Source organism: Urtica dioica, chromosome 4 (assembly GCF_054948205.1).
Source record: "Urtica dioica subsp. dioica isolate 48M chromosome 4, U.dioica_male_clone48M_v1_H2, whole genome shotgun sequence".
Taxonomy (NCBI): Eukaryota; Viridiplantae; Streptophyta; class Magnoliopsida; order Rosales; family Urticaceae; genus Urtica; species Urtica dioica.
The window spans coordinates 32,366,128-32,438,216 of record NC_142759.1 but is presented as its reverse complement, the minus strand read 5'-3'; the positions used below and the strand labels follow the sequence as shown (position 1 = coordinate 32,438,216).

The 72,089-nt window shown below is 40.6% G+C and overlaps 4 protein-coding genes and 1 pseudogene across 4 annotated transcripts in view; 2 read left to right on the top strand and 3 right to left on the bottom strand.

Annotated features, from left to right (window-relative positions):
- The window catches only part of LOC149401495 (uncharacterized), a 21,135-nt gene extending 14,689 nt beyond the window's left edge, over positions 1-6,446 (bottom strand). Inside the window, exons 1-3 of the mRNA XM_089610750.1 lie at positions 6,066-6,446; positions 5,317-5,702; positions 1,695-2,651 (exon numbers count right to left, since the gene is read on the bottom strand). Of these exons, the coding sequence (XP_089466876.1) occupies positions 1,695-2,651; positions 5,317-5,702; positions 6,066-6,446 (1,724 nt within the window). The remainder of the gene's footprint in view (positions 1-1,694; positions 2,652-5,316; positions 5,703-6,065) is intronic.
- A 5,865-nt stretch (positions 6,447-12,311) lies between these two features.
- Positions 12,312-13,277, bottom strand: LOC149401494 (uncharacterized). The gene has a single exon (XM_089610749.1). It carries the CDS (start codon positions 13,275-13,277, stop codon positions 12,312-12,314), a length of 966 nt encoding a protein of 321 aa, XP_089466875.1.
- Positions 13,278-15,409: 2,132 nt separating this feature from the next.
- On the top strand, positions 15,410-18,324 carry LOC149401493 (uncharacterized; annotated as a pseudogene).
- Positions 18,325-19,711: 1,387 nt separating this feature from the next.
- Positions 19,712-20,401, top strand: LOC149401492 (uncharacterized). Its single transcript, XM_089610747.1, has one exon. It carries the CDS (start codon positions 19,712-19,714, stop codon positions 20,399-20,401), a length of 690 nt encoding a protein of 229 aa, XP_089466873.1.
- A 19,858-nt stretch (positions 20,402-40,259) lies between these two features.
- LOC149401491 (uncharacterized) lies at positions 40,260-66,502 on the bottom strand. Its single transcript, XM_089610746.1, has 9 exons — positions 66,164-66,502; positions 65,434-65,718; positions 65,267-65,331; positions 65,058-65,143; positions 64,820-64,891; positions 42,013-42,144; positions 41,853-41,949; positions 40,562-40,833; positions 40,260-40,504 (listed from the first exon to the last, which is right to left on the bottom strand). Exons 1-9 carry the CDS (start codon positions 66,500-66,502, stop codon positions 40,260-40,262), a joined length of 1,593 nt encoding a protein of 530 aa, XP_089466872.1.
- Positions 66,503-72,089: the final 5,587 nt, after the last annotated feature.

The window sequence follows — 72,089 nt, the reverse complement described above, 5'->3', positions numbered from 1 at the left end:
GTTGCTCGTCTTCTTGAGCAAGATTATTGTTTAAAGTTCATTAAGAATGGAATTCGTATTTCGTTTCCTGATAATTCTTTTGTCACTGATGCATCTATGAAGAATGCTCTTTTCTACATCTATCCCACTCAACCTTCCATTTTAGACAACGAAATAGATAAGGATCTAATTAGGGAGCCGAAGAGGATCAAACTTTCTGAATCCTCCGATCTAACAAAATCAACATACCTATGGCACTTAAGACTTGGTCATATCAGTGTAGATAGGATTAAGAGACTTGTGAGGGACGGTCCACTCCAAGCCTCTACAATAGGTTCACTACCTACTTGTGAATCCTGCATAGAAGGAAAAATGACTAAGCGACCTTTCTCCGATAAGGGTCGAAGAGCCACTGAGTTGCTGGAACTAGTACATTCTGATGTATGTGGTCCGCTCAACCAACAGGCACGTGGAGGATACGAATACTTCGTTACCTTCACCGATGATTACTCACGATATGGTTTTGTCTCTTTGCTCAAACACAAATCCGAGACCTTTAACGTATTTAAGGTCTTTAGGGCTTTAGTGGAAAAGCAAACTGGCAAAGTGATCAAAACACTTCGATCTGATCGAGGTGGTGAGTATATGTCTGGAGAGTTCGATGTCTTTCTTAAAGAAGAAGGTATCGCTTCTCAGCTTACCGCACCTGGCACACCTCAACAAAACGGAGTGTCAGAGAGAAGGAACCGAACTCTTATGGAAATGGTTAGATCAATGATGAGTTACTCATCACTCCCTCTTTCCTTTTGGGGATATGCCCTCGAAACTGCCGCTTATATTCTGAACCAAGTTCCGTCCAAAACGGTTCCTTGTACTCCTTATGAACGATGGACTGGCCGTAAAGTAAATCTGGGCCACATCCGAATTTGGGGTTGCCCTGCACACGTGCTAAGGCAAAAGACTAGCAAGTTGGCTAATAGGTCAGAATTGTGCCTGTTTGTGGGATATCCAAAGGAAACCAAAGGTTTCATCTTCTATAGTCCCGAGGACGATTGATACGAACCTCGGCCGACTAAGCTCCGAGACCCGATACCCCAATAGCACAGCGACGGATCGTCTACGTTTTAGGAACGAAGGTGGATCGAATGACGCCACGGACGGATGCGAATGGCCGTCTGATGAGTCGGGCTCGAACTCCTACACGCACCGCTTTGTAAGAGACTCGAATAGTTCTAAACGAACCAACGAGAGAATGAAAATCCTCACAGAAAAGTGTTTAACTCGAAATCAGAATTGTGTCTTCCATTCAGCCTAATGGCTTAATTTATAGAGTTTACAAAGGTCAAATTCGCAGCTCCATGGGCCCCATAACCTAATAAGCCCATTTAGCCTTATTTAAGTACTAATAAGCATAAAACAAAGGACCAGCCCAATACAAACCATTATGGGCGTTTTAAATAACATGTCTTGGCCCAAATAACATAAACTGAAAAATAGAAAGATAGGAATAGTCTGACTAATTCAATTCAGCCCAAATAACGTTCTTCATTGTTGTTTCTTGGCTTCCTTGAATCCTCTCCTTTGCGAGCTTGTCCCCTTCTTCATCTTGGAGCTTGATGATCAGATTGTTAAGCTCCTCCTTGAATCTCCTCGCTCGAGTTCTCGTCACGGGTCCTTCCGGCACTTGGTATTTTGCTTGCGGCTCCTTTTGGGGCATGTCCTCATCATTCCCCTCGTCTTGAAAAGGATTTTCCCTCAAATCATGATCTGCATCAAAAGGAGATAAGTCAGTCACATTGAATGTAGCACTAACATTATACTCACCTGGAAGATCCAATTTGTAAGCATTATCGTTGATCCAGCGAATAACTTGGAATGGTCCATCGCCGTGCGGCTGTAGTTTGGACTTGCGTTGCTCCGGAAAATGCTCCTTGCGTAGATGTAACCAGACCCAATCACCAGGTTCGAAAATCACTCTCTTGCGGCCCTTGTTGGCTTGCTGCGCATACTGCTCTGTTCTTCGCTCAATGTTGAGTCGTGCCCTCTCGTGAAGCTGCTTAACAAGCTTTGCTTTCTGTTCACCATCTAAATTCACATGCTCAGACATAGGAATAGGAGATAAATCCAACGGCATTAGTGGGTTAAAACCATAGACAATCTCAAAGGGTGAGAACTTAGTAGATGAATGAATAGCGCGGTTATAAGCAAACTCTACATGTGGTAAACAATCTTCCCAAGTTTTGATATTCTTCTTAATTATTGCCCTCAACAAAGTCGACAAGGTCCTATTAACTACTTCGGTCTGACCATCAGTTTGGGGGTGACAAGTAGTCGAAAACAACAACCTAGTACCCAACTTAGCCCATAAGGTCTTCCAAAAGTAACTTAAGAACTTGGTATCCCTATCCGAGACAATCGTCCTAGGCATGCCATGCAACCTAACAATCTCTCGAAAGAACAGATCAGCAACATTAGAAGCATCATCGGTTTTGTGACATGGGATAAAATGTGCCATCTTTGAAAACCTATCAACCACTACAAAAACAGAATCACGACCTCGCTTAGTCCTAGGCAAGCCTAACACAAAATCCATAGATATATCTACCCAAGGTGAGCTAGGAATAGGCAAAGGTGTATACATACCGTGTGATTGAACTTTCGACTTAGCTTTCCTACATGTGATACAATTACCACAGAACCTCTCAACATCACGCTTCATGCGAGGCCAATAAAAGTGCTCGTGGATCACTCCTAGAGTTTTTGCTATTCCAAAATGTCCCATAAGGCCCCCACCATGAGCTTCCCTGACTAACAACTCCCGTAGAGAACAACTAGGCACACAAAGTCTACCAAGCCTGAACAAAAATCCATCATGCCTAAAGTAATCTCCCGACGCCATCTTCTCACACTTCGTAAATATCTCACTAAACTCTCGGTCTTCTGGATACAACTCTTTGATATGTTCAAAACCAAGCAGTTTAGCATCTAAAGTGGAAAGTAAAACATACCTTCGAGAAAGGGCATCGGCTACCACATTCTCCTTACCTTGTTTGTACTTGATGACATATGGAAACGGCTCGATGAACTCCATCCATTGCGCATGCCGTTTGTTGAGCTTTTGTTGTCCCTTCAAGTACTTCAGTGACTCATGGTCGGTGTGGACCACGAACTCTCTTGGCAAAAGGTAGTGCTGCCAAGTCTCTAAAGCTCGAATCAATGCGTACATCTCCTTGTCGTAAGTGGGGTAATTAAGGGTGGCCCCACTCAATTTTTCGCTAAAATACGCAATCGGCCGTCGATCTTGCATGAGAACTGCTCCGATTCCCACGTCGGACGCATCACACTCAACCTCGAATGGTTTATCGAAGTTAGGTAATGCGAGACAAGGAGGGTTGACTAATTTTCCTTTGATTTCGGTGAATGCCTCCTCTTGTGCTTGTCCCCATGCGAACGCCACATTTTTCTTCATCACCTCCGTGAGCGGGGCAGCGATCGTGCTAAAATCTCTGACAAAGCGCCTATAAAAGCTCGCTAAGCCATGAAAACTTCGTACTTGTGCTGCATTTGTCAGTGTCGACCACTCCTGAATAGCTTTCACCTTTGTTACCGGTCCGTCTCGGCCCGGTAGACCGACGACGGCCACGTTGGCGGCCGTCCTGAGGCCGGCTCTCCAAGGCCGGCGCTCCAAGGCCGGCTCTCCAAGGCCGGCGCTCCAAGGCCGGCTCTCCAAGGCCGGCGCTCCAAGGCCGGCTCTCCAAGGCCGGCTCTCCAAGGCCGGCGCTCCAAGGCCGGCACTCCAAGGCCGGCGCTCCAAGGCCGGCTCTCCAAGGCCGGCGCTCCAAGGCCGGCCCTCCAAGGCCGGCGCTCGCCAAGGTCGGCTCTCCAAGGCCGGCGCTCGGCCGAGGGGTTCCCCAAACACCCCTTGGCCGCCTATAAATATGAGGGTCTCTCCCTTGACCCAGGTAATCAGAATTTGAGTACTGAAACGCTGTCGAACTCGTACCTCGCTCGTTTCCCTCAAGTCTCGACCCCTAAACACTAAACCCTCTACAAACCACCTCAATCCTACTAATGTTGAGCGTCGGAGAGGTAAACAGAGGCAACCCCTCTGTTTCCCCTTTGTAGTTCACACCTTTTCTGCTTGCTTTTCAGGTGCGTGGACGAGACAGATACCACAGACAGCTAAGGGACGACTTGGGATACCAAGTCCGACACGCTCGAGTCGAGACGAGACCACTTGGTCCGGCCTTGGGTCTGACCGTCTGCGACTCCTAAATCGTTGTCCAAAAAACTGCGACAACAACCTTTTCCTCATCTACCTGCACTCCTTTTGAACATACAACAAAACCCAAGAAAACAACGTGATCGGTGCAAAAGGTGCACTTGTCGAGGTTAGCAAATAACTGTTCACGTTTGAGTACAATAAAAACCTCACGCAAGTGTAAGACATGATCATCCAGGGTCTTGCTATAAATCAAAATATCATCAAAGTATACCACCACAAAGTTACCAATGAACGAACGCAAAACATGATTCATAAGTCGCATAAATGTGCTAGGTGCATTAGTCAAACCAAAAGGCATCACTAACCATTCATACAACCCAAGTTTAGTTTTAAAAGCGGTTTTCCATTCATCCCCCTCTTTCATTCTAATTTGGTGGTACCCACTCTTTAAATCAATTTTAGAGAAAACACACGCACCATGTAATTCGTCTAGCATATCATCCAATCTAGGAATGGGAAATCGATACCTGACCGTGATGTTGTTGATGGCTCGGCAATCCACGCACATCCTCTGGGACCCATCCTTCTTTGGAACCAATAGAACTGGTACGGCGCAAGGGCTCATGCTCTCTCTAATGTACCCCTTTGACAAAAGTTCCTCGACTTGCCGTTGCAACTCCTTCGTTTCCTCAGGGTTGGTTCGGTAGGCCGGTCTGTTTGGAAGCGAGGCTCCGGGTACAAGGTCAATCTGGTGCTCAATCCCCCGAATCGGTGGTAGTCCTGTTGGCATATCTCGAACAACAACGTCCTTGAACTTCTGCAAAAGAGAAACAATGGCAGTAGGTAGAACCTCGCCATGTTGGTTAGTGAATAAGGCAGCCTCCTTGTACACAAGTAAAATCATCGGCTGTTTGGCAAAGAAGGCTTTCCTCACATCACTCTTTCCCGCAAAGAAGTTGTTTTGTTTTCTCTCACCGATTTTGTTTTTCATGACCCCATCTTTTTTTTCACTCCCCACTTCCCTCTCGGGTTTTCTCTCTGGGACTCTCTCTTTTTTTCTCTCTGTTTTTACCTCATCCCTTGGTTCTTTTCCCTTCTCTAGGGTCCTAAACCTTTCCCTCTCTTGTTGCATCCTCAATTGATCTTCATGAACTTGCTTTGGAGTAAGGGGTGCGAGGGTGATGGTACGATTGTTGTGCCTGAGGGAGTACTTGTTGGTGTAGCCGTCATGAGTCACCCTCCGGTCGAATTGCCACGGCCGCCCCAAAAGTATATGCCCCGCGTCCATTGGTGCTACGTCACAGAGCACCGAGTCCTCATAGCTGCCAATCCGGAAGTTGATAAGGACTTGTTTGTAGACACGTACCTCTTCACCATCATTAAACCACTGAAGCTTGTAAGGACGAGGGTGGTTTGTCGTGGGAAGTCCAAGCTTCTTCACTACAGCAACGCTGGCTATGTTCGTACAACTCCCTCCATCGACGATAACATTGAACACCTTCTCACGAATATGACACCTGGTGTGAAAGATGTTTTCACGCTGCTCCTCATCATCTCGTACAACCTGCGCGTTCATAGTTCGTCGAGAGACCAACACGAGCTCTGCTGGTGCCTCAATTTCCTCGTCTGACTCTTCTCCGGTACACTCTTGGTCTTCCTCTTCATCGTCGGTAATCATCTCTCCGGTCGGAAGAATCGTCATGCTCCTCTTATTCGGGCATTGATTCGCGAAGTGACCTACTCCCTGGCACTTGAAGCACTTGATATCACGATTTCGCTGAAATGACGTCTCCGGTTTCTTTTAAGCACTGGGACCAGGATTAGATGTGGTTGGGGCCGTGGAAGTGCTTGGCTTGGCTACGTCCCCTCGTGGTTTGAAACTGCTCTTCTCGTCTCGGTTGAAGGTCTTCTTCCATGCAGGTTGTTCTGAGAATCGGTTTCCCCGCATGCTACCCCTCGTCTTGAGCTGCTTCTCAATCTTGACGGCCAAGTGAACCAAATCCTCCATCTCGACATAATGTTGCAACTCCACCTTGTCCGCTATGTCAGGGTTCAGCCCGTTGATAAATCTGGCCATTGTAGACTCGCGATCTTCCTCGATGTTTGCTCGGATCATGGCAACCTCCATTTCCCGGTAGTACTCCTCAACACTGCGAGTACCTTGCCGTAGGCGCTGAAGCTTCTGGTAGAGCTCTCGGTAATAGTGGCGAGGCACGAATCTCTTCCTCATGATGGCCTTCATCTCATCCTAAGTCTCTATGGGCTCCTCTCCATCCCGTTGCCTACTCGTCACCAGCTGATCCCACCAAACAATAGCATAATCAGTGAATTCAGCGGCAGCAAGTATTACCTTCTTGCGTTCGGTGTAGTTGTAGCAATTGAACACAAACTGGGCTTTGGTCTCCCATTCAAAGTAGGCGTCCGGGTCACTTTTCCCTTGGAATGTTGGAATCTTCTGCTTGATGCCACCAATTCCTCCGTCTTCTCTGTCCCTTCCTCCATGTCTTCTTTCGAACATTCTCTCGTTTCGTCCTCCTCTCCTATAATCCTCCTCTTCAAAATCATTCTCCATCTCATCTTCTGTCTCCTCCCTAGGCTGTCTTCGTCTTCCTCTGTTGGGAGCTTGTTGGCCTTCCTCCACTCTCTCAACACGTTCTCGTAGCGGCTCCAACTCTTCCCTCATCATCCTCCGCATTTCTCCTATCATGGCTTGCATCATCAGCCTCCGGTCTGGAATTCCCTCATCTGCGTCGCCGTTGTTAGACATGGTTGCTGCAAGAAATTGTTAGTAACAAAAGAAAACCTCACCAAACTCTCCCTCACGTGTTTACACTCAAATAATATCACTCAGCGCTCGTGTTTGATAATGGCGATAGTTATACTCTCTCTGCCTTTTACCACTCACTCAAACTCTCTATAGGCTCGTACCGAACTACTCAGAGACCAGGAAGGTGATGAAAGGAATTCGAAAACGATACACCAAAACGACACAAACGACACCCAAACGACACGAACAATAAAAACGACACCCCAAATGACACAAACAAGAAAGCTAACACCACGGAAAGTTATGATCAGGATCTTAAATAAGTCCCAAAAACAATTCTCCCAAGGTGCGACAATCAGCCCACAATTGACAAATGGCGACACAAAAAAAATATCGATAGGATGTAGGGTACCTGAAAACGCTCCAAAACATACAAGGAATCTATCAGGAAAATAAAATTTCTTGAGCTCAAAAATACTCTTTCCTATTTTTCTTTTTTCTTTTTTTTTTCGGATCCTCTTTCTTAATTTTTTTTTTTTTTTTATATCCGGGAGTTAAATGCTAATTCAGAATTAATGTGAAACGCTGAAATTGATTGTGATCACACGAAATCAGGAAACGAATGAAAGGGCAATTAAGTGGAAATTGATTCTGGAAATAAAAGGGATAAAAGCAAATCAGGGAAACTAAGATATAAAGATACTTCCGAAATTAGGTGCCAAAAATCGGGAAACTGAATAAAATTGACTTCCTAAAACAGACCCCGGTAATTAACAAGAAATATATGATCTCCACGGATTCCTTTTTTTTTGTTTTTTTTTTATGCTCAAGAACACAGACCTAGCACGAAAAGAACACAGACCTAATACGAAGATAACAAACACAGACTCAGCACAACAAATACGTACGTACGGAATGAACACAACACAAACGAAGAGACGAAAACAAAGAAAACGAAACAAAGGATAAGCAGACCTAAAAGTAGAGACTAGCTCTGATACCACTTGATACGAACCTCGGCCGACTAAGCTCCGAGACCCGATACCCCAATAGCACAGCGACGGATCGTCTACGTTTTAGGAACGAAGGTGGATCGAATGACGCCACGGACGGATGCGAATGGCCGTCTGATGAGTCGGGCTCAAACTCCTACACGCACCGCTTTGTAAGAGACTCGAATAGTTCTAAACGAACCAAAGAGAGAATGAAAATCCTCACAGAATAGTGTTTAACTCGAAATCAGAATTGTGTGTCTTCCATTCAGCCTAAAGGCTTAATTTATAGAGTTTACAAAGGTCAAATTCGCAGCTCCATGGGCCCCATAACCTAATAAGCCCATTTAGCCTTATTTAAGTACTAATAAGCATAAAACAAAGGACCAGCCCAATACAAACCATTATGGGCGTTTTAAATAACATGTCTTGGCCCAAATAACATAAACTGAAAAATAGAAAAATAGGAATAATCCGACTAATTCAATTCAGCCCAAATAACGTTCTTCATTGGTGTTTCTTGGCTTCCTTGAATCGTCTCCTTTGCGAGCTTGTCCCCTTCTTCATCTTGGAGCTTGATGATCAGATTGTTAAGCTCCTCCTTGAATCTCCTCGCTCGAGCTCTCGTCACGGGTCCTTCCGGCACTTGGTATTTTGCTTGCGGCTCCTTTTGGGGCATGTCCTCATCAATAAGTCGGGGATGAACGCCACAAGGAATACCTTGATAAGTTCAAAAGTTTCTTCAAGAAACAAAGAGAATTCTCTCACTTTTTAATCAAAAACATAGTCTGCCTTTCTCATTCATGAAACCTACTTAAATAAGGAAAATACAAAGCAAATTCGGAGCTCCTTGTTGCCCTAGGTTAAATGGGCCTAGAAGACATTATTTAGGCCTAATAACTAAAAGTAAAACAGAGATAAAGAGATGTGCGGAATTGATATTTTCTCATTAGCATCAGACGTGTATTTATACACATTACAAGGAAAGGGAAATAAACAAATAAGGAAACCTAATCCTACTATACAAGGAAACAAATAATCAGCTGTTGACAACTAAGGATAGCTAAGAAAAACGTGTACAGCTAAGGGAATTAATCCCACACACTAATCATCTCTAACTAACAAGGAGAAAAATAAAGCCCATCTAACAATCAACCTGATGGGCCTTTTAACAATGTTACACGTTAATTAGACTATTCTGGAGAGTATACACGGAATTAACATAATACTTTAACACTCCCCCTCATGTTGGTGCAAAGATATCTATCATGCCCAACTTGCTTAAAAAGTTCTTCAAACTTTGTCTTGTAAAGCCCTTTGGTGAGAACATCTGCTAGCTGCTCTGATGTTGGAACGAATAGCATGCAAATTTCCCCCCTTTCTAGCTTCTCTTTGATAAAGTGACGATCTATCTCCACGTGCTTTGTCCGGTCATGTTGAACCGGATTGTTGGCGATGCTGATGGCAGACTTGTTATCACAAAACAGCTTCATGGGAGCTGTGAACTTAACCCGGAGCTCATTTAAGATGCCTCGGATCCAAATGATCTCACAAATACCTTGCGCCATAGCTCGGAACTCTGCCTCTGCACTACTTCGAGACACAACAGCTTGCTTCTTACTTCTCCACGTCACAAGATTACCCTAAACAAAGGTACAATAGGCTGAGGTTGATCGCCGGTCATCTGAACACCCGGCATAGTCAGCATCTGTGAACACTTCAATCTGCCTCCCATCATCCTTCTTGAATAAAACTCCTTTTCCCGGACTTCCTTTGAGGTAGTGTAGAATGCGATACACAGCCTCTAAATGATTCTTGGATGGATTGTGCATGTGTTGACTTACAAGGCTCACTGCAAATGCAATGTCTGGCCGTGTGTGAGCCAAGTAAATCAATTTCCCAACCAGCCTTTGATACCTTTTCTTGTCTGCCGGATCCTCATCATCATTTGTCGTTGTGAGCTTATGATTTGGATCAATTGGAGTAGAGGTAGGTCTGCAGCCGAGTAGACCTGTTTCCTTGAGTAGATCGAGCACGTACTTTCGTTGTGAGATTGCAATCCCCTTTGAGGACCTGGCCACTTCCATACCTAGAAAGTATTTGAGACTTCCTAGGTCTTTCACTTCAAATTGCTGAGCTAGGAATCTTGTCAACTTGCTGAGTTCAGCCTCATCATCACCTGTCATCACAATGTCATCCACATAAACAATCAATATGGCGAGTTTACCATTTAGAGAATGTTTGTAGAACATGGTATGATCACTGTGGGCTTGCGTGTATGGCTGATCCTTCATCGCCTTAGTAAATCTGCCAAACCAAGCACGTGGAGATTGCTTGAGTCCATACAGTGCCTTCTTAAGAAAGCACACTTTCCCATTGGCCGTGTGATCAAATCCCGGAGGTGGCTGCATAAAGACTTCTTCCTCTAGTTCTCCGTTGAGGAAGGCATTCTTGACGTCAAATTGTCGTAGTGGCCAGTCAAGATTCACGGCAAGAGAGAGTAGGACTCTGACGGTGCTTAGCTTGGCAACCAGAGCAAAGGTCTCCTCGTAATCCAGCCCATAGGTTTGAGTGAACCCACGAGCAACCAGCCTTGCTTTGTACCTGTCAATTTCTCCCTCGGCATTATACTTGATAGTAAATATCCATTTGCAATCAACTGTTCTTTTACCTGCAGGCAACACAGTCAGTTCCCAAGTCTCATTCTTTTTTAAAGCTCTCATTTCCTCTAAAACAGCCTCTTTCCACTTAGGAATACTTAGAGCTTCATAAATAGAACTAGGTATCTCATCAATCAACAAATTTGTGGTAAAGGCTCTAAAGGTAGGAGACACATTTTTATATGAGACATAATTAGACAAGGAGTACATGGGAAACTTCTCGGCTTGTCTAGTGGTGCAATTTCTGGTTCCTTTTCTAAGGGCAATTGGCTCATCTAGAATTTCAAGTGTACCTATACTCTCAGCTGACTCATCAAGAGTGGGTGAATTTGAGATGAAAGGAGAAGAATTACCTTGATCCGTGTTTGGTTCTGATGATGACAGTGCTGGAGTTTCAACTTCACTTTCCGATTGCACTCTTGAGTTAACACGGAAATCAGATATTGGTTCCTCATTTGAATTAGTTCCATTTTCATTATATGATGACATTTCATTTTGATCATTTGGAGCATTTGGGACATTTTGTACACGGGTAGAAATATTAGGCAGATGCAAAATAGGCAGAGAATGATTTAAATCCCAAAAACACTCTTCAATATTATTCTCCCCCTGAAGAGGGATTTGGTAAAAAAAAGGTTGGTTTACAAAAAATGTGACATCCATACTTACAAAGAATTTACCCGAGCTAGGGTCATAACATTTAAAACCTTTTTGAGTTGGTGAAAAACCAAGAAAAATGCATTTAATTGCTCTAGGATCCAATTTTCCTATAGCATGATCATGAACGTGTACAAAGGCAGTACACCCAAAGATTTTAGGATTGTGTGAAACATTTGTTCTCCGGAAAAAAAAAATTTAAGTGTAGAAATGGGAGTTTTATAGCTAAGGATTTTGCTTGGCATTCTATTAATTAGATATGTAGCAGTTAACAAAGCTTCTCCCCAAAAACGTTTTGGAACATTCATAGAAAACATTATAGCTCGAGTAACTTCAAGTAGATGTCTATTTTTCCTTTCGGCAACTCCATTTTGTCGAGGTGTATAGACACAAGAACTCTGATGGATTATGCCTTTTTCATTTAAAAACTCACCAAGGATTTTGTTAAAATATTCTCTACCATTATCAGTTCTCAAAATCTGAATACGGCTATCAAATTGAGTTTCAACCATTTTGTAAAAAAATTTGAAAGTGTTTTCAGCCTCAGATTTATCCTTTAAAAGGTATATCCACGTGTTTCTAGTGTGATCATCAATAAAGGTAATGAACCAGCGAGTGTTGGTTAAAGATTTTACATGAGATGGCCCCTAAATATCACTATGAATTAAAGCAAAAGGTTTAGAAGGTGTATATTTCAAAGTAGGAAAATGAGACCTTTTATGTTTTGCCAATTGACAGATTTCACATTGCAAAAAATCAATATTCTTATTATGAAACATAGAGGGAAACAAATGCTTTAAATAACCAAAACTTGGATGTCCCAAACGAAAATGCCACAACATAATGTCATCAGATACGGAAAATAAACTAGAACAAAGAGGTTTCTGAATTTGTTTACTCAAGGTGGTCTCGGATGTGAAGTAGTAGAGCCCTCCATTTTCTTCAGCACTGCCAATCATCTTCCCCAAACTTAGATCTTGAGTTGATGAAGAGGCTCTAGGGCTGCTTGGCTGAGACTTGGGTGCCGTGGACTAAGAGGCTTGAAAGGCACCCTTGATGTTGTTGTTGAAGGGCTGTGGAAGATCATCAGGTTTGCTGTGAAGCTTCCAGCACTTTGCTTTGATGTGCACTATCTTTTTGCAGTACTCACAAGTTGGAGCATTGTTGTTGTAGCGGCCAGAGGAATTTCTTGGGTTCCGGTTGTTGTTGTTGTTATTATTGTTGTAGTAATTAGGCTTGGCAGACACCATTGCACTCGTTTCTGAATGTGTTGGTGCAGCCTCATTCTTTCCGGATCCCAGCATGACTTGGCGACGAGTTTCCTCTCTCCGGACTTCCGAAAAAACCTCCCGGGTGCTTGGGAGAGGGTCTCGGCCAAGAATCCTTCCTCTGACTTCATCAAGATCTGCATTCAAGCCAACCAAAAATTTAAAAACTCTTCCTTTCTCCACGAGCTTCTGGTACAAGGCGCTGTCCTTTGGGCAGCTCCACTCGTGGTTGCAATAAAGGTCTTCCTCTTGCCAAAGCATCTTAATGTCGGTGTAGTACTTTGTCACTGACTTCTCGCCTTGTCTAGCCTTGCTCAATTGAGTTTCTATCTCAAAGAGTGTGCCTGCGTTGCCAAGATCAGAGTACGTCTCTCTAACCGCCGTCCAGATGTCACTTGCTGTAGGAAGAAAAAGATACGTCCTCCCTAGACCTGCATCCATAGAATTAATGAGCCATGACATAATCATGGAATTTTCAGCCTCCCAAACGCCATATTTGGCTGCATCTTCCTTCACGTCTGGTTTGGTTGTGATTCCAGACAAATAGCCAAATTTGCCTCTTCCTTGAACGAAGAGTTTGACTGATTGAGACCACTCCATGAAATTACGCCCATTCAATTTATGGGAAGTGATGGAATGAGAAGAATTGTCAGCTGAGATAATAAGATTAATCCCAGGTTGAGAAGAAGAAGAATTTCCAGTAAAACTGGTATTATTGGACTCGGCCATGGTGTATGATCACGAGTACCTATATGTGTTTTAGGGTTTTGTGTAGCTCTGATACCATAAAAGTAAAACAGAGATAAAGAGATGTGCGGAATTGATATTTTCTCATTAGCATCAGACGTGTATTTATACACATTACAAGGAAAGGGAAATAAACTAATAAGGAAACCTAATCCTACTATACATGGAAACAAATAATCAGCTGTTGACAACTAAGGACAGCTAAGAAAAACGTGTACAGCTAAGGGAAATAATCCCACACACTAATCAGCTCTAACTAACAAGGAGAAAAATAAAGCCCATCTAACAATCAACCTAATGGGCCTTTTAACAATGTTACACGTTAATTAGACTATTCTGGAGAGTATACACGGAATTAACATAATACTTTAACAGATCAGAAACATTAAAGCTTGCACTAACACCATACTCACCAGGTAAATCAAGCTTGTAGGCATTGTCATTGATGCGCTCCAGAACCTGGAATGGTCCGTCACCCCTTGGAAGTAATTTGGAACGCCTTTGCTCCGGGAATCGCTCCTTTCTCATGTGCATAATAACTCGGAATTAACATAATACTTTAACAATAACATTAAAATTAAAAGGCTAACTTAATATCTAACACATATGGGCTTCATTTAACATAAATAAAGCCCAAAAACACTTTAAAAAAGACTCCAACTTAACCCATTGTTTTTTGGCTACGAAAATAACAAATAAATAACTCAAACAATAATAACTAAAATGAGTCTTCTTCAATAACGGCTTGAATGACGTGAATAAGCTCTCCTCTTCTTCGATTATCATTTTCCTTGCTCTCGTCTTTGTATTTCTTCCATTCATCTTTGCTTAAGCCATGAAACTCTTCTTTGAAGTATTCAACTCTTGAATTTGGAATTGGCTCCTTGAAACGTCTTTGTTTCTTTGCATGTGGGATCACATCAGGTCTTATCACATTTGTTGGTAAGGAACATATCATTTGGTATCAGAGCTTGGGGTTCTAAGGAAAAGTTTGTCTATCATTTATTTTAATTTCGTTTGTGTCATTTCTAAAAAAAAAAAATAATAATGTAGGTTTTCCCTATTTTTTTTAGCACAACTTTCAGTTTTCTTTGTTTTCTTATCATTATAATTTATAAAAAAAAAAGGCAAAAAAAAGGAAGAAAAAAAATAAAAAGCAAAAAAATAAAAAAAGCAAAATGAAGAAAGATCTATCTTTGTAGTACTTTTGTTTATGGTATGATTCAAGAATTGGTAATAGACCATTTTTAATATACTTAGTTTGGGTTGTTTATCTCATATTTTATCCTTCGCTTTTGAGTCTCGTGGTTTGTTGAGTTGTTTAACACATTGAATTGCTACTCGAAACACTTGTTGTTTACTTAGTGTGATTAAGAAGAAAAGAAAACACTAGAGTGGAAAAAGGCAAGAGTGTGAGATTATTTGAGGGTAAAAGCCATTTTATTCTAAACACGAGTGTTGAGCGGATACATTATTGAGAGAAACACGTGAGCGAGTGTTTGTGAGGTCCTCTAACAGATACGTTTTTTTAATAAAAAAATATATATTTTAAATGTCAGGAAACGAATCTGATCATGGGAGATACGTACAACCACCACTTAATCGAAATCTTCAAATGGAGGCATTCGTGGCGTTGATGACGGAGAAGTTTGAGCAACTAAATGCGAGGATTGATGGAATAGAAGGGATGGCAGCAAATCATGCACCAAATGTTCCCAATAGACGAGCACAAAGAGCTGAAGAAGAGGGTGATGTATCGGAAGGTGTTGAAGACGAGGCTGCTGAAGATGGTGTAGAAGAGCGTCAACACAACTGGGGCAGGTTTGGGCGTGGTAATGGGAATAGAGAAGCTACGAGGGGAAGGCCTGGAAGGGATGATGATTTTGGGGAGTGTAAAGGTGACCATACCATCTTTTCAGGGGAGAAATGAACCTGAAGTCTATTTGGAGTGGGAGCAAAAGATAGAGATGGTGTTCGAGTGTCATAACTACTCGGAGATGAAGAAGGTGAAGCTCGCAGCGACTGAGTTCACTGATTATGCCATAATATGGTGGGATCAGTTGTTGAAAGAAAGGAGGAGAAATGGAGAGCGCACGGTGGAGACATGGGAGGAGATGAAAGCCATCATGAGGAGGCGATTCATTCCAAGTTATTACCATCGGGAGTTGTACAATAAATTGCAGCGTCTAACTCAAGGAATAAAGAGTGTAGATGAGTATTTCAAGGAGATGGAGGTGGCAATGATAAGAGCAAACGTGGTGGAGGACAGAGAAGCAACGATGGCCAGATTCTTGCATGGACTAAATCGTGAGATAGCGGATGTCGTGGAGATGCAACATCACGTGGAGTTGACCAATATGGTGCACCAAGCCGTCAAAGCGGAGCAGCAACTAAAGCGGAGGAACATGGCTAGGAGAGGGACAAGTATGTCTTCAACAAATCCGTGGAGGGCAGCCTCTAGACGAGATGAATTTCAAGCAAACAATCCTAAATTTGATACTTCAAAAAATGTCAAACAACAACCAGGGGCTACACAAGGTAACAAAGAGGCTAATTCTACTAAAACACGTGATATAAAGTGTTTCAAATGTAGAGGGTCAGGACATATAGCAAGCACTCGCCCAAACAAGAGGGTTATGGTGATAAACGCACAACGTCAGCTTGAGTCGGAGGATGAGGAAGATGAAGTAGATGAGGACATGCCACCGCTTGAGGATTGCAACGATGGTGAATACCCAGTCGATGGAGAACTATTAGTCGCGAGGAGAGCTCTTAGTTCACAAGTGAAAAAAGAAGAAAATAATCAGCGCGAGAATTTGTTTCATACTCGATGCTTCGTGAACCAGAAGGTGTGTATTGTGATTATTGAGGGAGGAAGTTGCACGAATGTCGCGAGCATTGATCTTGTCGAGAAATTGGCGCTGCCTACCTTGAAGCATCCACGACCCTACCGTCTTCAATGGCTTAATGATAGTGTTTCCATCAAGGTGACAAAATAAGTTCTTGCGGCATTTTCGATTGGCAAGTATGAAGATCAGGTGCTTTTTGATGTGGTGCCGATGGAAGCTTGTCACATGCTTTTGGGGAGGCCATGGAAATTTGATAGGAGGGTCTCAAATGATGGTTTCACCAATCGGTACTCTTTTACTCTTAAAGAGCAACCTGTTACACTTGTACCATTATGTCCCAATCAAGTTCTTGCTGATCAATTGAAATTAAAAACAAAAAGAGAAAAAGAAAAAGAAAAAGAAAAAGAAAAAGAAAAAGAAAAAGAAAGAGAAAAAGATGAAAAAAAGGAATTTGAAAAGAAAGAGAGAGACATGAGTGAAAAAGTTAGTCTCATGGCAAAAAAAAAGTGAGATCAAGAGAGCATTATTCACCCATCAGCCCCTTATAGTACTCATGTACAAGGAGGCTTTTTTATGTACTGATGATCTTGCCGGATCTTTGCCGAGCAACGTTTTCTCTTTTGCAGGAATTTGTAGATGTGTTTCCGGAAGAGGTACCTCCTGGTTTACCTCCTATTCAAGGGATCGCACATCAAATCGACTTTGTTCCTGGCTCCACAATCCCAAATCGACCAGCCTATAGAAGTAATCCGGAGGAGACTAAGGAACTTGAGCGGCAAGTCAGCGAGCTAATGGAGAAGGGACATGTGAGAGAAAGCATGAGTCTGTGTGCTGTTCCGGTGATTCTAGTGCCGAAGAAGGATGGGACATGGAGAATGTGTGTTGATTGTCGAGCCATCAACAACATCACGGTAAAGTATCGACATCCTATTCCTCGTTTAGATGATACGCTAGATGAATTGCATGGATCGTTTGTGTTTTCTAAAGTTGATCTTAAGAGTGGATATCATCAGATTATAATGAAAGAAGGAGATGAGTGGAAAACTGCATTTAAGACAAAATATTGATTGTATGAATGGTTAGTTATGCCTTTTGGGTTAACCAATGCCCCGAGTACATTCATGAGACTTTTGAACCAAGTTTTACGTGCTTTCCTTGGACATTTTGTTGTTGTTTACTTTGATGATATTCTGATTTATAGCAAAAACCTTGAGGATCATGTTGCACATCTAAAATTGGTTTTAGAAGTTTTGAGGAAAGAAAGCTTATTTGGAAATCTTAAGAAATGTACATTTTGCACGGATAAGCTTGTGTTTCTTGGTTTTGTTGTAAGTGCTAAAGGGATTGAAGTTGATGAGGAAAAGGTGAAGGCAATTCACGATTGGCCAACGCCTACTTCGGTAAGTCAGGTAAGAAGTTTTCATGGTTTGGCTAGTTTTTATCGACGATTTGTTCGAGACTTTAGTAGCCTTGCAGCGCCGCTAACCGAAGTCATCAAGAAGAACATCCCATTTAAATGGGGAGCTGAGCAAGAAAAGGCATTCAGACTGATCAAGAAAAAACTAACTAATGCCCTTTGCTTATTTTGCCTAACTTCACTAAAACGTTTGAAATTGAGTGTGATGCTTCAGGTTTAGGAATTGGTGGAGTTTTGATGCAAGAAGGAAGACCAATTGCATATTTTAGTGAAAAGTTGAGTGGGGCAGCCCTAAACTATCCTACTTATGATAAGGAATTACATGCATTGGTGAGGACTTTGGAAAATTGGCAGCACTATCTTTGGCCTAAAGAATTTGTGATACATACGGATCATGAGTCGCTGAAGCATTTGAAGGGACAACACAAACTAAATAGACGACATGCGAAATGGGTGGACTTCATTGAAACATTTCCATATGTGATCAAATATAAGCAAGGTAAGGAGAATGTTGTGGCAGATGCATTATCTCGCATGTACGTTCTACTCTCTACTCTATATTCTAAGTTGCTTGGATTTGAGTACATTAAGGAATTGTATGCTTCTGATTCTGATTTTGGGGCAGCTTTTGAATGTTGTTCTAGTGAGGCGAATGGAAAAATTTTTATTCATGAAGGTTTTCTATTTCGTGAAAATAAATTATGCATTCCTCATTCTTCATTACGTGAACTACTTGTTAGAGAAGCATATTCTGGTGGTTTGATGGGTCATTCTGGGGTAGCTAAGACATTGGGTGTGTTGCATGAACATTTCTATTGGCCCCATATGAAACGAGATGTTGAAAAGATTTGTGAGCGATGCATAACTTGTAAACAAGCCAAGTCTAAACAACAACCACATGGTTTGTATACACCACTTCCGATTCCTAGTGCACCTTGGGTTGATATTTCAATGGACTTCGTTTTGGGATTACCAAGGACTAAGAGGGGGAGAGATTCTGTTTTTGTGGTCGTTGATCGATTTTCTAAATGGCACATTTTATTGCATGTCACAAAACTGATAACGCATCAAACATTGCTGACCTATTTTTCAAAGAGATTGTTAGGTTGCATGGCATGCCTCGCACAATTGTTTCAGATAGAGATGCGAAATTCTTGAGCTATTTTTGGAAAACGTTGTGGGGAAAGTTGGGAACAAAACTATTGTTTTCTACTACTTGTCATCCACAAACCGATGGGCAAACTGAAGTGGTAAATAGATCATTGTCCACTTTGTTGCGTGTTATTATTCAAAAGAACCTGAAAGCTTGGGAAGATTGTTTGCCACATGTTGAATTTGCATATAATCATAGTGTTCACTCTGCAACTAAGTTCTCTCCTTTTGAAATTGTTTATGGTTTTAATCCAATAACACCTTTGGATTTGATTCCTTTGCCTATTGGTGAGCAAGTTAACTTGGATGGGAAAAAGAAGGCAGATCTTGTGAAACAGATTCATGAGAAGACAAGGCAAAACATAGAGCGACGTACTGAGCAATACGCAAAGAATGCCAACAAGAGCCGCTAGAAAGTGATTTTTGAGCCAGGGGATTGGGTTTGGTTGCACATGAGAAAGGAGCGATTCCCGGAGCAAAGGCGTTCCAAATTACTTCCAAGGGGTGACGGACCATTCCAGGTTCTGGAGCGCATCAATGACAATGCCTACAAGCTTGACTTACCTGGTGAGTATGGTGTTAGTGCAAGCTTTAATGTTTCTGATTTGTTAAAGTATTATGTTAATTCCGTGTATACTCTCCAGAATAGTCTAATTAACGTGTAACATTGTTAAAAGGCCCATTAGGTTGATTGTTAGATGGGCTTTATTTTTCTCCTTGTTAGTTAGACCTGATTAGTGTGTGGGATTAATTCCCTTAGCTGTACACGTTTTTCTTAGCTGTCCTTAGTTGTCAACAGCTGATTATTTGTTTCCTTGTATAGTAGGATTAGGTTTCCTTATTAGTTTATTTCCCTTTCCTTGTAATGTGTATAAATACACGTCTGATGCTAATGAGAAAATATCAATTCCGCACATCTCTTTATCTCTGTTTTACTTTTATGGTATCAGAGCTACACAAAACCCTAAAACACATATAGGTACTCGTGATCATACACCATGGCCGAGTCCAATAATACCAGTTTTACTGGAAATTCTTCTTCTTCTCAACCTGGGATTAATCCTATTATCTCAGCTGACAATTCTTCTCATTCCATCACTTCCCATAAATTGAATGGGAGTAATTTCATGGAGTGGTCTCAATCAGTCAAACTCTTCGTTCAAGGGAGAGGCAAATTTGGCTATTTGTCTGGAATCACAACCAAACCAGACGTGAAGGAAGATGCAGCCAAATATGGCGTTTGGGAGGCTGAAAATTCCATGATTATGTCATGGCTCATTAATTCTAGGGATGCAGGTCTAGGGAGGACGTATCTTTTTCTTCCTACAGCAAGTGACATCTGGACGGCGGTTAGAGAGACGTACTCTGATCTTGGCAACGCTGGCACACTCTTTGAGATAGAAACTCAATTGAGCAAGGCTAGACAAGGCGAGAAGTCAGTGACAAAGTACTACACCGATCTGAAGATGCTTTGGCAAGAGGAAGACCTTTATTGCAACCACGAGTGGAGCTGCCCAAAGGACAGCGCCTTGTACCAGAAGCTCGTGGAGAAAGGAAGAGTTTTTAAATTTTTGGTTGGCTTGAATGCAGATCTTGATGAAGTCAGAGGAAGGATTCTTGGCCGAGACCCTCTCCCAAGCACCCGGGAGGTTTTTTCGGAAGTCCGGAGAGAGGAAACTCGTCGATAAGTCATGCTGGGATCCGGAAAGAATGAGGCTGCACCAACACATTCAGAAACGAGTGCAATGGTGTCTTCCAAGCCTAATTACAACAACAACAATAACAACAACAACAACCGGAACCCAAGAAATTCCTCTGGCCGCTACAACAACAATGCTCCAACTTGTGAGTACTGCAAAAAGATAGGGCACATCAAAGCAAAGTGCTGGAAGCTTCACAGCAAACCTGATGATCTTCCACAGCCCTTCAACAACAACAACAAGGGTGCCTTTCAAGCCTCTCAGTCCACGGCACCCAAGTCTCAGCCAAGCAGCCCTAGAGCCTCTTCATCAACTCAAGATCAGTCTTCTTTCACTAAAGGAGATTTAGAGCAAATGCTTAAGATGTGGTCCTCTCATCAATCAACATCAACCTTAGCTAAAAGAGGTATTCATGTAGCAGTCCTTAAAACAACCTTAGAAAACTCCAATCCTTGGATTTTAGATTATGGTGCTACAAACCACATGACTGACTCATCAAATCTTTTCCATACATATTATCCTTGTTCTGGTCATGAAAAAGTGAAAATTGCAGATGGATCTCTTTCAGCCATCGCTGGGAAAGGTTCAATTATTTTATCACCATCCATTACTCTTTCTAATGTTCTCCATATTCCTAAACTTGCCTATAAACTCTTATCCGTTCATAAATTGACAACTGATTCACAATGCAAACTCACTTTTATTCCTTCTGGTTGTGATTTTCAGGATCTAAGTTCGGGGAAGATGATTGGCAGTGCTGAAGAAAATGGAAGGCTCTACTACTTCACATCCGAGACCACCTTGAGTAAACAAATTCAGAAACCTCTTTGTTCTAGTTTATTTTCCGTATCTGATGACATTATGTTGTGGCATTTTCGTTTGGGACATCCAAGTTTTGGTTATTTAAAGCATTTGTTTCCCTCTATGTTTCATAATAAGAATATTGATTTTTTGCAATGTGAAATCTGTCAATTGGCAAAACATAAAAGGTCTCATTTTCCTACTTTGAAATATACACCTTCTAAACCTTTTGCTTTAATTCATAGTGATATTTAGGGGCCATCTCATGTAAAATCTTTAACCAACACTCGCTGGTTCATTACCTTTATTGATGATCACACTAGAAACACGTGGATATACCTTTTAAAGTATAAATCTGAGGCTGAAAACACTTTCCAAATTTTTTACAAAATGATTGAAACTCAATTTGATAGCCGTATTCAGATTTTGAGAACTGATAATGGTAGAGAATATTTTAACAAAATCCTTGGTGAGTTTTTAAATGAAAAAGGCATAATCCATCAGAGTTCTTGTGTTTATACACCTCAACAAAATGGAGTTGCCGAAAGGAAAAATAGACATCTACTTGAAGTTACTCGAGCTATAATGTTTTCTATGAATGTTCCAAAACGTTTTTGGGGAGAAGCTTTGTTAACTGCTACATATCTAATTAATAGAATGCCAAGCAAAATCCTTAGCTATAAAACTCCCATTTCTACACTTATATTTTTTTTTTCCGGAGAACAAATGTTTCACACATCTAAATCCTAAAATCTTTGGGTGTACTGCCTTTGTATAGTAGGATTAGGTTTCCTTATTAGTTTATTTCCCTTTCCTTGTAATGTGTATAAATACACGTCTGATGCTAATGAGAAAATATCAATTCCGCACATCTCTTTATCTCTGTTTTTCTTTTAGTCTCATTTCAGGATTGAGGTAAGCAGGATGCAATTCATACGTAATGACTCTGAGACATAAGAGGTTAAATGGTTTCTTCTTATCTTGTCGCTAGAAGTGCACTGGTCTATTCAGTACGTGTTGGTCTCGGTTGTCGCCTTTGGAGAGGTATCGCTCTGGTTCAGTCTTCTGGCTGTCTTTTCTGTCGACGTGGGGGCAGAGGCAGATAGTCTCGAGTTTGTGGAGGAAATAGGAGGCATGTCGGAGACTCGGAATGCTAGTGACTGGTTTCGTTCTTCTGAGTTGATGGCGTCGGCTAGGTGGTTACCGTCTTTCCCTCCCGATCCCGAGGACGTTCCAACGCCAATTGGACACCCGGACGGATGAGATGAACATTATACAGGGGCAACTTGCATCAAGCGAGGCTGCCTGTGTCCGGGCAGAGCACGAGCGTGACTCTTTGGACGTCGGGGTCGAGGAAGTTGGGCGTGTTGCAGCGGTGGAGTGTCGAGAACCTACCACGGCCGAGAATGTCTCTCGGGGTATCACTTTCGCCATTTTTGACTTTCTGTTCCCTCCGCTTGACGGGGTCAAGCCTCCTAGTGGTAGAGACGAACGTGTCGACTTCGAGTAGTCGATTATTTTCAGCGCAAGCGTTTAGCACATCGCATTTTCCTTAGGAATTTCCTTTTTCAACAGAATTGTCTTAGCGCTTGCTTTTTAGGATTTTTTCTCTTTTCGGCGCACTTGCATTAGCGCTTACTTTGTAGCAATTCCGGAGCAGTTGCTCACTTATATGAAATATATTTTTTGTCTTCGAGTTCGAATGCTTGCTTTTTATGATCTTTTGAACAAGTCTGCTCATTTTCATTGTTGGCGCGTGCTCTCATTCCGATTAGACATGATGTATTTTGGTAGGCACGCATCCTTGTCGACTGTTTTGACAAGTCTTCTGCCTTGGCAGGAATTGGCTCCTATTCCCTTAGCAATTGTGTTGGCATGTTTGCCTTTGCGGAGGTTAGGCCTGAGACATGCGAACCGTTATGTGATTCGCGTCCTTATGCCTTAGCGAGCGTGTCGCTTTTTTGGGTTAGGACGAGTCTGTCGCAATGTCGTGACGGCGTGGGTGCGCTGTGTTAGGCATCTTTGACCGTGTCGCGCTTGGCAACTTGGTGCATCGTGTGAGACGGCTTTAGGTTGCGCCTACTGTGGCGATTTAGAGTGCGTCGTGGAAGACGGCATAGGTGCCCTTGGCGGCTCTGAGTACGTCGTGGTAGACGGCTTATGTGCGCCTTATGGCGGCTTAGGGTGCGTTGTGGTTAGACGGCTTAGGTGCGCGTTATGGCAGCTTTGAGTGCGTCATGGTTAGACGGCTTTGGTGCGCCTTATGGCGGCTTTGATTGTGTCGTGGTTAGACGGCTTGAGTGTGCCTTATGGCGGCTTTGGGTGCGTTGTGGTTAGATGGCTTTGGGTGCGTCGTGGTAGACTGTTATGAATTCTTGCGCACGAGAGATACTAAATAAATTATTACTACATAGAATTATGGTTTACTTTATTAGCATCATATGATTAGTGGGTTGAGGTCTGATTCGCAGAATCAATAGCAACTATTATCCATAGCCTCTGTATTAAGCTAAGTCACGTGCTGGGCACCTGAGTTCGGGCGGTGTTGCTAAAACATGGTCGATGACTGATACATGCCTGGACAGCTGTATCTAAAGTCATATATACGGAACACTAGTGAAGGTTGATCACGACGTGCGAGCATTCTACACTTGTGGTAAGAGTATGACCCGGACAGATTTTGTTGTAGATGTGTCTTTTAAGTACCGTTACGACACACTAACCGGGTCGCTATGATGGTCATAGTGAGACTTGATCTAAATCATGTTACCGAACTCTTTGACTCATTCGCTAAAAGGCTACTATCATGCTAATCACAACTTATGTCTTGGAAGATTCGGAGCATGATTCGAGTGGGAAGTGGTTGATAGATACGGAATCCAGCCTTCTTGAAAGAAAGTCAATGTTGACTCACCTAAGGGTTGATTCCAGAACTGATAGATTACCGGCACTTCCGAATTTTGTATGTTCGGATGAATCTTTCGCTGGTGAAGCAATAGTGCTTAGGGTATATATGTATCAAGAAAGGTATAACAGATTAATTGACCTTTCTTGATACGGGATGAACCTGGAGGATCTTGATCACGTACTGATAAGATCGGTGGACACTCGTCACGATGAGTAAATATAATTCAAGTATAAAGGAGAGTTAAGTCTTTGCTTACCTAGGTGGAGTCTGACCAAGATTAGACGAATCAATGTGGAAAAGCGAAATGACTTTTTCGTCTTTTCATCGGATTTGTTAAGCTTCTATTCCGGGGTCCATAGTCCCCGATTCGTCTTCGATAAGACAAATAAAGAACCTCTAATAATAATGTGTTTCATTATTATAATCTCACAAGCTCTAATTGTGATTGACAGCATCAATTATGAAATATGGGTATTTGCGGAATTAAATCATTATTTATGGTAGTATTAATTATTTATTGTTTGATTAGGTAAATAATTAATTAATTACTTTTTTGTTTATTATTGGACTAAGTAAATAAATAATTAATTGGGTTTTAAGCAATTGGGCCTTGCACTAAATGAGGTGAACGAATTTTAGGGTTTCGGGCATTGGAATTTGCGCCAAAACCCATTGGCCGTGTGCCATAGAAATCATCCATGCCATATTGGTACTTACCAATATTTTCTCTTTAGTTTAAATAAAGGAGAGAGAAAAATATTTAAAAAGAAATAATGTATTGTCATTTATTCTCTTTCATGAATATAAGGAGAGAATAATATTTAAAATGAAATAAGATCTTGTCCTTTATTCTCCTTCATAAATATTATGAGAGAATAATATTTAAAAGAAAATAAGATATTGTCATTTATTCTCTCTCATGAATATTAATGAAAGAATAATGTTTAAAAGGAAATAAGATATTGTCTTTTATTCTCTCTCATGAATATTGATGAGAATAATATTTAAAAGGAAATAAGATATTTCCTTTATTTTCTCATTAATAAATTTTCTATATTTAAAGAGGAAATAAAATCTCAGATATATTGATTTGTTGGCTAAGAGAGAAAGTAGGATTCATGAGATAGGATCCAGTGGCCAAGTTTAGATTCACTACTTTGAACATAATAAAAGGAAACAATATATTTTGGAAACTACTAAGAATATATCATTTCCACTACTATAAATAAGGGGGTCATGAGAAGAGAAAAACAGACTTGTGCATTTCAGAAAATTCGACCAAGAGATTCTCCCTATCTCCCTTGGCCGATTCTCTCTCTCTCTCTACTCCTTGGAATTGCTCTTCTGTTCTTAGAAAATAAGAGTGAGATCTTGAAACAACATTTGTTTCTTGATCGTGTGAGATTAAAGAGTGTGGTAACACGCCATATTTCTTTATTCGTCCGAAGATTACGTTTCGGAAGACTATGGTGTCATCAAGAGGAGTACGAGTGATACGAACCTCGGCCGACTAAGCTCCGAGACCCGATACCCCAATAGCACAGCGACGGATCGTCTACAATTTAGGAACGAAGGTGGATCGAATGACGCCACGGACGGATGCGAATGGCCGTCTGATGAGTCGGGTTTGAACGCCACAAGACTAGTCTTGATAAGTTCGATAAAAGTTCATAAGAACTCAAGAGAACACTCTCATATTTTTTTTTATAAAAATCTGGATTCTTTCATTTAGCTTGAAACCTCCTTTAAATAGGAAAATACAAAGCAAATTCGGAGTACATTGTTGCCCTAGTTTAAATGGGCCTACAAAACATTATTTAGGCCTGATAACATTAAAATTAAAAGCCTAACTTAATACCTAACACACATGGGCTTCATTAAGCATAACTAAAGCCCAAAAACACTTTAAAAAGACTCCACCTTCATCTATTATTTTTAACTACGAAAATAACAAATAAATAACTCAAACTGCTTAAAATGACATGAATAAGCTTTCCTTTATTTGCGCCGCCCTTGGCCTCGTGGTTGGGTTTGCTTCTTGCGTTGCTTTTGGCTCTAGCTTTATATTTCTTCCATTCATCTTTGCTTAAGCCATGAAACTCTTCTTTGAAGTCTTCAACTCCTGAATTTGGAATTGGCTCCATGAAACGCCTTTGTTTCTTTGCATGTGGCATCACATCATTCTCTCTCTCTTGAAGAAGATTTGTCCTCAAATCGAGTAGGTTGTTGAATTCAGAGATGGGAGAGAAAATCTTGACCTTCTTCGTTTGAAACGAAATTACTTCGTCCTCCATATTCTTGTTATCCTCAAAATAAGGAACTGCAAAATTCGGGACTTCTAATTTTATGGGAATAGACTCCTCGATTAGCGTAGTCACTAACTCCTCTCCCACAAGAATTTCCTTTTCTTCAACAACTTCGAGATGTTGAGCATTTTTCTTCTTCTTTTGTTGGAAGGTCTGGTGTTCAAACCAGATACAAAATTTTTCTGTCAAAACATCCCATTTCTTGTCAAGGGCCTTTACCCTTTTCCTTTCAGCAACACTTTTGGAATTATATCCTTTGCCACACTCAAAAACTCATCAAAATCCATCTTCTTCTTTTTTTATTCTTTTTTTGTTCAGATCCCCCTTTTTTTTGGATCTATCTCTTTTTTTTTGATTTTTTTTTTCTGGAAAATGTACTTCAACAAAATAAAAGGAATACAAATAAAACGAAAAAAAAATTAGAAAATTGGATAAGCAAACCTAAACGTAGAGCACAGCTCTGATACCACATGATACGAACCTTGGCCGACTAAGCTCCGAGACTCGATACCCCAATAGCACAGCGACGGATCGTCTACAATTTAGGAACGAAGGTGGATCGAATGACGCCACAGACGGATGCGAATGGCCGTCTGATGAGTCGGGTTTGAACGCCACAAGACTAGTCTTGATAAGTTCGATAAAAGTTCATAAGAACCCAAGAGAACACTTGTTAGATAATTCTTCGAAATTGAAGACTTCGAGGCTTGAATCACGCATATGAACGCTTTCCTTATAGTATTTCGAGTACCCCAAAATGTCTTAAGGTTTCTGTACAAGAATACCGCAGGATACGACAAGCCTAGTTCGGACTGCACCAAGACAGAGTGAAAATCCGAAAATAAGCAAGAACTGTGTTTCTAGATAAGTGTTTCGGGAAGAGAGAAAGTTGGTTCGAAAACCTGTATTGATTACTGTATCCGAAGTTGGATTATATAAGCAATCGTACCTGTTCGCGAAGAGGTTCGACGAACAGACGCACTGTTTCGGTCGAACTACGGTTATAGTCGCAAACGACACGACCGTTGGCCAAACGATAGCTCGTTTCAAAGCGACGTGACCGTTAGTTCAAACGGTAACTAAAAATAACTACTAAATGAGGAGACGCGACCGTTGGCGTGAATCGCCGCGAGAAGCTCGCGGATCGTGACGTTTCGCCTGGAGGTCGATCTCGCCTGGAGGTCGAGCTCACCTGGAGTTCGACCTCGCCCAGTCGAGCAGAAATGACTTCGTCACTTCGTCCAGTCGACCTCGCCCAGTCGAGCTGAAATGACTTCGTCACTTCGTCAAGTCGACCTTTCTCATTCCACCTTAGTATTTTGTATGTGGGACTCTTTCCCACACACAAACTCACTTTCTCAATCAACAACACACTATTTTGTCTTTTAGTGAACAAATTAAATTGAGCTGATTAAAATATCTATTTAATTTTACTCAATTTCCAACAATCCCCCACTTGTTCAGAAAAGTCAAAATAGAATCCAGAAAAGAAACAAAGAGTGTTAGTACAGATAGGTATCTTTCGATTTGAACTTATCCTTAGTATAAGCAACACAAGACTTTATCGGAAATTAGGTAGCCAGACTTTGAACCCATTTTCCTTGTGATAAAATCGGTGTTACTCAACACACACCCTTTAGTGTTCTTCGCCTATATCACACGCTTAACACCGTTAATGGCCATGTGCTCATCCTGTCTCGTGAATTTTTCATGAGAGAAACTCCAGCTCTCACTTTGGGACGGCACCATCCCGAAATTCACATAGGTGAAGTTCTTAATGTATCTCTGTTACGTATAGATACTTGTCCTCAAGACTGAATTTCATTAAGAGTTAAGAAACCCAACCTCCCGATTGTAACAGTCAACATTATTATATAATGTTATGAATATCCAATTCAATGACTTGTTCGTACCCATTGAACCAATTGTTAGTCATTTCCTAACCTTAGGTTGGGTTGCCATCATTGTCAGATCGCTACTCAAAGAGTTTAAGACCCATACCTCTTGAGGTCGATCTCACCAAATCTCTTGCAAGAGGTTTAGTGAACGGATCAGCAATATTAAAGCTTGATCTAACATATGTAAGCGAAATGATTCCATCTTTGATCAATTTCCTCACATAGTCATGTCTCAGACTAATATGTCTAAACTTTCCATTATACACTTCACTGTATGCTCTCGCTAAAGTTGATTGACTATCACAATGTATCGACACGGTTGATATATTGTCTTTAGCCAATGGAACTTCTAAAAGAAGATCCCTCAACCATTCAGCCTCTTGACCTGCGGAAGCAAGAGCCACGAACTCTGATTCCATGGTCGAATGAGTGATACAAGTTTGTTTCTTTGATTTCCAAGAAACCGCCCCACCGGCAAGTGTAAACACCCATCCCGTCGTAGATTTGTTATCTCTGACACTCGATATCTAACTTGCGTCAGTATATCCTTCTAGTACGGCAGGAAACTGACCGTATTTAAGTCCAAGATTTTTGGTTTTCAAAAGAAATTCAAAAATTCTCCCAATGGCCTTCCAATGCTCGGCACTTGGATTGCTAGTAAATCTACTCATTTTACTAACGACGAATGCTATGTCTGGTCGAGTACATTGCATCAAGTACATAAGACAACCAACCGCACTAGCATATTCCAATTGAGCCACAGCCCTTCCATCATTCTTTTCAAGTTTTACACTTGGATCAAATGGGGTGTTCACTTCTTTGAAATTTAAATGTTTGAACTTTTATCAAGCACTTTTTCAACATAGTGTGATTGACTAAGTTCATAACCCCCACTGGTTCTACGAACCTTGATACCCAAAATAGTATCAACTTGTCCAAGATCTTTCATTTTGAAAGTGGAAGATAGAAACCTCTTCGTTTCTAATATTCCTTTCATCTCATTGCTAATGATCAACATATCATCAACATAGAGACATAGGAAGATCACAAGGTTACCACGCACCTTTGTGTACAAACATTTGTCACAAACGTTAGGAACAAATCCATTCGAAAGTATGACTGAGTCAAACTTTTGATGCCATTGTTTGGGTGTGCTTGTTTTAATCCATATAAGGATTTAACAAGTTTGCAAACCTTTTGTTCATTGCCCGGAAGCACCTTCCGGCTGCTCCATGTAAATCTCCTCATCGAGATCTCCATTTAAAAATGCCGTCTTGACATCCATTTGATGAACATTGAGGTTATACAAAGAAGCTAAGGCAAACAACACTCAAATTGTTGTTGTCCTTGCTACCGGTGCATATGTGTCAAAGTAATCAATTCCTTCTCGTTGTCGAAATCCTTTGGCTACTAATCTAGCCTTGTAAGTGTTAAGAGTGGTACTTCTTTCGGAACACCCACTTACACCCAATAGGTCTCGACCCTTTGGGTAGATCGACAATCTCCCAAGTGTGGTTTGACATAATAGAATCCATTTCATCTTGGATAGCATCCTTCCCAAAAGGCAGAGTCTCGAGAAGCCACAGCTTCATTATAAGTCTTAGGATCATCTTCAATAAGAAGAATAATAGGAATTTTCCGAGCAAAACTCTCTTTATTTCCTTCTACTAGGTAAAAAGAAATAGGACGAGAATCTATTTCCTTAGTCTTACGGACTCTTTTGCTTCTCCGAAGTTCGGGTTGTTCTACAACTACCCTAGAAGGACTTTCTTCTCGAGGCATCGAACCTGCCTGGAGGTCGAGCTCGCCAGGGGTCGAGCTCACCTAGGGTCGAGCTCGCTTGGAGGTCGAACCTGCATGGAGGTCGAGCTCGCCTGAGGTTTGAGCTCGCCTTGAGGTCGATCCTCCCTGGCGATCGAGCTCGCCTAGTGGAGGTTCTTCATTAGTGGAATTTTGAGATTCTTTTCCATTCGAGTTAAGATTCTCAAAGAATTCCACATCCCCGGATTCTACTATGACATTAGACTCTAAGTTTAGAAGTCTATATACCTTGCTATTCGTAGCATAGCCAATAAAAGCACTTCGTATCCCTCGAGGACCCAACTTGGTCCTTTTAGGATCCATGTTTTTGTAGTAGGCTAGACACCCCCACACTTTGAAATACCCAATATTCGGCTTTCTCCCTTTCCATACCTCGTACGGAGATATTTGGGTTTTCTTTAAAGGAATACGGTTTAAAATATGACATGCGGAAAGTAAAGCTTCACCCCACAAACTAAAATGTAATTCAGAATGCATTAACATGGCATTTATCATCTCTTGAAGTGTCCTATTTTTACGTTTGGCTAAACCGTTTTGTTGTGGTGTTCTAGGTGCGGAACATTCATGAACAATGCCATTTTCTTCACAAAAAACATTAAAATCACTAGAAAAATATTCACCGCCCCTATCACTTCTAAGGACTTTAATATTAACTCCTAATTGATTTTCTACTTCAGCCTTATACACCTTAAAAGCATTAAAAGCATCATCTTTATGTTTCAAAAGATACACATATGTAAATCTAGAGCAATCACCAATAAAGGTAATAAAATACCTATATGCCCAACGGGTTAACATGCCATTAAATTCACATATATCAGAGTGTATAAGATCTAACACCTTAGAATTTCTCTCTACACTATAAAACGGTTTCTTTATCATTTTAGATTTCACACATATTTCACATTTATCTAATTTATCAGATTTGCACGAAATTAATCCACATTTAATTAACCTTTTCATAGTGCTAAAACCAATATGTGCTAATCTACTATGCCATAAAGAAACAGAATCAAGCATATAAGCAGAAGGAGAAATTTCATTAATAACATTGTCAATAATACATAGTTTGACCATCCCTTCACTGGAATAGCCTTCGCCAACAAATACACCATTACAGGTCAAGATAAGCTTGCCACGACTCATACACAGATTTGATCGCCGGTTTTCCTAGGAGATCGCCACTAACTGATACGAACCTTGGCCGACTAAGCTCCGAGACCCGATACCCCAATAGCACAGCGACGGATCGTCTACGTTTTAGGAACGAAGGTGGATCGAATGACGCCACGGACGGATGCGAATGGCCGTCTGATGAGTCGGGCTCGAACTCCTACACGCACCGCTTTGTAAGAGACTCGAATAGTTCTAAACGAACCAAAGAGAGAATGAAAATCCTCAAAGAAAAGTGTTTAACTCGAAATCAGAATTGTGTCTTCCATTCAGCCTACAAGCTTAATTTATAGAGTTTACAAAGGTCAAATTCGCAGCTCCATGGGCCCCATAACCTAATAAGCCCATTTAGCCTTATTTAAGTACTAATAAGCATAAAACAAAGGACCAGCCCAATACAAACCATTATGGGCGTTTTAAATAACATGTCTTGGCCCAAATAACATAAACTGAAAAATAGAAAGATAGGAATAGTCTGACTAATTCAATTCAGCCCAAATAACGTTCTTCATTGTTGTTTCTTGGATTCCTTGAATCCTCTCCTTTGCGAGCTTGTCACCTTCTTCATCTTGGAGCTTGATGATCAGATTGTTAAGCTCCTCCTTGAATCTCCTCGCTCGAGCTCTCGTCACGGGTCCTTCCGGCACTTGGTATTTTGCTTGCGGCTCCTTTTGGGGCATGTCCTCATCAATAAGTCAGGGATGAACGCCACAAGGAATACCTTGATAAGTTCAAAAGTTTCTTCAAGAAACAAAGAGAATTCTCTCACTTTTTAATCAAAAACATAGTCTGCCTTTCTCATTCATGAAACCTACTTAAATAAGGAAAATACAAAGCAAATTCGGAGCTCCTTGTTGCCCTAGCTTAAATGGGCCTAGAAGACATTATTTAGGCCTAAAAACTAAAAGTAAAACAGAGATAAAGAGATGTGCGGAATTGATATTTTCTCATTAGCATCAGACGTGTATTTATACACATTCTAGGAAAGGGAAATAAACAAATAAGGAAACCTAATCCTACTATACAAGGAAACAAATAATCAGCTCTTGACAACTAAGGACAGCTAAGAAAAACGTGTACAGCTAAGGGAATTAATCCCACACACTAATCAGCTCTAACTAACAAGGAGAAAAATAAAGCCCATCTAACAATCAACCTAATGGGCCTTTTAACAATGTTTAGACTATTCTGGAGAGTATACACGAAATTAACATAATATTTTAACACTCCCCCTCAAGTTGGTGCAAAGATATCTATCATGCCCAACTTGCTTAAAAAATCTTCAAACTTTGTCTTGTAAAGCCCTTTGGTGAGAACATCTGCTAGCTGCTCTGATGTTGGAACGAATGGCGTGCAAATTTCCCCCCTTTCTAGCTTCTCTTTGATAAAGTGACGATCTATCTCCACGTGTTTTGTCCGGTCATGTTGAACCGGATTGTTGGCGATGCTGATGGCAGACTTGTTATCACAAAACAACTTCATGGGAGCTGTGAACTTAACCCGGAGCTCATTTAAGATGCCTCGGATCCAAATGATCTCACAAATACCTTGCGCCATAACTCGGAACTCTGCCTCTGCACTACTTCGAGACACAATAGCTTGCTTCTTACTTCTCTACGTCACAAGATTACCCCAAACAAAGGTACAATAGGATGAGGTTGATCGCCGGTCATCTGAACACCCGGCATAGTCAGCATCTGTGAACACTTCAATCTGCCTCCCATCATCCTTCTTGAATAAAACTCCTTTTCCCGGACTTCCTTTAAGGTAGTGTAGAATGCGATACACAGCCTCTAAATGATTCTTGGATGGATTGTGCATGTGTTGACTTACAAGGCTCACTGCAAATGCAATGTCTGGCCGTGTGTGAGCCAAGTAAATCAATTTCCCAACCAGCCTTTGATACCTTTTCTTGTCTGCCGGATCCTCATCATCATTTGTCATTGTGAGCTTATGATTTGGATCAATTGGAGTAGAGGTAGGTCTGCAGCCGAGTAGACCTGTTTCCTTGAGTAGATCGAGCACGTACTTTCGTTGTGAGATTGCAATCCCCTTTGAGGACCTGGCCACTTCCATACCTAGAAAGTATTTGAGACTTCCTAGGTCTTTCACTTCAAATTGCTGAGCTAGGAATCTTGTCAACTTGCTGAGTTCAGCCTAATCCTCACCTGTCATCACAATGTCATCCACATAAACAATCAATATGGCGAGTTTACCATTTAGAGAATGTTTGTAGAACATGGTATGATCACTGTGGGCTTGCGTGTATTGCTGATCCTTCATCGCCTTAGTAAATCTGCTAAACCACGCTCGTGGAGATTGCTTGAGTCCATACATTGCCTTCTTAAGAAAGCACACTTTCCCATTGGCCGTGTGATCAAATCCCGGAGGTGGCTGCATAAAGACTTCTTCCTCTAGTTCTCCGTTGAGGAAGGCATTCTTGACGTCAAATTGTCGTAGTGGCCAGTCAAGATTCACGGCAAGAGAGAGTAGGACTCTGACGGTGTTTAGTTTGGCAACCGGAGCAAAGGTCTCCTCGTAATCCAGCCCATAGGTTTGAGTGAACCCACGAGCAACCAGCCTTGCGTTGTACCTGTCAATTTCTCCCTCGGCATTATACTTGATAGTAAATATCCATTTGCAATCAACTGTTCTTTTTCCTGCAGGCAACACAGTCAGTTCCCAAGTCTCATTTTTTTTAAAGCTCTCATTTCCTCTAAAACAGCCTCTTTCCACTTAGGAATACTTAGAGCTTCATAAATAGATCTAGGTATCTCATCAATCAACAAATTTGTGGTAAAGGCTCTAAAGGCAGGACACACATTTTTATATGAGACATAATTAGACAAGGGGTACATGGGAAACTTCTCGGCTTGTCTAGTGGTGCAATTTCTGGTTCCTTTTCTAAGGGCAATTGGCTCATCTAGAATTTCAAGTGTACTTATACTCTCGGCTGACTCATCAAGAATGGGTGAATTTGAGATGAAAGGAGAAGAATTACCTTGATCCGTGTTTGGTTCTGATGATGACAGTGCTGGAGTCTCAACTTCACTTTCTGATTGCACTCTTGAGTTAACACGGAAATCAGATATTGGTTCCTCATTTGAATCAGTTCCATTTTCATTATATGATGACATTTCATTTTGATTATTTGGAGCATTTGGGACATTTTGTATACGGCTAGAAATATTAGGCAGATCCAAAATAGGCAGAGAATGATTTAAATCCCAAAAACACTCTTCAATATTATTCTCCCCCTGAAGAGGGATTTTGTAAAAAAAAAGGTTGGTTTTCAAAAAATGTGACATCCATACTTACAAAGAATTTACCCGAGCTAGGGTCATAACATTTAAAACCTTTTTGAGTTGGTGAAAAACCAAGAAAAATGCATTTAATTGCTCTAGGATCCAATTTTCCTATAGCATGATCATGAACGTGTACAAAGGCTATACACCCAAAGATTTTAGGATTTAGATGTGTGAAACATTTGTTCTCCGGAAAAAAAAAATTTAAGTGTAGAAATGGGAGTTTTATAGCTAAGGATTTTGCTTGGCATTCTATTAATTAGATATGTAGCAGTTAACAAAGCTTCTCCCCAAAAACGTTTTGGAACATTCATAGAAAACATTATAGCTCGAGTAACTTCAAGAAGATGTCTATTTTTCCTTTCGGCAACTCCATTTTGTTGAGGTGTATAGACACAAGAACTCTGATGGATTATGCCTTTTTCATTTAAAAACTCACCAAGGATTTTGTTAAAATATTCTCTACCATTATCAGTTCTCAAAATCTGAATACGGCTATCAAATTGAGTTTCAACCATGTTGTAAAAAATTTTGAAAGTGTTTTCAGCCTCAGATTTATCCTTTAAAAGGTATATCCATGTGGTTCTAGTGTGATCATCAATAAAGGTAATGAACCAGCGAGTGTCGGTTAAAGATTTTACACGAGGTGGCCCCCAAATATCACTATGAATTAAAGCAAAAGGTTTAGAAGGTGTATATTTCAAAGTAGGAAAATGAGACCTTTTATGTTTTGCCAATTGACAGATTTCACATTGCAAAAAATCAATATTCTTATTATGAAACATAGAGGGAAACAAATGCTTTAAATAACCAAAACTTGGATGTCCCAAACGAAAATGCCACAACATAATGTCATCAGATACGGAAAATAAACTAGAACAAAGAGGTTTCTGAATTTGTTTACTCAAGGTGGTCTCGGATGTGAAGTAGTAGAGCCCTCCATTTTCTTCAGCACTGCCAATCATCTTCCCCGAACTTAGATTCTGAAAATTACAACCAGAAGGAGTAAAAATGAGGTTGCATTGTGAATCCCTTGTCACTTTATGAACGGATAAGAGGTGATAGGCAAGTTTAGGAACATGGAGAACTTTAGAAAGAGTAATGGATGGTGATAAAATAATTGAACCTTTCCCAGCGATGGCTGAAAGAGATCCATCTGCAATTTTCACTTTTTCATGACCAGAACAAGGATAATATGTATGGAAAAGATTTGATGAGGTAGTCATGTGGTTTGTAGCACCAGAATCTAAAATCCAAGGATTGGAGTTTTCTAAGGTTGTTTTAAGGGCTGCTACATGAATACCTTTTTTAGCTAAGGTTGTTGTTGATTGATGAGATGACCACATCTTAAGTATTTGCTCTAAATCTCCTTTAGTGAAAGAAGACTGATCTTGAGTTGATGAAGAATTTCCAGTAAAACTGGTATTATTGGACTCGGCCATGGTGTATGATCACGAGTACCTATATGTGTTTTAGGGTTTTGTGTAGCTCTGATACCATATAAGCAAAACAGAAATAAAGAGATGTGCGGAATTGATATTTTCTCATTAGCAGCAGACGTGTATTTATACACATTACAAGGAAAGGGAAATAAACAAATAAGGAAACCTAATCCTACTATACAAGGAAACAAATAATCAGCTGTTGACAACTAAGAACAGCTAAGAAAAAACGTGTACAGCTAAGGGAATTAATCCCACACACTAATCAGCTCTAACTAAAAAAGGAGAAAAATAAAGCCCATCTAACAATCAACCTAATGGGCCTTTTAACAATGTTTAGACTATTCTGGAGAGTATACACGAAATTAACATAATATTTTAACAATTAGGTGTAGGCTCCAGGTATGACATGAACTGACTCAAATAATAGACTGCATGAGATAGACAATACAAATATGTTGTTGTGGCCATCGACTACTTCACCAAGTGGCTGGAACTACAGTTTGGCGAAGGGTCGTGGGACGATGATGCTGCTCAACGGAGTCGGTGAATGTCTTGGGATGTCAGAGAAGTGTTTGCGTTGTCTCAGCGATTTGCTTATTCGCAAGCATCTTTCTTCATCGTAGGCAAAACTAGCTTTGCTTGAGCGCTTTGAGCGCGTGTGAGATCCTAACAGAGTGGACGACTCGACGACCAACAGCGTGAGATCCCAGCTTTGAGATCTTTCGCGGAGAACCTTGGACGACTCGACGCTATCGAGGCATTGAAGCAACGGCGTCGAGTAACCGTGCTTGTAGGGTACGTCATCTCAAAGCGTATACTTGGATGCTAGGGATTTCAATTTTTCGGCTTACTTGCAGTTTTCGGGGAGTCCCCCTTTTTGCAGGAATTCGATAATTAGGCTTATCCATGTTGGCAGAGGCGTCCCCCTTTTCACCTAAGGATGGCTCTATGGTTCTTACCTCGTCTCAGGAGACGGATCGTCGTGGTAGGGATTCGATCAGGACAGTCCCCAATCCATCTTTGTCAATGCCATACACGAGGTGAGCAAGAGCGCCAGCCTCAGAGTTCTGTTCTCTCGAGATTTGGAGGATATCAAACCAAGAGAAGGCATCGAGTTTGGAGTTTGTCTTCCGCAGGTAGGCGACCATGTTGGGCTCCTTTGCGGTGTAATCGCCTTTAATTTTGTTTACGATCAACTACGAGTCGCATTGTATTCTCAGGTTTTCTGGCACCGAGCTTTTGTGCTAGCTCTACCTCTATGATAAGGGCTTTATATTTAGCCTCGTTGTTGGAGGCCTATATTCCGTAGTGGATGGCGTTCCGTAACTTTTCCCCATCGGGGTTCATTAGTATGATGGCGGCGCCAGCTCCCCAGGCATTAGATGCTCAACCTACGTGCAATTCCCATATGTGACCCATTGGGTCGACCTTTCTCTTTCATACCAAGAAGTCATTGGTCGAGTCATTTTCCACTCTTTCCATGTCGGGAGTGTAGGATAATTATGCCACAAGTCGGCTAAGGCCTGACCATTTATAGCCATCCTTAGGTGGAACTCAATCCCGTGCTCGCTCAATTCTTGGGACCAGATCGCCACGCGCAGTTTGGATTGCGATAGGGTGAGTTTGGAAATATGGGCGCATCGTTTTAGCTGCAATCACGAGAGCTAGAGAAAGTTTCTCGATCTCGGTGTAGCGCATTTTTGTATTGTATGGGTAGCCATCTTTATGTTGGGGGATTGTGTTAACTGTCTTTCTTGCAGATTTGCCGTCTACTCCTTGGACGTAGCATATCCTGGCATGCTATTGATCACCGTCCATGATGCCGATTCCCTCTTCGATCGGGGACATCACCAGTAGCTGGTATGTGGAAGTAATAGCCCTTAGTTTGTTCAGCGTGGGTCGACAAATGATGACATTGTAGGGAGACTAGTGATCAACCACTAGAAAAAGGACCATGACTCCCTCAAAAATACCCTTTTGACTATTTTCGTTCTTGTTTTGACTTAGCTTCCAGTTTAACTATTCCTACTCGATGCGATTCGTGACAGTGACCTCATGGATCCAAATGAACAAAGCTTCTGCTAAATACTTGGACTCAAAAGTTCACAAACCTTTTCCAAGTTTAGCTTAATGTCAACTGACTCCACTAAAGAGTTGACACTGAAAATCTCTCGGTTCAAATGAATTTATTTTCTACTCAAGAATTCAACCTAATTGTAATGAGTGGATCCACATAATATTATCAGTGTTTACCCTTCATGAATATCATCAGCTAGTCGGGATTTACAAAATTACCATTTTACCCTTCTAGCTGTTATTTCCTCAACTCCTTTGTCGCTTGTGAATAAGTTAGAAACAATGTATTGACGAGGAGCTAACAAGTCACATTGTTTCATCCAAAAGAGTCAAGACTCAATTTGGACATTGGCCAGTTCATTTATTCACACTCCAACGAACAAAGCATGAGGTGATATACATTGCATTTCAGCAATCTTGTACATGAATTTCATATCTATGAGAACTTCACAAAGTTACTCATGACATTCTCACAACTTAGTATTTCACCAATAGGCCTTGTTCGGAATCACATAGTGAGTCCGAACTCTGACGTTCGCAAATGAGAATACGTGAGGTGTGAAATGGCATGTCTCATTTCAGGATTAAGGTAAGCACGATGCAATTCATACGTAGTGACTTCGATGCCCATGTTAGTTCCGAAGGTGACCGGAAGATCGATCATGCTTTCAGTCATGACTCTCTCCCCAGTGAACACCAAATAAGGGTGTTTGGGCCGGAGTTGGGCACAGCCTGTCAAGCTTCATGCGCTCTAGGGTGGTTTTGAAGATAATGTTGGCAGTACTGCCATTGTCGATGAGAAACCTTTTCACCAGGTTATTTGCCAACTGGGATTTGAGAACTATCATGTCACTGTGCGGATACAGTGTTGTCAATGGTGCCCACAAGAAGAGTTGTAGTCTTTACTTTTGTACATTTGATGTAATAAAGTCTCACAAAGGCTCTTTCTTGTAATTGCTTATTTATTAATAAAAGTTGAAACGTTCATTCATTCTTCCTTGTCTGAAGCTTTATGATAAAACATTAGTCTTTAGTCCATAAACAGACCTAACAACATATGAACAGACAAATGTAGATTTGCATGAACAAACTCTTCATGGTTTGCTTTAAACAATATATTCGCAGTCTAAGGATCAAAGGACTATTGATCTCAGTACGATTGTTAGGAGAATCTATGATGTCTGGTTATGGGACATTGAGAGTTGGAGACTCTATAGTTCTTCTAGGTATCTTCTGAAGGTACTGAATTGACCAGTGCACTTCTAGAGACAAGATAAGAATAAACCATTTAACCTCTTATTTCTCGAGGTCACTACGTATGAATTGCATCATGTTTACCTCAATCCTGAAATGAGACATGCCATTTCATAGCTTACGTATTCTCATTTGAGAAAGTCAGAGTTCAGAGTCACTATGTGATTCTGAACAGGGCCTATTGGTGAAGTAGTAAGCTATGAAGATGATGAGAACCTCGCTGCCTTTGCGATGAACGAAGCTCAAATCGTTGCAGAATTACGTGGGTTGCCTCAATAAGTCTTTGCTTCAATATTGATTAAGGTTTGCTGTTTTGTTGTTGTAGGGAATTTTTGATGGTTTTTGGATAGGTTGAAAGGAAGGGTCGGTTTGGTGTTTTGGGTGGAGTGATAATCGCCACAGTAGTTTGTAATTTGAACTATTGATAAGATTGAGGGGGGAATGAAAGACGCCACAATAGTCTATGGAATGAAACTATTGATAAGTCTAGAACTCGAAGAACGCCACAAAGTTATTTGCCTTGATAAGTTCAACGATTTAGAACCTAAGAAATTAGAGAGTATTTTCTCACAAAAGTGTTTTCAGAAATGTTGATTGATTTTCATTCAGATTGAGTTGCCTATAAATATAACTTCAAATGATGGTTACAAGTATACCAAAAGACATAATTAAAACACTAACATAAATTCAAATGAAAACGAAAAGACTTAAGAAAAGAAAAGTCTTTTGGAAATGAAAAGTTTTGTAAATGAAAAGTCTTTGAAAATGAAAGGACTTGTGGAAAATGAAGAGTCTTCTATAGTGGACGTCCAAATGAAGAAGTGGGCTGATTGTGTTGATTTGTGGACCTGGATGAACTTCAAATTGGCCTGTCCAAGACTTCATTTTGGGCCGAAATGATGTTGAGTATTTTCGGCTCATCAAAGTCAATGTTTTGGGCTTGGAACTTGCTGAGTAGAATGGATACGTCCTCTTTGACTCTCTTTGCTCGGGCTCGCGTCAATGGGCCATCCGAAGTATCAATGTTTGTGCTAGGCTGATTGTTATTGGTGATGTCCTCATCATTGCCCCCGAGTTGGAAAGGATTTGCCCTCAAATCCAAATCTGCATAAAAAGGAGACAAATCAGTGACATTGAAAGTAGCACTAACATTGTACTTACCTTGTAGATCGAGTTTGTAAGCATTGTCATTGATTTTGGAGACCACTTGGAAAGGACCATCGCCATGTGGAAGTAATTTTGATTTGCGTTGTTGTGGAAAACGCCCCTTGCGCAAGTGAACCCGAACCCAATCGCCAGGCTGAAATATGACTTTGGTGCGCCCTTTGTTCGCATGTTTCACGTATTGGTCATTGCGGCGTTCAATGTTGAGCCGAACTTTCTCGTGGAGGGACTGTACAAATGCAGCCTTTTTGTTCGCCGTCAAGATTAACCTGTTCAGAACTAGGCAAAGGAAGTAAATCCAAAGGCGTAATAGGATTGAAACCATAAACAATTTCAAAAGGGGAAAATTGGGTTTATTGGGCCTTGAGGATTAATTTCATTTCATGGAATTTTACTTGAAAATTCTTAATGGGTTTTTCTTATGTTGTCATGAACAAATGAAGAACAATCTAGAAACCCATTCTAGAGGCCTTGCACGTCCAACCCTAGGAAAAGAAGGCTGAATTTCGTTCATGCCATAGTGTGAAAGAGAGTTTATTTTGTGTATTAATGTATGAAGATACTTGCCAAAAGAAAAAGATGAAACAAATTTCCTCTAGGAGGAATGTATGATGGGCGGCCAAGGCAGGCAAAAGAGGAAACAATTTTGCTTCTAGAAGCCTGAAGTCACACACCCAAATGAGAAAGAGAAAGAGGAAATATTTGCTCATGAATATGTGATATTCTATAAAAGAGGAAACTACCTTATTGAAGGTAAAACCTCTCCTATAAATAGATCCCGCATTCTTCTCATTTCATTCATTCCAAAGTTTTACGGATTGAGAGCTTCTCTCTCGAGCTTGGCCGCCCACTCCTCTCTCTCTCTCCCTCTACGTTCTTTTCGTTTTTGTTTTGGCACCTAGGTCCACATTTGACCTACTGTTTTAGCTCTTCGACTTTGAGACTTGTTCTCGAGTCGTCGTGTTTAAAAGTGCCCGCACACTAATTCCTTTCTTTCTCGAGTGATTATTGGTATAGAAACATTCGTGGTTGCTCGAGTTCCTGAGGAAAGAAGAGAGACGTGCTACGAAGGGAGACGAACGTTTCAACCATCCAACGGCTTCTCAACGTTCAAGCTTCTCAAAGGTTAGTAAACTTATAATTCTCATTTATAGTTTTAATTTATATGTACTTGCTCTTTGTCTAGGTTAGTAAAAACGTTTTACTTGTTCGAAGCGTTAAATCTTTTCTTAACCCTAGATCAATTCCAACATACACAACTCGCTTGGCCTCTTCATTGGTGAAATACATCGTCTCATTAGGCATGGACGAAGGTTCCTCGTAGGTGAGGTTGATGTGCCTAGCGTCGCCTTCTTGAGACGCGGCCCTTACGAATTTTATCCATTCTGATACGAACCACGCCAACAATGTGACAATGACCCGGAACCAATGTTGGTGCCTTCACAAACCAGGATCTTCCTTGTGGTGTTCATCCGTGAAATACATCGTCTCATTAGGCATGGACGAAGGTTCCTCGTAGGTGAGGTTGATGTGCCTAGCGTCGCCTTCTTGAGACGCGGCCCTTACGAATTTTATCCATTCTGATACGAACCACGCCAACAATGTGACAATGACCCGGAACCAATGTTGGTGCCTTCACAAACCAGGATCTTCCTTGTGGTGTTCATCCCTGACTTATCAAGCAAACTTACACATTCGTTTGTGGCGTCCTCATTATTCCATGGTTCGCGTCTTCTAGGCGTTGGGTCGCGGAGTAATCGAACTTGAGATCCTGGTTTGCGAAGGCACCAACATTGGTTTCGGGTCACCGTCACTTTGTTGGCGTGGTTCGTATCACATTGTTAGGCTAAATCTCCACCTTGCGGACCAACCGATATGGTGGTCACATTGTGGAGTTACGGATTGATGTTGGAATTGATCTAGGGTTAAGAAAAGATTTAACGCTTCTAGCAAGCGGCAGAAAACAAAAAAAAATTCAAACACGTAAAACGATTTTACAAACCTAGACAAAGAGTAAGCACATGTTATTATTAAAACTATCTAAAAGCGATTATACAATTACTAACCATTGTGAAGCATGACCGTTGAGAAGCCTTAGGAAGGTTGAAACGTTCATCTCCCAACGCAGCTCGTCTTTCTTCGTTCTTCGGGAACTCGAGTAACCACGAAAGATTCTATCACATAAATCACCCGCGATAAGAAGGAATTAGTGTATGGGCAGTTTTAAACACGACGACTCAAGAACAAGTTTAAGAGTCGAAGAGCTAAAACACTAGGTCAAATGTGGACCTAGGTGCCAAAACAAAAACGAAAGGAACTAGAGAGAGAGAGGGAGATGGGCGGCAAAGTCTAGAGAGAGAAATTCTCAATCTCTAAATTATGTGGCATGAGAAACAATGAGAATGAGGGCCCTATTTATAGGAGAGGAATTACCTTAAACAAGGTAGTTTCTTCTTCTATAGAAGATCACATATTCATGAGCAAATATTGCCTTTATTCTCTTTAAGTCACACGGACAACATGTCTTCTAGAAGACCATGGATTTGTTTCCTCTTTTGTTTTGCTTCTCTCTTGCCTTGTGTATGCCGCCCATATCCTATAATCATAGAGGAAATTTGTTTCCTCTTTTTCTTTTGGGAAGTATCTTCATACATTAATGCACAAAATTGGTCTCCCTTTTCTCCTTGGATTGGACGGCCAACACCTTCTAGAAGGTGCTTCTAGATTTTTCTTCATTTGTTCATGACAACATAAGGAGAGCCCATTAAGAATTTTCAAGTAAAATTCCATGAAATGAAATTAATCCTCAATGCCAAAATATATTGAAATGGCCGTTTGGAATCTATCATTTGTCATCATATCACAATGTCAAAAAAATTTATTGACATTCATTTCGTTCTATTTCCAAAAAGACAAAAATACCCTTTAGACAATTTTCGTAAAACTTGTCTCGTTCTTGTTTTGACTTAGCTTCTAGTTTAACTAATCCTACCTGATATGACTTGTGACAGTGACCTCATGGATCCAAATGAATAAAGCTTGAGCTAACACACTTGGACTCAAAAGTTCAAAAACCTTTTCCAAGGTTAGCTTAATGTCAACTGACTCCACTAAAGAGTTGATACTGAGAATCTCTCGGTTCAAATGAATTTATTTTCTACTCAAGAATTCAACTTAATTGTGATGAGTGGATCCACTGAATGTTATCTATGTCTCTTGTGAATATCATCAGCTAGTCGGGATTTACATAATTACCATTTTACCATTCTAGTTGTTATTTCCTCAACTACTTTGTCTCTTGTGAATAAGTTAGTTACAATGTATTGATGAGGAGCTAACAAGTCACATTGATTCATCCAAAAGAGTCATGCCTCAATTTGGACACTAGCCAGTTCATTTATTCACATTCCAAGGAACAAAGCATGAGGTGATATACATTGCATTTCAGCAATTTTATACATGAATTCCATATCTATGAGATCTTCACAAAGTTACTCATGACATCTTAATAACTTAGTATTTCACCAATAGGTCTTGTTCAGAATCACATAGTGACTCCGAACTCTGACTTTCTCAAATGAGAATACGTAAGTTATAAAATGACATGTCTCATTTCAGGATTGAGGTAAGCATGATGCAATTCATACGTAGTGACTCTAAGACATAAGCGGTTAAATGGTTTGTTCTTATCTTGTCTCTTGAAATGCACTGGTCAATTCAGTACCTTCAGAAGATACCTATAAGAACTATAGAGTCTCCAACTCTCAATGTCCCATAACCAGACATCATAGATTCTCCTAACAATCGTACTGAGATCAATAGTCCTTTGATCTTCATATGTTGTTAGGGACTAAAGATTATAGATTATCATAAAACTTCAAACACACAAGGAAGAATGAATGAACATCTCAACTTTTGTTAATTATTCAGCAGTTACAAGTACGCGTCTTGGTTCGAGTCATAACTCGGCCATGGTAGAAGGGACACAACCGACGACGGACTTAAGGAAGTCGCTCGTTCGCAAGCCTTCAATGATTGCGACGATTGCATCACTATCGTCAAAGCGATCCACCTTATTCGATTCTTAGGTTAATCAGCCAAGATATCATCTAAGAGATTCACCACTCTCTTGCTTGATTTACCACAAGTACATCTTGGTCTTCTTTTAGACCATAGATGTAGCGAAGCGTGGGTGGAACATGTCCTTCAGATCTTTGAACGATTGGATGCTTCCTGGCCTTAAGTTCTTGAACCACTCGAAGCCGGGTCCGACGAGGGTAAAACTAAAAGTTTGGCACATGGCACCGGGAACGAGACCCTGTATCGTCATCCAGGTTTCACAATGTTGGATATGGTAAGCGGGATCTGCTATACCATCATAAGGAGCGAGGCTCCGAAGTTTGAAATTTTTCGTGCGTACCTCGGCCAGCATTTGGGCCGTGAAACGAATGGAATTCCTCCTCGACGACATAATAGATGCTTTCTCCTACAAAGTATTCTCAGAGGTCTCGCACTTCATTTCGAAGACTGCATGGTGACCACTGTTGGAATTGATCTAGGGTCAAGAAAAGATTTAACGCTTCCAGCAAGCGGCGGAAAATAAAAATTTTCTTTTAAACAAGTAAAACGATTTTACTAACCTAGACAAAAAGCAAGCACATGTTATTATTAAAACTATCTAAAAGCGATTACACGGTTACTAACCTTTATGAATCTTAAACGTTGAGAAGCCTTAGGAAGGTTGAAACGTTTGTCTCCTTATGCAGCTCGTCTTTCTTCGTTCTTCGGGAACTCGAGTAACCATGAAAGTTTCTATCACATAAATCACTCGAGATAAGAAGGAATAAGTGTGTGGGCACTTAAAAACACGGCGACTCAAGAACAAGTCTAAGAGTCGAAGAGCTAGTATACTAGATCAAATGTGGACCTAGGTGCCAAAACAAAAACGAAAGGCACTAGAGAGAGAGAGAGGGAGATGGGAGGCCAAGTCTAGAGAGAGAAGCTCTCAATCTCTAAAACTTTTTGGATGAGAAACAATAAGAATGAAGGCCGTATTTATAGGAGAGGAATTACCTTCAACAAGGTAGTTTCCTCTTCTATAGAATATCACATATTCATGAGCAAATATTACCTTTATTCTCTTTAAGTTACATGGCCAACATGTCTTCTAGAAGACCATGGATTTGTTTCCTCTTTTGTTTTGCTTCTCTCTTGCCTTGTGAATGCCGGCCACCCTATTTTCTTATAGAGGAAATTTTTTACCTCTTCTTCTTTTGGCCAGTATCTTCATACATCAATCCACAAAATTGGTCTCTCTTTCTCTCTTGTTTGGACGGCCAAGGGGCTTCTTGAAGGACCTTCTAGATATTTCTTCATTTGTTCATGACAACAAAAGATAAGCCCATTAAGAATTTTCAAGTAAAATTCCATGAAATGAAATTAATCCTCAAGGCCCAAAAATCTTATTATGGCCAAGTGGAATTTGTCATCATATGACAACGTCAAAAAATTTATTGACATTCTTTTCGTCCTATGTTCAAAAAGACAAAAATACCCTTTAGACAATTTTCGTAAGACTTGTCTCGTTCGTTTTGACTTAGCTTCTATTTAACTATTCCTACTCGATATGACTTGTGACAGTGATCTCATGGATCCAAATGAACAAAGCTTGAGCTAACATACTTGGACTCAAAAGTTCACAAACCTTTTCCAAGTTTAGCTTAATGTCAACTTACTCCACTAAAGAGTTGACACAGCGAATCTCTCGGTTCAAATGAATTTATTTTCTACTAAAAAATTTAACTTAATTTGTGATTAGTGGATCCACTGAATATTATCTATGTTTACCCTTCATGAATATCGTCAGCTAGACGAGATTTACAAAAATACCATTTTACCCTTCTAGCTATAATTTCCTCAACTCTTTTGTCGCTCTTCAATAAGTTAGAAACAATGTATTGACGAGGAGCTAACAGGTCACATTGATTCATCAAAAGAGTCATGACTCAATTTGGACACTGGCCAATTCATTTATTCACATTCCAAGAAACAAAGCATGAGGTGATATACATTGAATTTCAGCAATCTTGTACATGAATTCCATATCTATGAGATCTTAACAAAGTTACTCATGACATCTTCATAACTTAGTATTTCACCAATAGGTCTTGTTCAGAATCACATAGTGAATCCGAATTCTGACTTTCTCAAATGAGAATACGTAAGTTATGAAATGGCATGTCTCATTTCAGGATTGTGGCAAACATGATGCAATTCATACGTAGTGACTTTGAGACATAAGAGGTTAAATGGTTTGTTATTATCTTGTCCCTAGAAGTGCACTGGTCAATTCATTACCTTCAGAAGATACGTAGAAGAACTATAGAGTCTCCAACTCTCAATGTCCCAGAACCAGACATCATAGATTCTCCTAACAATCGTACTGAGATTAATAGTCCTTTGATCCTTAGATTGTGAATTGATTATCTCTTCATATGTTGTTAAGCTTGTTTACAAACTAAAGACTATAGATTATCATAAAGCTTCAAACAGACAATTAAGAATAAATGAACGTTTCAACTTTTATTAATGATTTAGCATTTACAAGCAAGAGTCTTCGTGAAACTATATTACATCAAATGTACATAAATAGACACTACTACTCTTCTTGTGGGCACCGTTGACATCAAACCTCTACTTGACTCAAAGAAGATATATGTAGTCCTTCATGCCTAATCCCTCTCGATGCTGGACGAAGACCTTGTTCGCTAGGGCCTTGGTGAATGGATCTGCCAGGTTGTCCACCGTTGAGATCTTCTTCACCTCTACGTCTCCGCGCTGCACGATCTCTTGAATCAAGTTGTATTACCTCTCAATATGTTTAGAACACTTATGGCTTCGAGGTTCCTTTGAGTTAGCGACACCCCCACCGTTATCACAATATAGGGTCATGGGCTCGTCGACGTTTGGTACGACTTCCAAATAGTTAAGGAATTTTCTAAGCCATACAGCCTCCTTGGATGCTTCACAAGCAGCCACATATTCTGCTTCCATAATGGAGTCAGCAATGCAAAATTGCTTAACACTGCTCCACACAACAGCTCCACCATTAAGGATGAACACAGATCCCGAAGTGGATTTCCTGGAATCCTTATCCGCTTGAAAATCGGATTCAGTATGTCCCATCATAGTCAGGTCAGTACCTGAATATGTAAGCATCAAGTTCCTAGTTCTTCGAAGATACTTATGAACATGCTTAACAACAATTCAATGCTCGGGTCCAGGTTTGGATTGAAAACGGCTAACTACGTGAGACTTCATGCGGCTGAGGCGTAAGTAATTTTTCTCATGTCCTTAATCTCTTGTGCAGTCTTGGGAGACTGGTCCTTAGAGAGTGAGACTCCATGCCTAATGGGTGTTTGGCCCTTCTTGGAGTCTTGCATCGAGAAATGATCCATCACCTTATCTGTTGGAATTGATCTAGGGTTTAAGAAAAAGTTTAACGCTTCGGTAAGCAGTGGAATTTTAAAAATTTTCTTTTAACTAGTAAAACGTTTTTACTAACCTAGACAAAGAGCAAGTACACGTAAATAAAAACTATTATGTGCATTAAAGATTACTAACCTTTTTAGAAGCTTGAACATTGAGAAGCTTTGAGAGTTGCAACGTTCGTCTCCCTCGCAGCACACCTCTCTTCTTTCCTCGCCAACTCGAGCAACCACGAAAGTTTCTATCACTATAATCACTCGAGAAAATTAGGAATTAGTGTGTGGGCACTTTTAAACATGACGACTCAAGAACAAGTCTTAGAGTCGAAGAGCTAAAACACTAGGTCAAATGTGGACCTAGGTGCAAAAAAAAACAAAAAATAACTAGAGAGAGAGAGAGAGGATCGGCCAACAATGTCTAGAGAGAGAGTTTCTCAATCTCTAACTTATGTTGGATGAATGCAGTGAGAGAAATGAGGTGGGGTATTAATAGGAGGAGAATTACCTTCAAAAGGTAGTTTCCTCGTTTCTATAGAATATCAAATATTCATGAGAAAATCTTATTTCCTCTTTTTTCCCTTGCTTTGCACGTCCAAGCTTGTCCAACAAAGCCTTGGATTTGTTTCCTCATTTACTCTCCCTTAGTTGGCCAAAATTCCCTTGCTTCTAGAAGCAAATTTGTTTCCTCTTTTTCTTTTGGCAAGTATCTTCATACATTAATGCACAAAATAATCTCTCTTTTTCTCTAAGGGCTGCACGAATTTTATCTCCCATTTCATTGGGTTGGACAGCCAAAAGGCTTCTAGAATGCCTTTCTAGATTTTTCTTTACTTGTTCATGACAACATACGAAAAGCCCATTAAGAATTTTATACTAAAATTCTATGAAATGAAATTAATTCACAAGGCCCAATGATCATATCATGGCTGAATGTTATTAGTCATCATATGACCATGTCAAAAAATTTATTGACATTCATTTCATGCCATGTCCAAAAAGACAAAATTACCCTTTTGACAATTTTCGTAAAACTTGTCTCGTTCTTGTTTTGACTTACTTCTAGTTTAACTATTCCTACTCGATGTGATTTGTGAAAGTGACCTCATGGATCCAAATGAACAAAGATTGAGCTAAACAATTGGACTCAAAAGTTCACAAACCTTTTCCAAGTTTAGCTTAATGTCAACTGACTCCACTAAAGACTTGACACTGAAAATCTCTTGGTTCAAATGAATTTATTTTCTACTCAAGCATTCAACCAAATTATGATGAGCGGATCCACTGAATATTATATATGTTTACCCTTCATGAATATCATCAGCTAGTCGGAATTTACAAAATTACCATTTTACCCTTCTAGCTGTTATTTCCTCAACTCCTTTGTCGCTTGTGAATAAGTTAGAAACAATGTATTGACGAGGGGCTAACAAGTCACATTGTTTCATCCAAAAGAGTCAAGACTCAATTTGGACACTGGCCAGTTCATTTATTCACACTCCAAGGAACAAAGCAAATTGGTGATATACATTGAATTTCAGCAATCTTGTACATAAATTTCATATCTATGAGAACTTCACAAAGTGACTCATGACATTCTCATAACTTAGTACTTCACCAATATGCCATGTTCGGAATCACATAGTGAGTTCAAAATCTGACTTTCTCAAATGAGAATACGTAAGCTGTGAAATGGTATGTCTCATTTCAGGATTACGGTAAGCATGATGCAATTCATAGATAGTGACTTCGAGACATAACAGGTTAAATGGTTTGTTCTTATTTTGTCTCTAGAAGTGCACTGGTCAATTCAGTACCTTCGTAAGATACCTAGAAGAACTATAGAGTCTCCAACTCTCAATGCCCCATAACCAGACATCATAGATTCTCCTAACAATCGTACTAAGGTCAATAGTCCTTTGACCCTTAGATTGCGAATATATCGTTTTAAGCAAACTACGAAGAGTTTGTTCATGCAAATCTACATTTGTCTCTTCGTAAGTTGTTAAGTCTGTTTATCATAAAGCTTCAGACAAGGAAGATTGAATGAAAGTTTCATCTTTTATTAATAAATAAGCAGTTACAAGCAAGAGTCTTCGTAAGACTATATGACATAAAATGTACATAAATACACACTACAACTCTTCTTGTGGGCACCATTGACAACAAACTCCCACTTGACTCAAAGAAAATGTGTGTAGTCGTTCGTGCCTAATCCCTCTCGATGTTGGTCGAAGACCTTGTTCGCTAGGGCCTTGGTGAATGGATTTGCTAGAGATATACTTCACCTCCACGTCTCCGCGTTGCGCGATCTCTTGAATCAAATGGTATTTCCTCTCAATATGTTCAGAGCGCTTATGGCTTAGATCTTCCTTTGAGTTAGCGACAGCCCCAATATTATCACAATAAAGGGTCATGGGCTCGTCGACGTTTGGAACAACTTCCAAATACTTAAGGAATTTTCTAAGCCATACAGCCTCTTTGGATGCTTCACAAGACGCCACATATTCTGCTTCCATTGTGGAGTCAGCAATGCAAGATTGCTTAGTACTTCTCCACACAACAGCTCCACCATTAAGGATGAACACAGATCCCGAAGTGGATTTCATGGAATCCTTATTCGCTTGAAAATCGGATACGGTGTATCCCGTCATAGTCAGGTAAGTACCTGAATATGTAAGCACCAAGTTCATAGTTCTTCGAAGATACTTGAGAACATCCTTAACAGCAATCCAGTGCTCGGGTCGAGGGTTGGATTGGAAACGGCTAACTACGCCAACAGCGAAACATATGTTAGGTCTAGTGCAAAGCATAGCATACATGAGGCTTCAATCTCTTGTGCATTCATGGGAAACTGGTCCTTAGAGAGTGAAACTCCATGCCTAAAGGGTGTTTGGCCCTTCTTGGAGTCTTGCATCGAGAAGCGATCCATCACCTTATCAATATAAGATGCTTGAGAGAGCGACAGGGTCCGGTTATTCCGATCTCGAAAGATTTGGATCCCCAAAATGTACGCGGCTTCTCCTAGATCCTTCATGTCGAATTGCTTTGCTAGCCAAACCTTAACCTCAGATAATTTACCCACATCGTTACCTATGAGTAATATATCATCGACATACAGTACCAGAAACACAACTTTGCCTTCGTGTATTAACTTGTAAACACAAAGCTCATCTATTGACTGTTCAAAGCCGAAGCTTTTCACAATTTCATCGAATCTAATATTCCATGACCTAGATGTTTGCTTAAGTCCATAAATGGACTTACTTATGTCCATAAATGGACTTAAGTAACTCACAAACCTTGGTCTCTTGACATTTTTTTACGAAACAGTCTGGTCGAGCCATATAAATGCGCTCGTCAAGATTACCATCCAGGAAGGCTGTCTTGACATCCTTTTGCCAGATCTCATAGTCGAGAGCTGCAGCTACGGATAGGAGTATGTGGATGGATTTAAGCATCGCGACTGGCGAGAAGGTTTCTTCATAGTCAATCCCTTCTTGTTGGGTATAACCCTTAGCCACAAGTCGTGTTTTGAACGTCTCGACGTTCCCATCCGGACCCATTTTCTTCTTGTATATCCACTTACACCCTACGAGTTTAAATCCCTTAAGGAAGGTCTACAACTTTCCAGACTTTGTTGACATACATCGAGTGCATTTCAACTTTCATGGCGTCAAGCCAAAGGTTTGATTCAGAACAAGCCATCGCTTGGCTATAGGAAACAGGGTCATCCATGTCGGAGACGGCTACGAGAGAGTCTCCAAAAGACATGTACCTATCAGGCTTTTGAGTAGCCCTCCCACTACGTCGAAGTACTACTCGACGAGATTCTGAAGAGTTAGGTTGTGTTTCAGTTGGGGTAAGAACAGTTCTTACAAATGAGGTAGAAGCTTGCTCACCCAACTTTTCTTCAAGCACAATTTTGCTTCTAGGTTTCAAATCCTTCATAAAGTCCTCCTCGAGGAAACGAGCATTCGTGCTAACGAAAGTCTTATCTTCCTCGGGACTATAGAAAATGAAACCTTTGGTTTCCTTTGGATATCCCACAAACAGGCACAATTCTGACCTACTAGCCAACTCGCTAGTCTTTTGCCTTAGCACATGTGCAGGGCAACCCCAAATTCGGATGTGGCCCAGATTTACTTTACGGCCAGTCCATCTTTCATAAGGAGTACCAGGAACCGTTTTAGACGGAACTTGGTTCAGAATGTAAGCGACTTTTTCGAGGGCATACCCCAAAAAGGAAAGAGGGAGCGATGAGTAACTCATCATTGATCTAACCATCTCCATTAGAGTTCGGTTCCTTCTCTCTGACACTCCGTTTTGTTGAGGTGTGCCAGGTGCTGTAAGCTGAGAACGGATACCTTATTCTTTAAGAAAGTCATCGAACCCTATAGACATATACTCACCACCTCGATCGGATCGAAGTGTTTTGATCTGTTTGCCAGTTTGCTTTACCACTAAAGCCTTAAAGACCTTAAATACGTTAAAGGTCTCGGATTTGTGTTTGAGCAAATAGACAAAATCGTATCTTGAGTAATCATCAGTGAAGGTAACGAAGTATTCATATCCTCCACGGGCCTGTTGACTGAGCGGACCACATACATCAGAATGTACTAGTTCCAGCAACTCAGTGGCTCTTCGACCCTTGGCTGAGAAAGGTCGCTTAGTCATTTTTCCTTCAATAAAAGATACACAAATAAGGAGTCAACCTATTGCAGAGGCTTGGAGTGGACCGTCCCTCACAAGTCTCTTAATCCTGTCTAGACGGATATAACCAAGTCGTAAGTGCTAGAGATATGTTGATTTTATTAGATCGGAGGATTCAGAAAGTTTGATCCTCTTTGGCTCCCTAACTAGATAATTATCTATTTCGGTGTCTAACAGAGAAGGTTGAGTGGGATAGATGTAGAAAATAGCATTCTTCATACATGCATCAGTGACAAAAGAATTATCAGTAAACGAAATACGAATTCCATTCTTAATGAACTTTAAACAATAATCTTGCTCACGAAGACGAGCAACAGATATTAAGTTCTTCCCAAAGGAAGGAACAAAATAAACATTATTCAAGTTTAAAGTGCGGTCTTCAAAAGACAGCGTCACGGATCCCACAGCCTTCGCAGACACCAGGCTCCCATCACCCCATTTGAAACAGAACTCGCCTTCCTCTAAGCTTTTGGTTTTCTTGAAACCAGTCAAGGAACAACAAATATGGTTAGTAGCAGCGGAGTCAAGAATCCACGTTGATACATTATCAGTTACTAAGCATGCTTCGGTAACTAGTACAATACTAAGTTCCTTTGCTTTGAGAGAGGCATTACAGTTTTTCTTTTCGGCCTTGTGAGGTCTCTTCTCAGTTCCAGAGGCGGAGGCCTTTTGCTCAGTAGCATGTGCCTCTCCTTGATTTCTCTTTCTCTTAGTGAGACCTACAGCAGTGTGAAATTCCTTCATAATCTTGGTGACAATGTACTCTAGCTTGTTTATGGAGTAGTTCATCTTGGAGGTATCAAGAGATGCGGGGAGAGTTTCTAAGATTATATCTATGACATTCTTCCCATCAATCTCAGATCCTAGGATTTCCATTTTATTCAGATAACTAATGATCAGTATCATAAAGTCTCCAACAGGAGTCCTAGCCTTCATGTGACAGTTCATAAACTATCGGACTGCTTGTTGCCTTGCTTGACGCCTTTGCTCTCCAAACATCTCATGGAGATTGTTGAGCACGTCGGCGGCAGTCTCGATGTCACGATATTGTTGTTGCAACACATTGTTCATTGATGCTAAGATATAGCACCTCACAATCTCATCGAATCGGAGCCAGGCCGCCAAGACGTCTTTTTCCTCTTGTGTCGAATCATCATTCGTTTGAGGACAGGGGGTAGTTAGTACCCATTTGTGCTTGTGATGCAGGGCAAACTGGGCTACAGTTTCAAGAATGTTGAGATCACCGAAACGGACAAAACAGTAGTGTTTTCTGAGTGGAATCGACCTAGTAAACAAGACCCACAAAGTGGGGTCTCGGGATTTAAGCCTAATTCTGACGTTGAGGCTTTCAAAATGGACGGTTTAGTTTCTGCCCGATTATGTAACTCTTCAGTTTTTATTTTTAATTTTCGAGGTATTAATGTGTGTTGAATTGTATTTATTCCTAATTACATTCATCGGTTTTTTGGTATGTAAAAGGTCTCAAGATGCACTATAAATCTTGGTGACTTGTTTTGTAAAAGATAGATTTTTGATGAAATGAAAGCTTGAAATATATATGAAAAAAAGTGTGTTTGTGTGTTTAGAGAGGATTCTCTTAGTCTAGAACTTATCAAGAATTTGTGCTCGAAATTCTTGTGGCGTTCGTCCGATTTATCGACGGGAATTCCGCAACCCATCGTGGCATCATTCTATCCATCCTAATTCGAAGGTTTCGAGCACGAAAGCTTCGTCTATATCCAAACCTTCCGATAGACGGTCCGCTCAAATTGAATTCCGACGAATCACTCCGACGAATTCACATCAAGTGGTATCAGAGCCAATTTCTATCAAAGGTTATATCCTAGAATACCTCTTCTCCACAAAAAAAAAAAAAAAAAAAAAAAAATCTCCAGAATACTTTCCTCCAGAAAGTTTTCCTCCAGAAAGTTATTCTCTCCAGAAAGTTTTTGTCCCTCCAGAAAACTTTATTTCTCCAGGAAACTTTTTATATTTTTTTTGTGTGTTTTAATTTATCTCTTTTCCTTTCCTCCAAAATACCTTCTTCCAGATTATATATCCTAGAATACTTCTTCTCCACAATCTTTTGGGCTATACCATTCCAGTTTGTCAAAAAAAAAAAAAAAGAACAAAAAAAAAAGAAGAAAAAAAGAAAAAAAGAAAAAAAGAAAAACAAAAAACAAAAAAGGTTTATCAGAGCCGAAGACGGTCGTGAATCATGCAACTTTTTGCTGGATTCATTGACGACGACTCACACGTGTTCAAGATTAATGTCGAAGAAAAAGAATATTTCTTTGATCCAATCGGTGATCCTATCTACGATGAAAGCGACGATGAAGAAGAAATAATTGGTGAGCAATTGAGCAGTCCAAATTTTTATGAAGAACAAGAAGATGACGAAGAAAAACAAGAAGTCGTGAAGATAGCTATCGCTCCAACGATTAATAGTCAAGCCGATCGAGCCCATGATGACTTCGTTGATGTGCCTTTTTTGTTTGAAGTGGTGTTTCGATCATCAGAATTCAAGAATACCATCATCCTCCTTCCACACCACCTAAAGATGCATCGAATTCGAGGACGAATTCTGTCAAACACGGGGAGAATGATGCAGGGCAAACTGGGCTACAGTTTCAAGAATGTTGAGATCACCGAAACGGACAAAACAGTAGTGTTTTCTGAGTGGAATCGACCTAGTAAACAAGACTCACAAAGTGGGGTCTCGGGATTTAAGCCTAATTATGACGTTGAGGCTTTCAAAATGGACGGTTTAGTTTCTGCCCGATTTTGTAACTCTTCAGTTTTTATTTTTAATTTTCGAGGTATTAATGTGTGTTGAATTGTATTTATTCCTAATTACATTCATCGGTTTTTGGTATGTAAAAGGTCTCAAGATGCACTATAAATCTTGGTGACTTGTTTTGTAAAAGATAGATTTTTGATGAAATGAAAGCTTGAAATATATATGAAAAAAGTGTGTTTGTGTGTTTAGAGAGGATTCTCTTAGTCTAGAACTTATCAAGAATTTGTGCTCGAAATTCTTGTGGCGTTCGTCCGATTTATCGACGGGAATTCCGCAACCCATCGTGGCATCATTCTATCCATCCTAATTCGAAGGTTTCGAGCACGAAAGCTTCGTCTATATCCAAACCTTCCGATAGACGGTCCGCTCAAATTGAATTCCGACGAATCTCTCCGACGAATTCACATCAGCTTGTTAATGGTAAGGTCGATGTCGAGGTTACGTATCCAATTAACGTAGATTTTGGTTTCGAGTTTGTTCGAGGAAAGGATGACTGAGAGATGGTTGAGAGATATGTTGCTTAATTAAGTTGAAACAAGTTTATGATTAGTATTTTGGTTTAGGATTTAAGTTTGTTTAAGACTTGATAAAATCCAAAGGTGTTATAAACCAAACGATAATTTACTCCCTCAAGAGAAAGCCGCAAAAAATCTCCATTTATAAGTAAATGACACATCATTAATGCTTAACCAAGATGTCAATACACCAATTTTGACTAGCCACCTTGTAAATTGGTTTGATCACTCACATTCTTTCGCAGAGCCTCGAGGGAGGATTACTAGGGATTGAGTCTAAGTGTGTAACCAACCACTTAGTCCAAGAGATCGACTTTGAAAAAACAATCCATCGAGGGGAGGCCTTGTCTCATTGTCTAACTCTCGGATGTAGTTCATTGAGCAATGATCAGAGCAAAGCGCCGTTGAGTACTCTCACTTAAGAGAGGGCCACGAGGGTAACTCTTAGTCTATCGACAATTACTCCTTTCATTAGTCTTGGGGATTGTGGGTTATAAACAACGAGTATAACCCTCCCACTTAGTTTTTGGAGTTGGTACATCGACTCTTATAATTTCATAAACGGATTTCCTAGTTACAGAGCGACAGAGCGGATAACTAGAAAAGAATCCTAGATCTTAATGTTCAGAGCAGTGTTAGTGCATAAAAGAACAGGGTACATACACGGATCTTTTCCTATTTTCTATTCGGGAAAGTGCATGAGGGAAGTGTGAACTTCAACTCACTCGAACACTTGAAAGTTTGAGATTACACATCTTTTTATTATTTCGGCTTGTTTACCAAGAGACCACCCACTTAAATTTTCAAGAGCATATAGATTTTGAACATATGTGATATAGATATAGTTTTGAAAACATTTTGAAAACTCATTTGATTTGGATGACAAAATATTTTCAAGTTTGAAAATGAAAACAGTTTTTCAAAAATCAAACTAGTTTTGTAAAAATTCAATTTCAATTAAACTTTCAAAAATCAAAACATCTTACACATCATGTTTATAATCTTATGAAAAACATTTTTGCTCAAGAAAAATTTCTCATTAGAGTTATATAACTCATGGTAGTGGGGCTGAAAATCCGGATTTCTAAAAAACTGGACTTTCGTAACAGCCGCGCACCTCGGAGTAAAATCGCCATAACTGGATCCGCTCATCATAATTTTATTGAATTCTTGAGTAGAAAATAAATTCATTTGAACCGAGAGATTTTCAGTCTCAACTCTTTAGTGGAGTCAGTTGACATTAAGCTAAACTTGGAAAATGTTTGTGAACTTTTGAGTCCAAGTGTTTAGCTCAAGCTTTGTTCATTTGGGTCCATGAGGTCACTGTCACGAATCACATTGAGTAGGAATAGTTAAACTAGAAGCTAAGTCAAAACAAAAACGAGACAAGTTTTACGAAAATTGTCAAAAGGGTAATTTTGTCTTTTGAGACATAGGATGAAATGAATGTCAATAAATTTTTTGACATGGTCATTTGATGACATATATCACTCGGCCAAAATTGGATTTATTGGGTCTTGTGGATTAATTTCATTTCATAAGAATTTTATTGAAAATTCTTAATGGGCCTTTTTCATGTTGTCATGAATAAATGGAAAAGCTCTAAAAGGCCTTTCTAGAACATGTTGGGCGCCTACTACCCAAGAGAAAGAGATAATATTTTGTGCATGAATGTATCAAGATACTTGGCAAAAGAAAAAGAGGAAACAAATTTCCTATGCATGGCAATAGGAATTTCGGCCAAGAGGAGTCGAGGGAGAAGCAAATAAAAGAGGAAACAAATCCAAGGACTTGCTTGGCAAGTCTTGGCCGTGTGACTCTATGAAGGAAAAGGGAAATTGGCTCATGAATATGTGATATTCTATAGACGAGGAAACTACCTTATTGAAGGTGAGACCTCTCCTATAAATAGGAGCCTCCTTCCACACATTTCATTCATCCCAAGTTTTAGAGATTGAGAGCTTCTCTCTCTAGCCTGGCCGCCCCTCTCCTCTCTCTCTCTATTCAATTTTGTTTTTTTGTTTTGGCACCTAGGTCCTCATTTGACCTAGTGTTTAGCTCTTCGACTTCAAGACTAGTTCTTAAGTCGTAGTGTTTAAAATTGCCCACACACTAATTCCTTTTTCTCTCGAGTGATTTAGTGATCGAAACTTTCGTGGTTGCTTGAGTTGGCGAGGACAGAAAGAGAGACGTGCTGCGAGGGAGACGAACGTTGCAACTTTCCAAAAGCTTCTCAACGTTCAAGCTTCAAGAAAGGTTAGTAATCTTTAATGCTCATATTAGTTTTTATTTACATGTGCTTGCTCTTTGTCTAGGTTTGTAAAAACGTTTTACTTGAAAAAGAAAATTTTTAAAGTTCCGCCGCTTACCGAAGCGTTAAACTCTTTCTTCTTCCCTAGATCGATTCCAACAAATGGTATCAGAGCTATGGTAAAAGATATGCATGTACATGTATTTAAAATTATGAGCTTGAAAATCGTTTTCGAAAGTTTAGTGATGAGGACATGCCCCAAAAGGAGCCGCAAGCAAAATACCAAGTTCCGGAAGGACCCGTGACGAGAGCTCGAGCGAGGAGATTCAAGGAGGAGCTTAACAATCTGATCATCAAGCTCCAAGATGAAGAAGGGGACAAGCTCGCAAAGGAGAGGATTCAAGGAAGCCAAGAAACAACAATGAAGAACGTTATTTGGGCTGAATTGAATTAGTCAGACTATTCCTATTTTTCTATTTTCAGTTTATGTTATTTGGGCCAAGACATGTTATTTAAAACGCCCATAATGGTTTGTATTGGGCTGGTCCTTTGTTTTATGCTTATTAGTACTTAAATAAGGCTAAATGGGCTTATTAGGTTATGGGGCCCATGGAGCTGCGAATTTGACCTTTGTAAACTCTATAAATTAAGCCTTTAGGCTGAATGGAAGACACACAATTCTGATTTCGAGTTAAACACTATTCTGTGAGGAGTTTCATTCTCTCTTTGGTTCGTTTAGAACTATTCGAGTCTCTTACAAAGCGGTGCGTATAGGAGTTCGAGCCCGACTCATCAGACGGCCATTCGCATCCGTCCGTGGCGTCATTCGATCCACCTTCGTTCCTAAAACGTAGACGATCCGTCGCTGTGCTATTGGGGTATCGGGTCTCGGAGCTTAGTCGGCCGAGGTTCGTATCATTTAGTAATTTTGTGACAAGTTAGAATTGTTTTCTTAGATTTTTTTTTAATTTATTGCTCTTGCCTTTAAATTAAAAATCATGCTGATTTTCTATGATTTTGGGATGTTATTAAAACACATTAGAATCAGTTCTAAAAGTTTTTAATTTTTTATATTGAAAAACGTGTTTTAAAAGTTTGAGAAAATTTCGAGTAATTTTTGTGACTAGTTTTCGTGTCTTACTAGTTTCTTTTATTTACTTGAATCGTTTTATGCATGTTGTTATTTCTTCTATACCATGTTATTACCTTGCTAATAAAACACAAATAACAGCTTTAACAACCTCCTAAAACGTTCCGTTACACTCGATTTTTTTCGCACCTAAAAAGACCGAACTTTAATTATTTCTTTTTCTTCGAGCAAGAGTAAACCCGCAGTAAACATTGTATAACTCTCTGCTCATAAATCGAAATTTAATTATCCTTGAATCAAATTAAAGCTCTGTCTGTCCTCTTTCCAATGCCACTGGTTTTGGGTCAATAGGACATCGGAGCCGCCAGTTATGGCGATTTTACTCCGAGGTGCGCGGCTGTTCCGAAAGTCCAGTTTTTTAGAATTCCGGATTTTCTGCCCCACTACCATGAGTTATAGAACTCTAATGAGAAAATTTTCTTGAGCAAAAATGTTTTTCATAAGATTATAAACATGATGTGTAAGATTAAAATGTTTTGAATTTTGAAAATTTAACTTGAAATTGTGATTTTACAAAACTAGTTTGAATTTTGAAAAACCGTTTTCATTTTCAAACTTGAAAATATTTTGTCATCCAAATCAAATAAGTTTTCAAAATGTTTTCAAAACTATATCTATATCACATATGTTTAAAATCTATATGCTCTTTTAAATTTGAGTGGGAGGTCTCTTCGTAGACAAGCCGAGAATAAAAAGATGTGTAATCTCAAACTTTCAAGTGTTCGAGTGAGTTGAAGTTCACACTTCCCTCATGCACTTTCCCGAATAGAAAATAGGAAAATATCCGAGTATGTACCTTGTGCCTTTATGCACTAACACTACTCTGAACATGAAAATCTAGGATTCTTTTCTAGTTGTACGCTCTATCGCTCTATAACTAAGAAAACCGTTTCCGAACTTATAAGAGTCGATGTACCAACTCCAAAAACTAAGTGGGAGGGTTATACTTGATGTTTGTAACCCACGATCCCTAACACTAATGAAAAGTGCAATTGTCGCCAGACTAAGAGTCACCCTTGTGGCCCTCTCTTAAATGAGAGTACTCAAGGGCGCTTTGCACTGATCATTGCTCAATGAGCTAAGTCCAAGAGTGAGACAATGAGACAAGACCTCCCCTCGGCGGATTGTTTTTCAAAGTCAATCTTTTGGACTAAGTGGTTGGTTACACACTTAGACTCAATCCCTAGTAATCCTTCCTTGAGGCCCTGCGAAAGGATGTGAGTGATCAAACCAATTTAAAAGGTGGCTGGTCAAAATTGGTGTATTGACATCTTGGCTAAGCATTAATGATGTGTCATTTACTTATAAATGGAGATTTTTTGCGGCCTTCCCTCTAAGGAGTAAATTATCGTTTGGTTTATAACACCTTTGGATTTTATCAAAAGTCTTAAACAAACTTAAATCCTAAACCAAAAGACTAATCATAAACTTGTTTCAACTTTTATAGGCAAAATGTCTCCCAACTCTCTCTCTTTCATTCTGTCCTCGAACAAACTCGAAACCAAAAACTACGTTAATTGGAAACATAACCTCGACATAATACCTACCTTTAACAAGCACAAATGGGTACTCACCATCCCGTGTCCTCCTCTGATGAATGATGATTCAACACAAGAGGACAAAGACGCCTTGGCGGCCTGGCTCTGCTCCGATGAGGTTGTGAGGTGCTATATCTTAGCATCAATGAACAATGTGTTGCAACAACAACATCGTGACATCGAGACTGCCGCCGACATGCTCAACAATCTCCTTGAGATGTTTGGAGGGCAAAGGCTTCAAGCAAGGCAACAAGCAGTCCGACAGTTTATGAACTGTCATATGCAGGCTAGGACTCCTATTGGAGACTTTATGATATGGATCATTAGTTTTCTGAATAAAATGGAAATCCTAGGATCTGAGATTGATGGGAAGAATGTCATAGATATGATCTTAGAAACTCTCCCCGCATCTCTTAATACCTCCAAGATGAACTACTCCATAAACAAGCTAGATTACACTGTTAAAAGCTTATGAAGGAACTTCACACTACTGTAGGTCTCACTAAGAGAAAGAGGAATCAAGGAGAGGCACATGCTACTGAGCAAAAAGCCTCCGCCTCTGGAACTAAGAAGAGACCTCACAAGGCCGATTAAAAGAACTGTTATACCTGTCTCAAAGCAAAGGAACATAGTATTGTACTAGTTACCGAAGCATGCTTAGTAGCTGATTATGTATCAACGTGGATTCTCGACTCCGCTGCTACTAACCATATTTGTTGTTCCTTGAATGGTTTCAAGAAAACCAAAAGCTTAGAGGAAGGCGAGTTCTGTTTCAAATGGGGTGATGGGAGCCTGGTGTCTGCAAAGGCTGTGGGATTCGTGACGCTATATTTTGAAGACCGCACTTTAAACTTGAATAATGTTTATTTTGTTCCTACCTTTGGGAAGAACTTAATATCCGTTGCTCGTCTTCTTGAGCAAGATTACTGTTTAAAGTTCATTAAGAATGGAATTCGTATGTCGTTTCCTGATAATTCTTTTGTCACTGATGCATGTATGAAGAATGCTCTTTTCTACATCTATCTCACTCAACCTTCTCTTTTAGACACCGAAATAGATAACGATCTAGTTAGGGAGCCAAAGAGGATCAAACTTTCTGAGTCCTCCGATCTAACAAAATCAACATACCTCTGGCACTTAAGACTTGGTCATATCAGTCTAGATAGGATTAAGAGACTTGTGAGGGACGGTCCACTCCAAGCCTCTGCAATAGGTTCACTACCTACTTGTGAATCCTGCATAGAAGGAAAAATGACTAAGCGACCTTTCTACGATAAGGGTCGAAGAGCCACTGAGTTGTTGGAACTAGTACATTCTAATATACGTGGTCCGCTCACCCAACAGGCACGTGGAGGATACGAATACTTCGTTACCTTCACCGATGATTACTCGTGATACGAACCTCGGCCGACGAAGCTCCGAGACCCGATACCCCAATAGCACAGCGACGGATCGTCTACGTTTTAGGAATGAAGGTGGATCGAATGACGCCACGGACGGATGCGAATGGCCGTCTGATGAGTCGGGCTCGAACTCCTACACGCACCGCTTTGTAAGAGACTCGAATAGTTCTAAACGAACCAAAGAGAGAATGAAAATCCTCACAGAATAGTGTTTAACTCGAAATCAGAATTGTGTGTCTTCCATTCAGCCTAAAGGCTTAATTTATAGAGTTTACAAAGGACCAGCCCAATACAAACCATTATAGGCGTTTTAAATAACGTGTCTTGGCCCAAATAACATAAACTGATAATAGAAAAATAGGAATAGTCTGACTAATTCAATTCAGCACAAATAACGTTTTTCATTGTTGTTTCTTGGCTTCCTTGAATCCTCTCCTTTGCGAGCTTGTCCCCTTCTTCATCTTGGAGCTTGATGATCAGATTGTTAAGCTCCTCCTTGAATCTCCTCGCTCAAGCTCTCGTCACGGGTCCTTCCGGCACTTGGTATTTTGCTTGCGGCTCCTTTTGGGGCATGTCCTCATCAACTCGCGATATGGTTTTGTCTATTTGCTCAAACAAAAATCCGAGACCTTTAACGTATTTAAGGTCTTTAGTGGAAAAGCAAGCTGGCAAAGTGATCAAAACCCTTCGATCTGATCGAGGTGGTGAGTATATGTCTGGAGAGTTCGATGACTTTCTTAAAGAAGAAGGTATCGCTTCTCAGCTTACCGCACCTGGCAGACCTCAACAAAACAGAGTGTTAGAGAGAAGGAACCGAACTCTTATGGAGATGGTTAGATCAATGATGAGTTACTCATCACTCCCTCTTTCCTTTTGGGGATATGCCCTCGAAACAGCAGCTTACATTCTGAATCAAGTTCCGTCTAAAACGGTTCCTGGTACTCCTTATGAAAGATGGATTGGCCGTAAAGTAAATCTGGGCCACATCCGAATTCGGGGTTGCCCTGCACATGTGCTAAGGCAAAAGACTAGCAAGTTCGCTAGTAGGTCTGAATTGTGCTTGTTTGTGGGATATCCAAAGGAAACCAAAGGTTTCATCTTCTATAGTCCCGAGGACGATAAGACTTTCGTTAGCACGAATGCTCGTTTCCTTGAGGAGGACTTTATGAAAGACGTGAAACCTAGGAACAAAATTGTGCTTGAAGAAAAGTTGGGTGAGGAAGCTTCTACCTCATTTGTAAGAACTGTTCTTACCCCAACTGAAACACAACCTAACTCATCAGAATCTCGTCAAGTAGTACTTCGACGTAGTGGGAGGGTTACTCAAAAGCCTGACAGGTACATGTCCTATGGAGACTCTCTCGTAGCCATCTCTGACATGGATGATCCTGTTTCCTATAGCCAAGCGATGGCTTGTTCTGAATCAAACCTTTGGCTTGACGCCATGAAAGTTGAAATGCACTCGATGTATGTCAACAAAGTCTGGAAACTTGTAGACCTTCCTGAAGGGATTAAACCCGTAGGGTGTAAGTGGATATACAAGAAGAAAATGGTGATATGATCCTTACCAGCAAATGTGATAAGACCCAATAACAAAGATTGGAGAAAGACCCCAAGATCTGCAAAGGACTAGAATGTTGAGACTTGACCCAATATCTAGAGAGATAAGAATCAAGCCTACAATATATATGACGCCACACCAAGATATTTAAGATGAACACTTAAGAATCAAGATGATAAGCTAGTTGCTGAACGCCACAAGAAAACTTGATAAGTTTAAAATGTCTTTTCAAGAACAAGAAAGACACAAACTCACATATATTTCATTCAAAGGGGATTGTATCTTATTACATTCTCCTAAACACTTATTTATAGCTTTGGAGAGGCTTTACAATCTGCCAAAAACGTTTTGCTCCAACAGCTCTAAAAACAACATTTAAGACACTAGTAATAAAAGCTGAAATCTAAATGCAAATAACTCTCAGCCCTTACAACTTTGAAACTGAAAGTCTTTGACATAAAAACACACAAAACAACACACTAAATGGGTATAAACAGCCCAAATTCGTCCAACTATTCTGAGTGGTTACAACAGTAACTCCCAAAAGAGTGAACAGCCTTATTTATTGTTAAAAATGTGGATCCAATGCCTAAAAACGACCTAGGCATTCTGATTAGTCTTGTAGAACCTTAATCATTGTAATTAGGCTCTTTTGCTTTTGATTTGCCTAAACTTTTGGCCCAAATGAGCTAACTTGTTGAATCAGCCCATTTAGAGCCTCTTTGAATTGTTTGGCCTTAAACCTTGTGAGAGGCCCACTAGGCAAACTTAATGGACCACTTGAAAGTTTTCTTTTAGTCATCTCAGGTCCACTTGTATCCATTTGAGCTCCTTGATCACTTGCATCCACTTTAGCTCCTCGATTCTCATCATTCTTCCCCTCTCGAAAGCGATTTGTCCTCAAATCATCACCTACATCATAATATGATAGATTTCCAAACCATGAAAACTTCTTACCTGACTTACCGAAGTAGGCGTTGGCCAATCGTGAATTGCCTTCACCTTTTCCTCATCAACTTCAATCCCTTTGCACTTACAACAAAACCAAGAAACACAAGCTTATCCGTGCAAAATGTACATTTCTTAAGATTTCCAAATAAGCTTTCTTTCCTCAAAACTTCTAAAACCAATTTTAGATGTGCAACATGATCCTCAAGGTTTTTGCTATAAATCAGAATATCATCAAAGTAAACAACAACAAAATGTCCAAGGAAAGCACGTAAAACATGGTTCATAAGTCTCATTAATGTACTCGGGGCATTGGTTAACCCAAAAGGCATAACTAACCATTCATACAATCCATATTTTGTCTTAAATGCAGTTTTCCACTCATCTCCTTCTTTCATTCTAATCTGATGATATCCACTCTTAAGATCAACTTTAGAAAACACACATGATCCATGCAATTCATCTAGCATATCATCTAAACGAGGAATAGGATGTCGATACTTTACCGTGATGTTGTTGATGGCTCGACAATCAACACACATTCTCCATGTCCCATCCTTCTTCGGCACTAGAATCACCGGAACAGCACACGGACTCATGCTTTCTCTCACATGTCCCTTCTCCATTAGCTCGCTGACTTGCCGCTCAAGTTCCTTAGTCTCCTCCGGATTACTTCTATAGGCTGGTCGATTTGGGATTGTGGAGCCAGGAACAAAGTCGATTTGATGTTCGATCCCTCGAATAGGAGGTAAACCAGGAGGTACCTCTTCCGGAAACACATCTACAAATTCCTGCAAAAGAGAGAAAACGTTGCTCGGCAAAGATACGGCAAGATCATCAGTACATAAAAAAGCCTCCTTGTACATGAGTACTATAAGGGGCTGATGGGTGAATAATGCTCTCTTGATCTCACTTCTTTTTGCATTGAGACTAACTTTTTCACTCATGTCTCTCTCTTTCTTTTCAAATTCCTTTTTTTCATCTTTTTCTCTTTCTTTTTCTTTTCCTCTTTCTTTTTCTTTTTCTTTTTCTTTTTCTTTTTTCTCTTTTTGTTTGTAATTTCAATTGATCAGCAAGAACTTGATTGGGACTTAATGGTACAAGTGTAACAGGTTGCTCTTTAAGAGTAAAAGAGTACCGATTGGTGAAACCATCATGTGAGACCCTCCTATCAAATTGTCATGGCCTCCCCAAAAGCATGTAACAGGCTTCCATCGGCACCACATCATAAAGCACCTTATCTTCATACTTGCCAATCGAAAATGCCACAAGAACTTGTTTTGTCACCTTGATGTTTCCACTATCATTAAGCCTTTGAAGACGGTAGGGTCGTGGATGCTTCAAGGTAGGCAGCGCCAATTTCTCGACAAGATCAATGCTCGCGACATTCGTGCAACTTCCTCCATCAATAATCACACTACACACGTTCTGGTTCACGAAGCATCGAGTATGAAACAAATTATCGCGCTGATTATTTTCTTCTTTTTTCACTTGTGAACTAAGAGCTCTCCTCACGACTAATAGTTCTCCATCGACTGGGTATTCACCATCGTTGCAATCCTCAAGCGGTGGCATGTCCTAATCTACTTCATCTTCCTCATCCTCCGACTCAAGCTGACCTTGTGCGTTTATCACCATAACCCTCTTGTTTGGGCACTCGCTGGCTATATGTCCTGACCCTCTACATTTGAAACACTTTATATCACGTGTTTTAGTAGAATTAGCCTCTTTGTTACATTGTGTAGCCCCTGGTTGTTGTTTGACATTTTTTGACGTATCAAATTTAGGCTTGTTTGCTTGAAATTCATCTCGTCTAGAGGCTGCCCTCCACGGATTTGTTGAAGACATACTTGTCCCTCTCCTAGCCATGTTCCTCCGCTTTAGTTGCTGCTACGCTTTGACGGCTTGGTGCACCATATCGGTCAACTCCACGTGATGTTGCATCTCCACGACATCCGCTATCTCACGATTTAGTGCATGCAAGGATCTGGCCATCGTTGCTTCTCTGTCCTCCACCACGTTTGCTCTTATCATTGCCACCTCCATCTCCTTGAAATACTCATCTACACTCTTTATTCCTTGAGTTAGATGCTGCAATTTATTGTAGAACTCCCGATGGTAATAACTTGGAATGAATCGCCTCCTCATGATGGCTTTCATCTCCTCCCATGTCTCCACCGTGCGCTCTCCATTTCTCCTCCTTTCTTTCAACAACTGATCCCACCATATTATGGCATAATCAGTGAACTTAATCGCTGCGAGCTTCACCTTCTTCATCTCCGAGTAGTTATGACACTCGAACACCATCTCTATCTTTTGCTCCCACTCCAAATAGACTTCAGGTTCATTTCTCCTCTGAAAAGATGGTATGGTCACCTTTATACTCCCCAAATCATCATCCCTTCCAGGCCTTCCCCTCCTAGCTTCTCTATTCCCATTACCACGCCCAAATCTGCCCCAGTTGTGTTGACACTCTTCTACACAATCTTCAGCAGCCTCGTCTTCAAGACCTGATGAGGACACCACCACGAACATGCATTCGCATTCAATCAAGGATACACCGGAGGGCCCAATGACGCGAGCCAGAACCAAGAGATTCAAAGAGCAAGTGACCAGCCTACTTCACAAGTTTGGAGCCCAAAATATTGCCATAGAAGAGCCCAGAATCGTCAACATGATCTCAGCCCAAACTCAAGGCAATAATCCGAAATAGAGTCAAGCCCAAAGGGATAAACGAATTTTATGTGTGTGTGAGACTGTTGGTTTTCTTGTAACCGTTTGTGAGTTTATGGTCTGAGAGTTATTTCCTTTTTGTGTTAAATTCGAGATTTATGGCGTCTCTTTGGTTTTTGTAACCATAATCTCGAATTGAGTATTTGTAGTAATTGTGTGGAAGTAGAAGGCAGACCATCTTTGATTATCAAACATTTGTGTGAGGATTAGTTCTCTGAAATTTTAAGCCCTAAACGAAGAACTTATCAAGGCAATCCCTTGTGGCGTTCTTGATTATCCAATCTTATCAATAGTTCGCACCATAAACTATTGTGGCGATTTTCATTCCATACAACCTCTACGACCCTTATCTGAATTCAACACAAACCATAAATCCACAAACAACATCCGAAATTGCATATTCAAGGCCAAGCTGATCAGGTATTTCGACTCTCGAGACGACTCCACGTTCATTCCGCTTTGATCCGAGGCTCCTTTCATTCTCTCGAAGGGATTCTCTATCATTTGGTATCAGAGCTTAGGCTCTCAATTAGTCAATTTTTTTTTCTTTTTACCCTTTCTTTCAAAAAAAAAAAAAACGCAAAAAAAAAAAAAAAAAAAAAAAAGCTCCAGAAAGTTTTCCTCCAGAAAGTTTTTCTCTCCAAAAAGGTATTCTCTCCAGAAAGTTGAGTCCCTCCAGAAAACTCTATCTCTCCAGAAAACTTTTTTTTTTCTCTTGTGTGTTTAATTTATCTCTTTTCCTTTTCCTTCAAAATACTTTCTTCCAGATTATATATCCCAGAATACTTCTTCTCCACAATCTTTTAGCATATACCATTCCAGTTCTTAACCAAAAAAAAAAAAAAAAAAAGAGTACAAAATTTTTTTTCTTCAGAAGTTATTGTTTTTTTGGCATCCTGGTGTGATTCTGAGCGTTTTGAGCTCCCTCTCACGAAAGTGATTTTTTTTTTTTTTTTTTTTTTACCATTTTGTACGGATTTTACTGTTCACCGTCGAAAATTTTACCTTTTTCCAGCTTTTTCCTTCAGCCACCACCACCTTGATCGTTTTTCTGTTTGGAAATTTTAAGAGGACTTACGAGCGGAAAAAGGCAGAGTGTTACATTATAGCAAAAGCCATATTTGAGTGTCCAAACACGAGTGAATTTCCAAATTACGAGCGAAACACGTAAGGGAGTGATTTTGTGAGGACCATTAATCTTATATATCGTATATATATACTACTGTTCATTTACGCAGATTCATGACAACTCCTCGACGAGATAGTGCTTCATCCTCACAACCACCTTTGACGATGGACGACCTTGTCCACACCATGCAGCGGTTCCTCGATCCGATTCTTGCTCGCTTAGACAACATCGAACAACATCAAACTGCCGAATTTGTGCACACCGAGCAACGGCAAGCACCTGACTTCGAGAACCCGTTCTACCACCAAGGAGACCAAAGACGTGATTTTCCATCACGCCGCGGACAAACACGCGGACGAGGCCTTCCACCAGCGCATCGCAGAACTTGGACGAACGACGACGACGAACAAGTTGTTTCCGATGTTTTGGATTTTGATCACCCTCGAGGACGAGCTCATGCACACCACCGTCACCATGATGATGATTTCCGCGGCATCAAAATGCGTGTTCCTTCCTTCGAAGGCAAGAACGACCCCGACGCTTACTTTGATTGGGAGCGGAAGATTGAACTCATTTTCGATTGTCACCAATATTCGGATTTGAGGAAGGTGAAGCTCGCCGCCACGGAATTCAGTGACTATGCCTTGATATGGTGGGAGCAGATTTCCACTAGTAGACGACGTGCCGGCGAACAGCCCATTGCCACATGGGACGAGATGAAAACAGTCATGCGCAAGCGGTTCATTCCGACCCATTATTACCGCGACATGTTCAACCGCCTTCAGCGTCTTCGACAAGGTTCACGCTCCGTTGAAGAGTACTTTCAAGACCTGGAAATGACTCTCATGCGCACCGGAGTTGACGAAGAACGGGAGGCAACCATGGCCCGTTTCTTGTCCGGTCTCAACCGAGATATCGCACGCCAAGTCGAAATCAAACAGTTTATCGACATGGAGGATTTGGTGCATATGGCAATAGTGGTCGAGAAACAGCTCAAAACAGACTCCTCAAGATACAACCGCTTCCCCGACAAAACACCATGGCAATCCACCTTCCCCAACACCGACGAAAACAAATACTCTCCTCCGAAGCCACAATCGGCCTTACCAACCGTCCCTCACCAACGACCACCTCCCGACCCCGTGAACAAAGGCAAGCTTCCCGCTTCGACCCCTCAACGTAACCGCGACCTCACCTGCTTCAAGTGTCGAGGTAAAGGCCATATTGCTTCCGAATGTCCAAACAAGCGCTCTATGATTCTCCTACCCGACGGTGATGTAATCACGGACGATGAGGCAGCAACCCAAACCGGTGTTGATTATGGCGAACCGACCTACGACGACTATGAGGTTGAAGTTGAAGATGAACAACTCACCTTGGTCACCCGGCGAGTGCTTAGTGTTTCCGCCAAAGACGATGATGAGCACGCGCAGCGAGAATCCATCTTCCACACTCGCTGCCATATCCATGACAAAGTGTGCAGCCTCATTATTGATAGCGGCAGCTCCACCAACGTCGCAAGCACCATCCTTGTCCACAAGCTGTCCTTGCCAACCTCCAAGCATCCTCACCCGTACAAGCTCCATTGGTTGAACGATAGTGGCGAAGTACGCGTCACCGACCAGGTCCTTGTCCCTTTCAAAATTGGCAAATACGAGGACAAAGTTTTATGCGACGTTGCACCAATGGAAGTGTGTCACCTCCTCCTTGGCCGCCCTTGGCAATTCGACCGACGTACTGTTCATGATGGTCTTTCCAACAAATACAAATTCCTGCACAAAAACCATCAGATTGTCCTTTCCCCACTTTCTCCATCCCAAGTCCTCAAAGATCAAGCTCACCTCCACCAAAATGCCAACCACATTAAACACATTAGCCATTCTCCCAAACAGACCACGAGTACCAAAGAAAAAGCCAATCAAACTCTGGTCAAAACCCATGAGAGAAAACAAAATTTTTTAGTGAGTGCAAGCAAGGTTAAAAAGGCAATTTTTAATGAAAAACCGATTCTGATGTTCTTGCACAAAGGACATCTTTTACACGCTGACCAACTTGACAAAAATTTGCCTAGTCTTGTTGTGGAATTGTTACAGGATTTTGCGGACGTTTTTCCCGATGATGTTCCATCCGGTTTGCCACCAATCCGCGGCATCGAACATCAAATTGACTTAGTCCCCGGCGCTGCCCTTCCAAATCGTCCAGCGTACCGTGTTAATCCAACCGAGACAAAGGAGCTCCAGCGACAAATTGATGACCTCATGGCCAAAGGATACATCCGCGAGAGCTTGAGTCCATGCGCGGTACCCGTTCTCCTCGTCCCAAAAAAAGATGGCAGCTGGCGCATGTGTGTAGATTGTCGCGCCATCAACTTCATCACGGTAAAGTATCGATTTCCTATTCCTAGGTTAGATGATATGCTTGATGAATTGCATGGTGCGTGTGTTTTTACAAAAATTGACTTGCGAAGTGGTTATCACCAAATAAGAATGAAAGAGGGTGATGAATGGAAAACAGCTTTCAAAACAAAACAAGGTTTATACGAGTGGTTAGTCATGCCGTTTGGTTTAACAAATGCTCCGAGTACTTTCATGCGCTTAATGAACCATGTACTTCGTTCTTTCATTGGGAAATTTGTGGTTGTTTATTTCGATGATATCTTGATTTATAGTATGACTTTTGATGACCACATGATTCATTTGAACAAGGTTTTTGAAGTGTTGCGCAAAGAACAATTATATGCTAACTTGTCCAAATGCTCTTTTTGCACGGACAAAGTTGTGTTTCTTGGTTTCGTAGTCAGCGCTAAAGGAATCTCCGTGGATAGCGCGAAAGTCAAGGCAATTCAAGAGTGGCCAACACCAACGACCGTGCAACAAGTTAGAAGCTTCCACGGCCTTGCGGGATTTTACCGTCGCTTTGTTCCCAATTTCAGCACCATCGCAGCCCCTTTGACCGAATTAATAAAAAAAGATGTGGGATTCCAATGGGGATACGAGCAAGAGGGAGCATTCCAAACTTTGAAAGAGCGCCTCATCAATCCTCCTCTTTTGGCGCTGCCCAATTTTGACCAGCCCTTCGAAATTCAATGCGACGCTTCAGGCATTGGTATTGGCGCTGTCCTTATGCAACAAGGACGTCCCTTGGCGTATTTCAGCGAGAAATTGAAAGGCGCATCGCTGAATTACCCGACCTACGACAAAGAGCTCTACGCACTCATCCGCGCTTTGGAAACATGGCAACACTATCTCCTTTCCAAAGAGTTCATCATTCACACCGACCACGAGTCCTTAAAGTACCTCA

Excerpts from the sequence above, each read along its gene's own strand:
- LOC149401494 (XM_089610749.1), bottom strand. The coding sequence starts at position 13,277 with ATGGCCGAGTCCAATAATACCAGTTTTACTGGAAATTCTTCTTCTTCT.
- LOC149401492 (XM_089610747.1), top strand. The coding sequence starts at position 19,712 with ATGGCCGAGTCCAATAATACCAGTTTTACTGGAAATTCTTCTTCTTCT.
- LOC149401491 (XM_089610746.1), bottom strand. The coding sequence starts at position 66,502 with ATGCCACCGCTTGAGGATTGCAACGATGGTGAATACCCAGTCGATGGA. Across the intron at positions 65,719-66,163 it reads TTGGCAAGTATGAAGATAAG|GAATTTGTAGATGTGTTTCC; the intron begins GTGCTTTATGAT and ends TCTCTTTTGCAG. Across the intron at positions 40,505-40,561 it reads TTACAAACTCGATCTACAAG|ATTTGGATTTGAGGGCAAAT; the intron begins GTAAGTACAATG and ends CTTTTTATGCAG.